Source organism: Enhydra lutris, unplaced genomic scaffold (assembly GCF_002288905.1).
Source record: "Enhydra lutris kenyoni isolate GAN:26980312 unplaced genomic scaffold, ASM228890v2 scaffoldscaffold26, whole genome shotgun sequence".
NCBI lineage: Eukaryota > Metazoa > Chordata > Mammalia > Carnivora > Mustelidae > Enhydra > Enhydra lutris.
Window position 1 is genome coordinate 15,906,961 of NW_019154110.1, and position 71,171 is coordinate 15,978,131.

Below are 71,171 nucleotides of genomic sequence, written 5' to 3' on the forward strand. Positions count from 1 at the left end.
GGCGGAGGTGGGAGCCCGCCCGGTTTCGAATGATGGAAGGGAGAAAACCGAAAGTTTTGAGTGTTACATGCTAAAAGAATGGGACAATCCCGGTAAAAAATGGACAGATGTCACCTGAGTGCTTGCCAGTTTATTAAACGCGTTGGCTTATTGTGGTCCACGCACTCTGCCAGGAGCCCCAGCCCTCGCAGAGTGCCGGGCGTGTTGTAACAAGCCTGACAAGAAGCGTTTATTTAGACCTATTAATAATGGCTTACTGCATCCCCGGTGCTAGGCACCCCGCTGAGTTTAGCATCTCCATTTTCCAGATGAGGAAAACCAAGGCATAGACCGGTAGAGAAACATGTTTGATGCTCCAAAGTCAATGTTGGGACTGAGATCCCTTTTAGCTGGTCATCCAGGGGCACCTGGGTGGCTCAGTGGATTAAAGCCTCTGCCTTCGGCTCTGCTCAGCGGCGAGCCTACTCCCCTCCACCCCCCCGCCCCCCCCCCCCGCGTCTGCTTCTCTGTCTACTTGTGATCTCTGTCTGTCAAATAAATAAATAAAAAAAATCTTTAAGTTGGTCATCCAAGTTAGCTTTAACCCTAATTAAACCATCAGAGTGTCTCTTATTTCATTTCGAAGAACCTTGCCCCCGGGGATCTTGTTTAAAAAATGCAGGTTCTAATTCCATTTCTTGGAGAAGAGGCATGAGGGTCTGCATTTCTGACACATGTCCAGCGATGCTGATGCTGAGGGTTCCTGGGACACACTTGGAGTAGTCAGCGAAAGTATTTAACCATCTGGATTGTGAAGACTGGGGGCGGCCTGTGTTGGAAGTGGGATCAGTGTCAGGGGGTGTGGTGAGGCTTGGAGCACATTGATCCTGGCCACACACGTCTGTGGATCCTAGTTGAAACAGAGCCCTTAATGTAGCTTCTATTTGAAAACATAACAAAGAATACACTTTTAAAAATTGAGGGTTTAAAAAAAATTCCCATTATAGAACATTTGGAAAATATAGAAAAGATAAAGGGAAGAAGGATCATCCCTCTCGCACCCCAAAGACCACCTGTGTTTGCACATCTTGGCACATTTTTTCCATTAATTTCTATGAAAACTGTGGTTTGCTCTTTTCTACAAGTAATTTTGATTATATGGTAGATATAGTCTCTGTCCAGCTATTTTTTCATTTACAAAATAACTTTTACACGTTTTTATGCATTTATATCTAATAATTGCATAATGTTCCATTCTAGAAAGACAGTTCACTGTTGGGAACTTACCTCTGTTTTTGGCTCTTTGTCTCTAATATTTTGCTATGATATATAGTTCCTCTGTTTAGGTTTATCTCCTCAGATTCTCACATTTAGGAAAAGAATATGAACAGTTTAAGGTTTATGGAAGTTTTTTTTAAACAATCGTAGTCTCTCTTTCCTAAGTGAAAATCATCTGGGAAATTTATCTGTGTAAGGGCAGATTAATAGAGATTGCCACGTCTGAGGAAGACACTCTTTTCTTTTTTTAAAGATTTTATTTATTTATGTATTTGAGAAAGAGAGAGAGCGCATGTGCCCATGAGTGGGGGAGGAGGGGCAGAGGGAGAGGGAGGGGAAAGAATCTTAAGCAGACTCCCCGCTGATCCCCGAGCTCATCATGGGGCTCCATCTCAGGACCCTGAGATCATGACCTGAGCCTAAAACAAGAATTGGATGTTTAACCTACTGAGCCACCCAGGGGCCCCAATAGCTCATTTCTTTTTAGTGCCATATACTATTCCATTGTCTGGAATATTATCACAGTTTATTGATCCATTTACGTATTGAAGGACATCTTGTTTGCTCCCAAGAACTGGTAATTATGAATAAGGTGACTACAGACATCTGTGTGTGGGTTTTTGTATGGACATAAGTTTTCAACTCACCTGGAGAAATGTCTTCTCTTTAAAAATACTTTTTCGGGGCGCCTGGGTGGCTCAGTGGGTTAAGCCTCTGCCTTCAGCTCAGGTCATGATCCCAGTGGGCCTGGGATCGAGCCCCACATCAGGCTCTCTGCTCAGCAGGGAGCCTGCTTCGCCTTCTCTCTCTGCCTGTCTCTCTGCCTACTTGTGGTCTCTCTCTCTCTCTCTCTCTCTCTCTCTCTCTCTGTTAAATAAATAAATAAAACTTTAAAAATACTTTTTCTATCTTGCATTTTTTTTACCCTTTCCCCTCCCCCTTTCTCTCTCTCATTCTCTCTCTCTCTCAATTTTACTGTATTTTTCTAAGACATTTCCATTGCTCTATCTTTTTATTGATTTTTTTAATTTCTAAGAACTTTTGTTGATTTGATTTTGGAATATTCCTTTTTTTTTTTTTCAACAGTATCTCGTTCACATTTCATGGGAGCAGAAATGTTCTGTTGCCTCGCAGAGGATAGTGTTGGATAGTTTTTTTTCCCCTTCTCTCCTCACACAGTCTCTGTATTGCTGCACGTTGCTTTTCCTTCTGGTTTCCTTTGTCTTCATCTTCTAGTAAGAGGTTTTCACTGATGTCTCATGAACCCTTGGGGGATTCTAATGCAGCTTAAGTTTAGAGAACCACTGCCAAAGGGTCTCTTCACCTCCCTGAAACTGATGATCCCAACTGAAATCCCACAGAGAAAAACAACACAGGTTTCAGTATCTTTTCCCCAGAAGAACTGAGCTTTTCTCTCCTAGTTGAAGGCTTAGCACTTTTCCTGAATGAAATGTAATATGACAGCAGCCTTTAGAAGTGGTTTCACAAATTATTTGGTCCGTGCTCCACTCCCCCAGTGTATTGATTTGTACCACCGTACGTTCCTACACTTTGCCAGTGCCCCTGTCATTCCTGTTTAGCTTGGAGGACAGCCTGGCACTGGCCATCGGGAATCCGACGCTGACCTTGGCTGTCCTTACCTGTTGGGCAGATGTAAATTGGGGCCAATGTCCTGGACCCAGAGCAGAAATCACAGCCCACTTGTGGCAGCAGGCCAGCAAGGCTCCTGTCCAAGGCCAAACCATCTTACCATTGTATTACTGCTCCAAACAGGAAGGTGTGTTTGTGTAGAAGTACAGAGGATATGAAAAGGGAAGCCAAGGGCATGGGGTGTGGAGACAGAGCAGGGACATCAACTCCTGTTGAAAAGGGTCCGTATTTTCTTTTCTAATAAAGATGGATTTTTATTTCAACAATATACAGTATTATGTATCTTAATATGTGTTTGATTAATCTCTGTATCATTTGGTCACTGAGGACAGTTTTATAGATCTTCTGTCACGGGTCTTAGAATGGAATGAGTATGAAAATATGAGAAAGGTGATTCACAAAGAGAAGGAGGAATAATAATAATCATGCTGCTAAGAACAACAATAACAGGGATTTCCAAATATTAGATCCTTCCTGTATCTGTCAAGTACTTTACAAATACTTTCTCTTTTTCAATTAATTTGTTTTTAGAATGAACTTTTCTATTTATGATTATTATTTTTAATTTTCTTTATTTAAGTTCTCAAAACACAGTGAGAGGTAAGTTATATTATAATTATCATTCTTTTCTTATAAATGAGGAGACAGTAATCTCGATAGTCCAGAAACCAGCCTGATTACAGCTTCACTATAACCCAGGTGCTAATCTTGGAGCCCGGATTCATCAATGACTCTGTGTTCCACAATCTTGGCCATGGTACCACGTGGCCTACACAGTAGATACTCCTTAACTTTTAGAATTTTTTTTTTTAATTTATTTGACAGACAGAGATCACAAGGAGGCAGAGAGGTAGGCAGAGAGAGAGGAAGGGAAGCTGACTCCCTGCTGAGCAGAGAGCCCGACTTGGGGCTCAATCCCAGGACCCCGGGACCATGACACGAGCGGAAGGCAGAGGCTCTAACCCACTGAGCCACCCAGGCGCCCCGATACTCCTTTACTTTTGAGTGAAGCTTCTGTCAGGACCCTGTCATGAACTTAGACCCAAGAGCACCCAGGTTTGGACACACTACCCATCTCCTGAGAACCCCCGTAGTGGTTAGCTGTTGTCAGGGTGAGGCTGTGTAACAAACCACTCCTAGACCCCGTGGCTTAAAGTAACAGTCACATCATCCTAAGGACCTACAGGTTATGGGTGGCTGGGCTTCCTGCTGTGGTGGCTGGAGGCCAGGCAAGGTGAGTGGGCCTGGGTTGGGTGAGTGAATTGCTCGGTAGGCTGAGCTCCTTGCTCAGATCCCTTCCATCTGAGTTAATTCTGAGACTCAGCTTGGTTGTGGCGGTGGGGGGGGTGCAGCTGTTTGGGGGAAGCTCTTCTTGCAGCAATGGCAGAAATGCGAGCGGACGTGCCTGGGGGCACACACACATGGCATGTACGCTTGTTTGTGCTGTGTCTGATACCATCCCATTGTCTGAAGCAAGGCCCTTGGTTGAGTCCGCAGTCAAAGGGCAGGACTGCAAAGTCATACAGCAAAGACATGTATGGGGTGGTGGAGACGGGTCGATGCGGACGCTCTCACCCACCACACTTGCCCACACCTCATACCTGTCTACACAGCGTGCCTATCAAGGAACCTGTGTATGGTTCATGGGCAGCTTATGCAGGGACTATAATAAAAATTACAAGAGAATTGTGTGTATACTGTAAAAATACAGAATTTATAGTCTAGTGGGAAAGGTAGTAAAAAAAAATGAAAACAACTGCAAAAAGGAATATTAGAAGTTATTTAATTGACTCTGGGCCTAAAGAATGTGGGCACGTTATAATTCTCTTGGGACAGATTCAGCATCTTTCCATCATTTTGTTTTTGTTTTTAAAGATGTTTCCCTGTTCTCTGAAGTTTCTCTAGCTGACCGAATTAGAAATCACTGTCTTGGGGCACCAGGGTGCCTCAGTCATATGGGCATCTGACTCTCGGTTTCAGCTTGGGTCCTGATCTCATGGCTCATAGGATTAAACCCCTCATTGGGTTTCATGCTCAGTGGGAGTCTGCTTGGATATTCTTTCCTTCTGCCCCCGCCCCTGCTTATTTACAAATAAATAAATCTTAAAATAAAGACATCACTATCACATCCTTTTTAAAAAAAAAAAGATTTTATTTTTTTATTTGAGGGACAGAGCATGAGGGGGAGGGGATGAAGAGGTAGGAGAAGCAGAGTCCAGAGAACTTGGGTAGTAGCTTTCGTTCTGTGGATAACTGGTAATGCAGCTTTCCTAACCCTTAGCATCTAATGAAAACCTTGAGATTGATTAAGATCCTAAGAAAACAGTCTGAGGCACAGCTATGCCATCCCTCCATCTCCAGTGGATTCTCTGGTAGTCCTGGAAACTTTTAGAAGAGCTAACTTCGGTGGCCTTGAGTTTCTTTCCCCATGACCTTGGTTGTTCCTGGTTCTGTTCTCTAGGCTGCCACCTTGTGGAGCTTTTGGGAATTGCATGTTCAATGGAGAGCCCTGCAGATTCATCTAATTGATCTGCCAGATGCTTTCCCTGAGAATCAGGGGTAGGGGGTAGGAAAGAATTCTCCTCACCCAAGTGACACTCATTACAAAGCGACCTTCCTCTTTCATTTTTCCTATAGTTACCCCTTAAGGACAATATTGGCAGAGGGACATTGCCCAGCCATCACATCTGGAGAACCCTCTGCCCCTTCCCCTGAGACCTTGAGCCAGGATCCCAGGATGAGATACAGTTGCCTGACTGTCTCTAGTAGCACCTCTCCAGTCCTCCAGAGGTTACTTTTTCCCTTTTCTTAATTACAAAGGTAGTACATGGTTCACTAGGCTTATAGTCCAGTGGAAGAGACAGATTTTAAAAAGTAAACAAAACCAATATTTACACATTCTGGTAAGTGCTATGAAATGGAGTGGAATGGTGGGATGGGGGTGTGGTCAGGGAGCTTTTATTAGGTTGGTAAAGGCAGGCTTGCCTGAACAAGAGAGCTTTCAGATCAAAACCTGAAGGATGAGAAGGATCCAGCCATTAAAAGAGTGAGGAAGATCATATGCAAAAGTACTGAGGCGGGAAAGAATTTATTAAGTTGAAAATAACTGAGTGTGTCTAGATTGCAGTGAGCTAGAGGGGAATGGTCAGAGTGGGGCTGGAAAGGGCAGCAAGTGGAGATACCACAGGGTTCTGTGGTGCATGGTAAGGATTCTGATTTCATTCTGAGTCCAGTGAGAAGAAAGGATACTTTTTAAAAAAGATTTTATTTATTTATTTGAGAGAGACAGAGAGAACACGAGTAAGGGGAGGGGCAGAGGGAGAGGGAGAAGCAGACTCCCGACTGAGCAGGAGCCCCATGATGATGACACAGGGCTCAATCCCAGGACCCCGGGATCACAACCTGAACCAAAGACAGACACTTAACTGATGGTGCCACCCAGGTGCCCCAAGAAAGAATTCTTTTTTTTTTTTTTTTAAGATTTTATTTATTTGACAGAGAGAGAGAGAGATCACAAGTAGGCAGAGAGGCAGGCAGAGAGAGAGGGGGAAGCAAGCTCCCCGCTGAGCAGAGAGCCCGATGTGGGGCTCGATCCCAGGACTCTGAGATCATGACCCGAGTTGAAGGCAGAGGCTTTAACCCACTGAGCCACCCAGGCGCCCCCCAAGAAAGAATTCTTAATCAGGGAAGTGATGAGGCCCATTTTCTATTTTAAGTAGGTCATCTTCTCTGCTGCATGCAGAATGGATCAAAGTGAACAGGAAGGGAAGTTGGGAGACCAGTTGGGAACCTGGTGCCGGAAGCTGGGTGAGGAGTAACAGTAGCCTAGACCCAGCGGGTGGCCATAAAGATGGAAGGATCTAGACCCATGCTGTTGAATATGGTAGCCACCAGCCGTATGCGGCTACTGAGCACTTGACATGCATGAGTGTAAAAATACATACCAGATTTTGAGGGCTTGGTACAAAACAACTCACAAAATATCTCATTAATAATTTGCTTAGCTTCCTTACATATTGACATAATCATATTTTGGACATTTCATGATACATAAAATAGAATATAAAAAATTTCACCTACTTCTTGCTTAAAAAAATGGGGCTGCTAGAAAAATTTAAATTATGTATGTGGCTTGCATCGTAGCTCACATTTTTTTTTTTTTTTTTTGAACACTGCTGATATGGACAAAAGTTACTGAATTTAAAAAATATTTTTCTACCAGAGCCAGGAGCCTGCTTCCCCCCTCTCTGCCTGCCTCTCTGCCTGCTTGTGATCTCTCTCTCTGTGTCAAATAAATAAATAAAATCTTAAAAAAAAAAAAAATATTTTTCTAGCAAATTTACATTGGATACATTAGAAATTTCTACCTAGGTATAAATTTCCTCCTTCTGGCTCACTGAATGTATTTATTTGATGTAACAAAACAATACAGTCAGTGTTCGATTCTAACCACAAAGAACAAAAGCAATGAAAAATTTGCCAATGCACATTAAAAAACCCCAGGATGTTTAACACGACAAATATCTAGTCCTAAAATAATGTTCCTAAAATTCCTCAGTTATTGAAAACTATATAAAAACAGAAGGGATGGTTAACAGTGACAGAGACATAAAACCAAAGATCTAACTCTGAGCAACTTCGCTGACAAGGCATGATTTTTCTGCCTTGTTTACAATCTGTTCAAACTGTCTTTATACCAACAGAGTGGACAGAGCATTTAGGTTCATATCAGTTACACAACATTAGCATTAATTCGGACAACTACAGAGAGGGCATTGTTTTCCTTTGAGCTGCCCAAGCGAGAACAGAAACAGCAGATCATTTCTCTGAATTGAGGATTCCATACCCATAAATGCCACATGACTTCCAGACATATTTTTAGAATATATTTAATCATTTTTTAGGTAATATTTACAGATGAGTTGAACTTAAAAGGATGTCAGCGTACCGAGATTCTATTGTCTTTACAAAAACAGTCTGAAGTCTGCACTGGGGGCTGCTTACCCCTCTTACTGACAGCATGTTGCGGGAGGCCCTTTAGGGTGGAACGAACGGGAAGAGCAGTGGCCTTTAAAGACTGAAGAGCTTGGCTCGACTTCCGCATCCGTGATGTGTGGACTTGATCATGGTCTTGTATCTCTGAACCTCACGTCCGTCCTTGTAAAATGGAGATGGTGCTCGCTGCCATTTAACCCTCATCTTTAATCACACCCGCAAGATAGGCAGGAAACCGAATTTCAGAAAGGGTAAGGATTTACTGAAGTTTACATTGCTAGAAAGAGGTGAAGCCAGGACATGAACCCTGGTCTTTTTGGCTCCACAGTCAGCTGAAAAAAAAAAATCCCCCCTTTACGATGCCCCTTGCCAATTTCCCTGCCTACCTTTGAAACTCTCAGGAAGGTCAAATCGAATGAACGGGCTTTGGAGAAATGCCACACCGTGGGCATATGGAAGAGCTGATTAACGAAAGAGATGCAAACAGTCGGAGCATACTCTGAAGCTACACACACAGAACACCTACCGTAGGGTGTAGCTATGTCTGTTTAAACGAAGGGAATATCAATGTTGTTTTCTCAGATTCATGCTCTGAACGTCACATCGCAGAGGGGTAATTTCCTTGCTCAGGATGAAAACTGACAGGGATTCAGAGGAAAATAGTTTAGTGGTCATACTAAAAACTCGGAGTCAGATGCATTTAGCATCATACCGTAAGGGGAGTTAGTCATAGCATAAACAAGCTTGGGGCCGGACGTGGCTTCCTTCAAGTAGGCTGGCCCATTGGGGGCGGCATTCATTCTGCAAGGAGCTGAGACAGGAACTAAGGCAGCATGGAGAAGATACTTGCACTCGTCATCTCCCTTACCTTACTGACTTGCTTCGCAGGTGAGCATTCACTCTGAAAATGGCCTATTACTCTGCTGACACGATAAACTGGAATAAGTCTATTTCATAGTAAAATTTTTTTCATGTCAAAGAATATGTAATGTATAATAATTCAATGCTTGCCCCGCCAAGAGCAGGCTCCCAGAATTGCTATCATTAGAGGTAAATTATTTTTTTAGTCTTTAAATGTATTTGAATATTAATTCCTAGAAATGCTGATAAATCTTTGACTATACCATCTTTTATTTTTTTTAAAAGATTTTATTTATTTATTTATTTGAGAGAGAGACCACGAGAGGCGGGGAGTGGGAGAGGCAGAAGCAGACTCCCCACTGAGCAGGGAGCCTGATGTGGGACTTGATCCCAGGACCCTGGGATCATGACCTGAGCCAAAGGCAGACACTTGACCTTCTGAGCCACCCAGGCACCCCAACTATACCATTGTTTAGAGTTCATATGAGATCATCAAGACCTGACAGACTTTTATCGGATGATCTCATTTGGCATTTATATATGATTATAAAAACAATATTAACTTTATTATCATAATATCCTCTTTGAGGGGTCAAGTGTGATTATCAAGTTTAACACAATCTTATTCTCATGAAGAATTGCCCAATAACGGCTTTTAGTTGATTTAGTGTTTTGGGGATTTAAAGAAAAAAAAAAAAATCAAAGCAAACCTAAGGGACAAGAAACACATTGACCATAGAACTGAGGAAAATATGTTTTAAAAAACTTATCCAGGAGCAGTTGGCTGGCTCAGTTGGTAGAGCATGCGACTCTGGTCTAGGAGTCATGAGTTCGAGCTCCACGTAGGGTACAGAGATGACTTAAAAAAGAAAGAAAAGGGGAAAAAATCCGATGTTCATGAAACTCGCTCCTACTTTTAAGAAATGTCCCCCTTGCCGTGGGTGAGTCTGTTCCAGCCGTGCAGCTTCTGCTCTGGGCTTCCCAAGTTAGAAACAATTCAGAATTCTTCCCGGAGCCCTCTGGAACGCGGCATCCTTTGGGACAGGTCCCTGTGAAAGAACTTTTGTGTTTGACCGTAATTGAACTTGCAAATCCTTGGTGTCAGCCTGTGAGCCAGGGCACGCGCGGGTGTGCCGAGATCCCTCAGGCCCCTTCCTGACTTTTTCAGGATCTTCCCCGATTCTGACAGAAAAGCAGGCCAAGCAGCTCCTCAGGTCCCGATGCCAGGACAGGCCCAGCAAACCCGGTTTCCCCGATGAGCCCATGAGGGTGAGTGCTGGCCTCCCGCTGCCTGAAGGGAAGGTGCCGTCATTTCCATGCTCCCCTGCATTCTGAAACTGAGCCGGGTGCTGGTGTCAGCTCAGGGCCAGCTGTCCCGTGGGGGTTCTGCAGAGTCTCAGGTGGAAGGGGTTCTCAGCCTGTCGCCCGCACCTCCGGAGGGGCCAGCCCCACTCGCCTACTCTGCACACAGTGTTTACAATGCACACAGTGGGGCTGACAGCCAGAATCCCAGGATCTCCCATGTCACCCCTGAATGGGATGCTAGGGGCTGTGTGTTGTAGTTAGTGCCAACCGCATCTTCCCCAGCTTCCCCTGGGCATCGAGCAAGCCGGACCCACATCCTTAGCTAGCGGTACTCTGTCTGGACAGGCAGACTCCTTGCCCTGCTGCCTGTAGGGTTTTGCCCTCACCTCGCACCTCTGATTTTGGTCTTTAGCCCCAGGCCTGCCCTCTGGGTTTGTGGTGGCCATCTGCCTCATCTTTCTGAACCAGGACACTGCCCCTGCCTTTACTTTGTGACTTGTGGGTGCTATCAGACCCTGCTGGCCCTGGCCTGGCTTGTCCCCTACCTCCCGCGGCAGGAGTACTGACATTCCTGGTATTTTTACCAGGATTAGTTCATTTAAAAGTCTCTTATTCAGATGTAGTATTAAAGAGAAAAAAAAAGATGCAGCGTTGCAGAGTGGGGAAGAGTGCTGGCCCTTGGTCAGACTGTGTGGGCGTGGCTCCCCATTTTCTATCCTCCTGAATTTGGGCACCTTTCCTTGTGTTCCTGTGCCTCTGTACTCTTGTCTATAAAATGGGGGTAACAATAAATATTACTTACATTCCTACATAATATTATTGTTCTAAATAATAATACAAATAACTGCTTTATGAGGTTAAAATAAAGGAATACCTAGTAAGACACTTAGAATAATACCCAGCATTATTCTAACTGTTACATTATTGTTACTGTTACATTGTTGTAACAGTAATGACTCCTTTGAGTATTAAGTACCAGGGACCAGGCAAGGTGCAGAAGTTACTGGAATTCTGCTCAGAGTTGGTGACGGACACAGAGAAGGCAGTGAATGGCTGTTACACTGAGTGGCTTAGAAATGAATTAGGGACATCAGGCTGTCAGGAGTGGACATGGCCTTTCTTTCTTGAAGTCAGATGTGGCTTGGACCATCTAAGCGCAAGGTAGAAGGGGACTGGGAGGACAGCAGATGCGAGATCAGAAAGGGCTGGAGTACCTTGGAATTCCTCTTATGTTCAGTGGAAGATGATGGGAGTTTTTAAGTGGGGGAGTGCACACTGGAGCTTTAGACAGACAGTCTGAGATGTGATTAGAAGAGAAGAGGTCCAGGATTGAAGTCTGGGGACGCCGATGCTCAGAGGTGAGCAAAAGAGGAGGAACTCGAAGGGGCTGAGAAGGAATGCGGGGAGATACTGGGGAGACCGAGAGAGTGTGGAGAGCAGGATGTCTGGCTTCAGGCTCCCTGGGGGCTCTAACTGGCTCCTTGTGCTTTCGGCTTGATGTCTGGAGGGGCCGTTCCAGAGGTTCTTCCTCAGGGGCCCTAGGAGGCTGGGAGAAGCGAAGAAGCTGCTCCCCTCCAGGTGCTCAGGAGAGAGGATCTCAGGTGACAGAGGCATTTTCTCTGTCACCATCTGCCCCTGGCTCCTCTGAGCTCTGGCATCACGGGGACTGAAGGCATTTAAGCATCGGGCAACAGGTGAGTCCGGAGTGTTGCAGCAGATGGGGCTGGACCATGGCAGATCAGCTCCCTGCCTCTGGTGACCCTCGTGTGTCAGCCTCCATGCCATTCTAGACTTGTGTCCCCAACCATGGCTTGGTGTGGTTCTTCCCTGCCCAGAACTTCTGAGAGCTCCTTCTCTGACCATTTCCCTCCTCCTGGCCTCTAGTCACCACTGCCCTTCACCGGCGACAACCTTCCGCTTGCTTCCAACTCTGTGATTTTACTGAATGTCTGGCTTTTTGGGTTTTGTTCTATTTTTTGTTTTGTTTTGTTTTGTTTTTTTAAGATTATTTATTTATTTATTTGACAGAGAGAGATCACAAGTAGACAGAGAGGCAGGCAGAGAGAGAGAGAGAGAGAGAGAGAGGGAAGCAGGCTCCCTGCTGAGCAGAGAGCCCAATGCGGGACTCAATCCCAGGACCCTGAGATCATGACCTGAGCCGAAGGCAGCGGCTTAACCCACTGAGCCACCCAGGCGCCCTTGTTTTGTTTTTATTAACATAATGTATTACTTGCCCCAGGGGTACAGGTCTGTGAATCATCAGGCTTACACATTTCACAGCACCCACCATAGCACATACCCTCCCCAATGTCCATAACCCAGCCACTCTATTCCTTTCCCCCCACCTCCCAGCAACCCTCAGTTTGTTTTGTGAGATTGTCTCTCTCCCGATCCCAGAGGATGCGGAGAAAGGGGAACCCTCCTACACAGGGCAGCCACTGTGGAGAACAGTATGGAGTTTCCTCAAAAAGTTGAAAATAGAGCTACCCTACGACCGAGCAATTACACTACTGAGTATGTACCCTAAAGGTACAAATGTAGTGATCCGAAGGGACACGTGCACCCGAATGTTTATAGCAGTGATGTCCACAATAGTCAAACTATAGAAAGAACCTAGATGTCCATCAACCGATGAATGGATAAAGAAGATATGGTGTATATATATATATGTACAATGGAATACTATGCAGCCATCAAAAGAAATGAAATCTTGCCATTTGCAATGACGTAGATGGAACTAGAGGGTATTATGCTGAATGAAATAAGTCGATTAGAGAAAGATAATTATCATATTATCTCTCTGATTAAGGAATTTGAGAGGTAGGGCAAGGGTTGTGGGGGGCAGGGAAGGTTTTGTTCTGTTTTTGATCATCTCATTGTAGGCCAATCACCAATGACTTCTTTTACCTGCCTTGAATCTACCTTATCTGGCTTCTGTGTGATCCTGTCTTGCCTCTCAGAACCATTTCCCATCCATCCTGCATCCAGCCCAGCCCTGCATGTCCCTCACTGAGACACAGACCCCAGTGTCCAGAACCCTCTGCCACTCAGCCAAATTTGGAAAAGTGCTCATGTGACCTACCGTTGACATGGGAAATAAAGATGCAATAAGCTATTTGGCGGCTCGCCTCCCTCAGTAGCTCTCATCCAGGGGTGATTTTCTCCCCCATCCCCATGGACACTTGACAGTGTCTGGAGACGTTTTGGTTGTCACAACCATGGGGGTGGGAGGAGGGAGGGTTTGCTATTAGCATCTAATTGAATAAGGCCAGGAATGCTGCTGGACGTTCTCCAATGCACAGGGCAGCTCCCATAACAAAGAATGATCTTGCTTAAAATGTCCACAGTGCTAAGGGTGAGGAACCCCGGCTGCGAGTGCTGAACAACCTCTTTCTCTTTTATTCTGCACGTCTCTTACACTATTGTTCACTATTATATTGTACTCTATTTTGTTTATTATATTATATTACCTGCACGCAGAACTGGCTGAATCAATAAGCAATTTCTGGTATCACGTTTTTCTAGAAACGTGTTTCTTTTTTCTTTCTTTCTTTTTTTTTTTTTTAAAGATTTTATTTATTTATTTGACAGAGACAGAGAGAGAAGGAATACAAGAAGGGGGAGTGGGAGAGGGAGAGGGAGAGGGAGAGGGAGAGGGAGAAGCAGGCTTCCTGCTGAGCAGGGAGCCCGATGCAGGGCTCGATCCCAGGACCCCGGGATCATGACCTGAGCCAAAGGCAGACACTTAACGACTGAGCCACCCAGGCGCCCCTCTAGGAATGTGTTTCTTAACCTTGGCTGTGTGCTGGAACCAGCTGGGGAAGTTAAAAATCTGAGGCCCGTGTCCCGCTCCCAAGCGGGGGGTGGCCTGGGGTGTGGCTTGGGGCGCTGGGTGGGTGTCACAGCTGCCCAGGTGGTATCACCATGCAGCCGAAGCTGAGAACTCCCCAGGGCCAGGCCTTCTGGGACAGACCTGCCAGCTGTTGTACCCGCTCCCGTAGTCCAGTCGGGACCACGAACACTAAGAGCATGAAACGTTTAGGAAACAGTTCAAGGTTGAACTGAGTGGTATGGAGAGTAAATGCCCCAGTTTGCATTCAGCTCAGACAGCGAGAATGAGAGGGTCACGTGGTGCATGCCCAGAGCGCTCCTTGCTGACCCAGATGTACACTTCATTATGCTTTCCATTGACTGGGCCTTACCAGGTGCCGGGTACTGGGACGGAAAATGAACCAGATTTTCTTCCTTTGTTCCAGGGGCCTGTGTCTGTTGTGTGGGTACACACAGAGTCAGAGTGTTCTCTGATGAGGTTGCAGGGAGAGGATCCCTAGCTCTAACTGGAAGGAGGGAGGAGGCTGGGAAGGCTTCCCAGAGGAGGTGTTCACCCAGTTGAGGCTTGAAGGATGAGGAGTTTTCAGGCTGTGCAAAGGCATGGAGGCGAGGTGGAAAGAATAGTCCCCCTGGGGTGATTTCAGTCCGTATCTTGCCACTACGTAGTCATGGACTTTGGGCTTTGGGCTTTGGGCTCAGGATGAGTCAATTTCCTTTCTCTGGAGCTCTCACGTGCAGAGAATTTGCTGAGAATCTGGCTAAGAGGTCTGTTCCTGGTCTTGTATTTTTGGGTTCTGGATAGAGCTTTGGGGGACGACCCAGGTTTCCCAGTAGCCAGGCTGCAGCTCGAGGAGAAGCCTTGGGCAGCAGGACATGGCCCCAGGCGAGGAGCCTGGGTTGGGGGGTATTTGCTTAGAGGCCCCTGCAGGGTTTCTTTAAACAGAGGCTCCTCCCCTCATGCCAGCCCTGTTGCCCCTGTGTCCCGCATCCTAGACTTATATTTTGACCTCTCCCCCCATGTCGGGTTGGGTGTCGTTGTTGGCTCTTCCTTCTTACGGATTCGCTGAGAGCAAAATAAATACCAATCACCTGTCATGGAAAAGGAGCCATGTACTCAATCCCGCTGAGCGGCTGACATCACGGTGATCCTGGTCCTACGTCACTGAGCACTGGACAGTGACTCCACATTTGTTCATGAGGAGGCCACAGGGTGGGACCTCTGGCCGTAGGGGAGGTCTCAGGGTGGTGGATGGAACAGCCATACAGCCTACAGCCTGGGGACAGGCGGGCTAAGTCCCTTTGATTTGTGGGCAACCGTACTTCCTTGCTCTCGACCTTTTGCCCAGATCACCCGCTAGCCTCCTCGTTTCTCTGTGCAAACCATCTGCTAGGGAAGAGGGTAGAGTGGGTGCCCCGTCCTGGGTATTCAGTGCACGCATATCGTGTGCATTGTGTATGTGAAGGTGTGTGTGTCTGTGAGGGTATGAGTGTGTGTTGTATATGGGAGGGTGTGTGTATACATGAGGGTAGTGTGTATGTGAGGGTGTGTGTGTCTGCAAGGGTGTGTATGAGTGTGTGTATATGTGAGGGTGTGTCCGTGTGTGAATGTGTGTATGTGTGAGGGCGTGTATATGTGAGTGTGTGTTGTATATGTGAAGCTGTGTGTGTGTGAGGGCAGGAGTACATGAGAGGGTGTGTGTGTGAGAGAGCATGTGTGTAGGGTTTGTATATGACTGTTTGTGTCTGTGTGTGTGTGAGGGTATGTGTGTGTGTGTGTGAGGGCATGAGTATATATGAGGGTGTGTGTGTGAGGGAGAGAGTATGTGTAAGGTTTGTGTATGACCGCGTGTGTCTGTGTGAGAATGTGTGCATGTATGTTTTGGAAAAGACCTTGCAGAATAATTTTTCAGAAGGTCTGGATTCCAGTTCTCTCTCCTCCATTTTTGACTTTGAGTTGAGTCCCTGGAATATATGAAAGGACAGGCGATGGCAATGGAAGGTCCTGGGGGGCCAGGCTGGAAGGCCGCGGCTATCACAGCAGAGGTGACTTCCGTTCTGCACTCAGTAGGAGCCACCGGGGATTTTAAGTGGGGGAGTGACAAGACTGGAGCCAGGTGACAGGAGCCATGCAGAGAGGTCTGGGACACAACTCTTCAACACTGCCCTTTAACTATCTCTACACATGGGTGAGGGGAAGTGACATTTTTGGACAGGTTACTGCTATTCTTTGCCATGGGACCCAGCAGACTGACAGGTGGATGGGGACAAATGAACAGAGGGAGTGATTTCTGGGGAATGTGTGTGCCTTTGGGAGCTGAGCCTTGAAACTCACGCTTACTCCGGAGCTAAAATCACAGAGAGATGCCTGATGGGGTTATTTTATCATGCTTGTCCCCTCTGAGGGGCTTGCAAAAGCAAGCAGATTCAGAGAGAAGAGAGGCCAGTGATCGGGGTAAGTGAATGGAGCTTTGGGGAGGTTTTAAGAATTCCAAAAGCAAACAAGTACGAAGATTTGCAGTAGCCCTCTCTACCTCAGTATTTACTAAGCAATGTTAACGATCTCCCACTCGTGGCTCAAGTATTGGCAGAGGTTGCCTTTCGCGGACATACGGGCTTTTCAGAGGCAGGTTCAGACCAGCTGTGCCTTTGTATCCCAGGGGCTGGACTGTTTCGACTGTGCAAATCCTGCCGATTCACCGCAAATTCTGTTCTTTTCTGACCCTGTGGCGGGAAGGACACCTGCTCTTGGGAAGGTGTGGTTCTGCATTGTGGGGAGGGCTGGTTTCCGCCCCGGAGGAGTGTAATCATCGTGCTGGGATCCTTGACAGAAGAAGGTAGAACCTGGTGGGGATGGGGACAGACACCAAGAGGAGATGTGGCTCTGGGGAAGAAAACAGGAGGGATGTTGACTATATGGAGGCAGCCGGGCAGGAAGTGCTGGGGGATGTGAAGAGAGGTTGAACAGAGAGAGAAGCAGATGGGAAGGTGGGGGCTCAGGAGAAAAGTCCTCCCTGAGAAATAGCCAATAGCGGACACTTGTTCTGACAGTAGTGCCTGGCGTTAAATTTGCCGCTATTCTGTGCCCTGTGCTGTCCTTACCCTCTGCAACCTCCAGACCTTGGGAGAAGTCTGCTAACATGGCAACATTATGCTAGTGGTTCTTTCTGGGGAATAGCAGGTGGTGGGAGATGTGCTGTGTGGTGGACAAAAGAGGATGGTATCATCTCTCTAATCTGGAAGCCACTGTCGTGGTGAGAAAGGCCACGAGACTGATTTGGGAGAAACGTGGCCCCCAAATCTTCAGGGATTTGGAGGGAATGGGTTCTAGACCTCACAGGAATTTGATGGGCTCTCCTGGAAGGCTGGAATTTGAAGGGGGGCCAGGCCATCTGGGTTAGGTGTCAGCTGAATCACTTTGGGGGTCAACATTAGGACCCCAAGGACAGTTCACAAAGACATCGTGTTAGAAGAGCTTTGGTATCATGAAGCCTCAAAATCCTCAGGGACGGAAAAAAACAAACCCACCTGGGGAGAAACTGATGCATGGAAAGAAAGGTCGGGTTTATATGTAGAGGGAAGAAAGTGGAAAAAATGTTCCGAGATTTCCCTGAATATTTCCTCAGTCGTGATTGTGCATGTATGTTGATTTTCAAGGCTTGGGTCTAAACTCAAAATGTGATCCCAGCCCTGGCTGGTGGGCTTCTTGGAACCTCAGACTCCTCCTCGCACCTCCTGCAGACCAGTCTGCTCCTCCGCCGGGCCCCAGAGGCCCCGGGCACGCTTCGGTCTGAGAGACTAAGCGCCGTCCTGCAGAGCTCCCTGGGAGGGGGACTCTTAGCCTCTGTTCTCAGCATCCTACGGCCCAGGGCCAGCCCACATTTATTTTGTATGACATAACCCATCTTTCCCCCTTCCTTCTGGGCACTCTCCTCATCTGGATTCCAGTCTTCCGGGACACCTTGCCTGACTTCTCTTCCTGCTTGGCGGTTTCTGTTCCTCCATCCATTTTGCTTGGTCCTTAGTCCTTTAAATGTCAGAGAGTCCCAGAACCTGCCTTCCCACCTTGTCCAGTCCCGTGACTACGGTGATGGCTGCACGCTGTCTCTCCCAGGAGCTCCAGACTCATTTAGGTGACAGTCTGCTTGCTTGGCGACCTTTCCCAGACAGCTGAGACCCAATAGCCCTAAGTTGGGTCTGACACCAGCTCCTGCTCGTGCCTTCCACAACGGGGTAAATAGTGCCAACCCTTCCTAGTTTTGTGTGCCCCCAGTCTCGACTCTGACCACTCCTTGCCCTCCACCGCCACTACAGGGGTCCCTAGAGGAGACTGAGGAATTCTTTCTTGTCCGCTTCCATGCCTTCTCTCTGGATCCCTCCGTGTCCGTTCTCAATACCGCAGCGAGAGTCAGATGTTAAAAATGTGAACCGGATCTTGTCCCTCCCTGGCTCAAAAACCTCCCAGTGGTTCCCTGCCTTATGCCCAATAAAATCCGTAGTCCTACTGCGGCGAGCCAGACGCTGGAGGCCTGCCGGCGCCCTCCCTGCTCCCACCCCAGCCTCCCCTTCGCACATAGGCCTCCTCCTTGCGCCCTCACCGTTCCAGCCTTGCCTATCCCTTCACGGCTGACATAAGGCTGTGTGGTAAGCGGGGTTGGGTTTGTTCTGCAACTTGCTTTTTTTTTTTTTTCCCATTCAACCATATATCTTGTTCTGGCTCATTTTTACCTGAAACATAGTCTAAATGCATCATGCTGTGGCCAGAATGTTTGTGTCCCCACCCCCACCCCACCGTCCCATTCATATATCAACCTCCTAACCCCCTGTCAGGGTCCAGTGAGCTCCCTAGCCCTCTCTGCCAAGTGGAGCGACAGCAAGAAGTCCGTGACCCAAAAAGGGGCTTGGGGACTCTCACCTGGCCACACTGGGCCCCTATCCTTGGACTTGCACCTCCAAACGGTGAGAAAAGAATTGCTGTTGTAGTAAGCGACCCAGTCTGTGGTGTTTTGTTAGGGCAGCCCAAATGGATGAAGGCGCATTTCAATTCAACTTACTTAGCCCTTCCTAGAACAATGGTCATTTTTTTGGTATTTCCAGTGTGTGATGAAGATCCTTGTACACACGTGTTTGGCCAAGTTCAATGATAACAAATGGGATTGCTGAGACAGAGGGTTTGTGCACTTTTAACTGAATTAAATCAGGCCACATTGCCTGATCAACTGTATCAACCCCCCTGACCTTGAGCACGTGTAAGAATCCTGGGGTCCCTACACTCTTGCCAGGACTTTCAAAATGGAAAGAAATGAAGTTTTAAGTGATAATGTCACCTACCGACGCTTCTCTCCGTATGCGTGTATGGAAACAGGTTGCCCAATGATAGTGACAGTATTCTCTCGGTGATAAGATTTGAGGCAAATTTTTTATTTTCATCTTTATGTCCTTTTTGCGATTCCTCAGTGTATTCATTTCCCGTGGCTGCAACTACAAAGTGCCCCAGATGGGGCAGCTTCTGACAGCAGACACTGATTCCCCCTCTCATTAGTTCTCCAGATTTAGGGACTAGAAGTTCAAAATAAAATCTTGGCAGGTTTGGTTCCTTCTGGGGGGCTCCGAGGGAGAATCTGTTCTGGTTTTCTCTCCCAGCTTCTGATAGTTGCTTTAGTCTTTGGTGTTTTTTGGCGGATCTCTGTGTCCATCATCCCATGGCCTCATGTGCTCTGTGTCCCAACATCCAAATCGCACTCATTTCATGAGGACACCTGGATGTAGGCCCACCTTCGTCCAGTGTGACCTCATCTTAGAGTGGTTACATCTGCAAAGACCCTAATTCCAAAGAAGGTCACATGGGCAGGTTCCCGATGAACGTAAATTTTGGGGGGAATCCATTCAATACACTCATATGTACACTCATATGTATACATCTCCCAAACACAACACAGGAGAGTGATAAAAGGCGGCCGCGGGTGGCTGGGTCTGAAGCCCAGACTTGCAGGCGTCTGCGTGGACACCTTGGAGCCATTCATTGGTGTTAGAAACCGATGAGGAGAAGCAGGTGTCTGCAATAATGCTGTTTGAATTTGAAGCTCTCTGATCGCACCTGCCTTCTCCTCTTGTCCACCTGGTTAACTCTTACTCATAGAGATTCACTGTAAATGATGCCTTTTTCAGGAAGCCTCCCTGATGCTCCAAGGCTCCCCACTATGAATTAGAGCATTGCTCAGGCATAACACAAGATAGCTACTTCTTCCTTCCTTCCTCCCTCCCTCCCTTCCTTCCTTCCCTTCCTTCTTTTGATTTTTATTTATTTGTTTGACAGAGAGAGAGAGAGAGAGAGAGAGAGAGAGAGCACGAGCAGGGGAAAGTGCAGAGGGGGAAGCAGAAACAGGCTCCCCTCCGAGCAGGGAGCCTGATGCAGGCAGGACTCGATCCCAGGACCTCAGGATCACAACCTGAGCTGAAGGCAGATGCTTAACTGACCGATCCACCAAGGTGCCCCAAGATAGAGATTTCTGACTTTTTTTTTCTTTAAATGTGTCTCTCCTACTAGGCTGTTCTAAACTGCTAGAACAGATGGACTTTTTGTTGGTCTTCTGGGTCCCTAGCACCAAGCACAGTATTTGACATTTATTAGATGCTCATAATACTTATTTCCATCCCCCCCCCTTTTTTGCTACTCTGCAGGGAAGAAATTTTGTAGGACATTATTCTACCCTATAACTGGGAGGTTATTTCAAGAAATCTTTTATATGGCCTCACTTAAATTCATTAAATTTTTCCTAATCATCCCAGAATTTAGGGAAGAAATTATCTGCCAATAGCTGGGATGGGCCATGGAAATTCTTTAGAAAAATGACATTGGAGCTAAAATTATGTCTTTTGTGAGTGTGTTCGTAAGTACTCATGTGCCCTGGGAATATGCTTTCCACTCTACTCTGGCCTGTGTTCCTTTAAGGAATGTTCTCGTTGGACAAGTATAAATCATATTAGCTTTATTGTATGTAGTTTTTCTAAAATATGCTTTCATGTTTAGTCCCTTGACAAATATATGTAGTAACTTTACTACCCTTTTGTTCCCCATGATCTCAAAGGCCAGTTTGGAGTGACTGTGATATAAATTGCACACATCACTGATCTGCCTTTTTTTAGGGCTAAGCCCTCTGGGGTCCCCGTGTAGCAAAAGTCCCATCCACCTTTCTGCCTTGAGGATTACCTTGTTTGCACTAATGAGCAAAATGATTCATCCTCATGTTGGTGGACTTCTAATTTCACGCAAATGTCAGAGGAAGGATTTGCCTCCTTGGAAAAAGTTGCTGCCTTGATAGATTAACTGTCTGCTCTATAATTCTCAGCTTAGATAGGGTCGAGCAAGTGTTTCACTTCATTATCATACCACTGCCATCGTAAAGGATCACTTCCAACTTCCTCTCTAATTACTGAGAGATTATTTACTTAATTCCTTACAGCTGGGATGGGACATGGAATGCAGATATTGGTTTTTGTTTTGCTTTAATTTTTTTTCCCCTTAAAAGAAAGGAATCTCAAAAAAAAATTAAAACTTATTTTCCATCTATCCCTTCTTTCTCGATCCAGGAACATTTGAGTTTATCGTTAATGCTGGGTCATTTCTAACACAGCCAATGCAATTGTTGAATTTGTGGTTTTCAGCAGATTTGCAGTTGGGCTTTTCATCTTTGACTAATGATTGCTTCTAAGCCTTTGTGGCATATCCATTTTCCTAACATTTTAAATAAATAGGGAAATGTCATGGAAACCAGTGCTCGTTTCTTTTTCTCTCTACGTGTGTGTCTGCTCTGGTTGTTTTTCTTCAACGCTCATTTCTGCTGCTGTTCAGGAGTGTGAAATACATATTATTCTTCAATGCTTTTAATGTACATTTGGCGTGGGTCATTACAATGAGAAAATGACACAGATGTCAAGGAAACTTCCAAGGGGGATTTAGAAGGATTACAGAAAAAGAACGGTCATGTCATCTATTTATTCACTCGTTTGTATATTTCTCCAGTGATTTTTATTGAGGTCCTACTCTGTGCCAGCGCTAAGCCCTATACTAGGCATACTTTGGTCACTGCCATTGAAAAACCAGTTTGGAGGTTTGTCTGAGTGGGACAGGGATGAAATGAGTGAGGATGCAAATGAGCATATAATTATAAGAGGCATGCAAATGCAGGGTGCCTGGGTGACTGTGTGTTAAATGTCTCCCTTCGGCTCAGATCATGATCTCAGGGTCTGGGGATTGAGCCCCTCGGTGAGCTCCTTGCTCAGCGGGAGCATGCGTTTCCCTCTCCCTCTGCCCCTCCTTGTGCTCTTTCTCTCACATGCATGCTCTCTCTTTCTCTCAAATGAATACATAAAAAAAAAATTTTTTTTTTAAGAGGCATGCAAATCCTGTATACCAGTGGCGACATTTGTTAATATCCCCACTGATCTCATCAGAAAAGTCTGTCAGGCTCATGGGAATAAATACAAGTTTTCCAAAATTCTAATTTCCCTTTTAAAGCTTGAAGCTTATTGTTCAGTAACTAGTACAATCTGTTGTTTTCCTTGAAGTGACAGGCTCACTTCATTCGTTTTTTAAAAGATGCCTGTCACACATAGCTAGTACAGTCCCTGACACCAACAATCACTCAAGGACTCTTTTTAGAGAAAAGCACTGGACCTGGTCACGCGGCAGAGGTGCTGCCTGAAGGCTTCCCATGGGGTCACTTTCTTCTGTTTCACAGGGGTGTTCTTCAGCGAAAAGGGCATTTTTTTGAATATTCCCTATTTACTTATGCATTTTCACTATGAGTGCGCGATGGTGAGACGTATATACAAGGGCAGGGGCCCTTGGGTGGCTCAGTCGGTTAAGTGTCTGCCTTTGGCTCAGGTTCTGATCCCAAGGTCCTGGGATTGAGCCCCGCATCAGGCTCCCTGCTTAGTGGGGAGCTGCTTCTCCCTTTCCTTCTGCCGCTCCCCCTGCTTGTGCTCTCTCACTCTCTGTCAAATGGATAAATAAAATCTTAAAAAAAAAAAAAGATACAAGGACAGTGATAGTGGTTGTCACTGCCTTGACTCTGGTTAAGATTTGCCCTTGTGGAGCCCCTAGGGAAGCACAGAACCCACTTTGAGGATGCTGCTTTTGTCTCTCATTCCACAAGCATTTACTCTCAGTTTCCCATGGACGGGTTCCTGGGAGGGAGGCTCCATCTATCACCTTAACATCTATCAGATCTTTCTTATCTAGTAATAACCCCAGGGAATCAAGCAGAGCTTAAGGAAGAGCCAGGATTCAGGTCAACTAGCGAGATAAAGGATCCCAGGCTAATAGCCCCTGGGCGTGAAGGGGAAAGGCAGGCTCCCAGAACAGGAGAGGACAGCCCCCTAGGAGCTGTGGTCCTCAGGAGTGGATGCCACCAGCAGACCCTCTGGGTCTCCTCTGGTGGCCTCCCTCTCCCCTGCTGGTGCGCCTACGGCACACCCATCTGGAACCCCCGGGTCAGGGGAGTGTGGGCTGCACTTTGAAGCCAGCTTCTCATCGCACAGGGCCACGTGAAGGAGGACAGGAACGGATTTAGATGAGTGGAAGGAGACTCCAGGTGTGGCACGGAACTTGTATCATTTCATTTAATCCTGATAACCCCGTGGAATAAGTGCCCGCGCCATCCCCATCTTGCAGATGGACATAAGGAAACCGGAGAGGGGAAACTCTATGGGCAGGGTCTGGATTTGAACAGACCCCGACCTGGGCTCATACCTGGACCTCTAAGCCTCTCTACCACGTACCGTCTGGCACACAGGCGGGCAAGAAGATGGCCACGTGGGCTTCCTTCCATGAACTGCTTGCCCGGACCAGTAGAATAAGAAAGGCTATGTGCTGGAAAGACTTGGTTCTTTTTTTTACAAGACCCCACACTGCTTTCTTGTCCCCCCAGTTCTTCTTTTTCTGCCCAAAGACTCCCCATACGGGCCAGGACAGGGTAGGATTCAGCCCAAAAATCACAAATGGGTCCTGAGAGCTGGTGGGGAGTCTTCGTCCCACAGCGGGGTCCTGCAGGAGCCTCTCACCTTCGCTTCCTCCTCGGTTGCCCCAGAGACTCCCCTGCGTGGGACAAGGAGTGCTTTTGACAAGTCAGATGAAAACAACAACGATAAACAAAACAGATTCAAACTGCATGGGTCCTGAGGGAAAGGAAAAAAAAAAAATCAGGAAAACTGGACACTTTGGAATTCATTCCTTTGCACTATCACTAAAAAAGCTTTTTTTTTTTTTTTTTCTCATGCTATGTTTAATACAGGGTGCAGACTTCCTAGAGGGTTTCATAGAAACTTAAACACTTAAAGTCCTCAACTGGATTCCTCTCTTAAAGCTTTATCAATGCCATAGGAGGGAGTTCAGGATTTAGGATTTTTATGATATTAAACACACCATAACCATTTACTCCTGTATCGATATTACTGACTAAAATTTCTCTCTCCCAAAGCGAGATGCCACGTCTCTGATTATTGCCCTGCTGTGTTGGGTTACCCGAATGCATTTATACAAGATCTGTTTTCCACTTTGCGATGGTTCACATCCCATAATTACCACACCCAGATTGCATTCAGGGCAGTGTCCACAGCATAGCTTCAAGTTAAAAATCATTCCCATCTTCAGGTACTCTCTTTTGGGGAGAAAATTCCTCCTGGGTCCTGTGATGTTATCCAGAGCCGCAGGCCAGCCCTGAGGGCAGAGTGAGTTGTTACCCTCTCCTCCTTCCAGGGGGGCAGGGCTGGTGAAGGCCCGAGGGCAGCTGTGACCCCTTTGGGTAGCATTTTGCACAGGTCACTGTCCTGGGGGAGCGGAGATGTTGGGGGCAGGTGTGGTGTTGGGGTGGACAGATGGGGGCGCTACAGGAAGGGGGAGGGTTGAAGAGGCTGTCACCGCCTGGTTGGGAAGCTGGGAGGACCCGCCCTACAGATGTGGCATGGATGGAGGGGTGTGCATCCGGGACTCTCAGGAGTTGACTCACAGTCCCGCTGCTTGGTGTCAGGTTGAGGCTGAGGGTGAGGGAGGTGATGACAGTCTGTGTGCTGGCTTGCTTCCCCCAGTAGACGGTTTTGGAGGCGGGAGGCACCCCGCAGCGAGCTGCTTTCCATTGTGAACACGTCCCTCGGTAGGACGGGCCCCGTTTCATGGGAAGGGCATCCTACAGAATGTGGCTTTTTGTGACCGGCTTCTTGCCCATAGGGGAATGTTTTCTTCAAGGTTCATCCATGTTGCAGCACGTGTCTGTGCTTTCTTCCTTTTTACAGCCGAAGGAGTAATAGTCCGTCGTATGCATCTACCACATCGGATCTATCCATGCATCAGCTGGTGATGTTCAGGTTGTTTCTACTTTTGGGCTGCGGAGAGTGATGCTGCCCCGAACGTCGGTGCCCATGGTCTGTGTGGGCTCACGTCTGCATTTCTCTGGGGCGTGCACCTGGGAGCAAAACTGCCAGGTCACACCCGGCCCTCCATGCTTGACATGTCGAGGAACTGCTAGGTTGTATTTGGTCCCCATCTCCCTAGTAACATTTTGTTGGCTTTAAAGTCTATTTGGTAATAATAGAGCAACTTCAGCTTTCTTCCCTTTTTTTTTTTTAAGATTTTATTTATTTATTTGACAGAGAGAGAGAGAGAGCACGAGCAAGGGCAGCGTCAGGAGGAGGGAGAGGGAGAAGCCGACTCCTTGCTCAACTGAGCAGGAGCCCCACCCAGACCCACTGAATCAGAAACTCTTGGGGTGGGGCGGGGAGGGGGGGGAGAACCGGGCCCAGCCTTCTGTGTTTTGAAAAACCCTCCAGGTGATTCTGAGGCCTGATCACAGTTGAGGACCCCCGCTTGGGGTATAATGAGGAGCGGGATTTCTGGATTTCAGGCAAACGATCGTTTTTCCAAAGTGGTGGTTGCACATTCATGCCAGGAACTGTGTGTGTGAGTTCCCGTAGATACACACCCTTAAGCACTTTGGGTTGTCTGATTTCTTTCTTTTGTGTCTGACTGCTTTTCCCTGCGGAGAGGTGTGGGCGTGGCGGGTTCCCCTCCGGTCCTGCCTGCCAGCCTCCCTCCCCTGTCTCAGAAGCACGGCCCTGTCGCTCTGCAGCGGCTCAGCTGTCACTGTCTCCGCTGTGTGGGTTTGTCTGGACAGGAATACATGCACCATCTGCTTCGCCTGGAGCATCGTGCCGAGGAGCAGTTCCTGGAGCACTGGCTGAACCCTCATTGCAAGCCCCACTGCGACAGGAACGTGGTCCACCCCGTGTGAGGGGCTCCAGCCCAGCCTCCGGTATGTCCCTTCGCCCACGGGCCTTCCGGGTTAGGGGTGGCCATGGACAGCACATGCATGGGCTCAGAGGCTTTGGAGGTGATGGCTTAGGGGAGCTGGCTAACCAGCTGGCTGAGGGCTAGGGAGGGAGTGGCAGGAGTGAGGCAGGGGAGAGAGGTGGCAGCCAGGTCGAGGGGGTTGCTGGGGACAGACACGGAGCCTGACCCCTTCTGACTCACCAAGAGATCCCACAGAGGGGAGGGATGGGAGCCTGTTTGCTGTCCAGAAGAGGTCACTCTGGAATACAAAGCTGGAGAAGCTGGCTTGTGGAGACTTGGGTTTTGACAGGTGGGGTCAGCAGCTGCGGCCTTGACCAGTGACATCCATCATAACCATTGCCAGTGTCACCAGGACCAGCAGCTTCTTTCCATCCTTCCCCTAGCTTCCGACCCAGGGGTCTGCCCGGCCCACCCATTCCTTCCCCCTCTTGCTCTGACTTTGCTCTTTCAGGCCACCAGAGCTGGCCTGTCAGCGTTCCCAGTGTGCCTGCGCACCCTGCCTGCTCCCACGCCAGGCGGCTTGCCTCTTCCCGCGCTGGCTCCTCCTTCCCAGATCCTCTTAGATAAAGGAACAGATCCCTTCAGAGGGTAAGCCTAGTGGACACCAGGCCTCCTCTGTCATTTTTATGGATGAAGCAGGACAGGATACAATTGGGTCGTTTATCATCCGTGATTAAGAGACATCTTACATCTGCGTTGCTGTTGATTCTGTGCTACTGTGAGTCAGCAGAGGAGCACTCCCTCTAGGGTGATGCTCTTGAGAACTTCCAGAGGGCTCGCTCTCCCACGAAGTCTCCTGTTTGATCCTCTTAACACCCCAGTGCCATTTGAGGGCATGTGTTTAACCCCATGTGATGGAGGAGCTAAGTTAGTGTGATTTAGTACTAACTCATGCCAGGCACTGGCTGGGATGTCAGTCTTCTGCCAACGCTGAATCCCACACTCCTCCTGTAGACGGCGCTGCCTGGTCCTCTATGTGTGGGGAGGGGTGGAACAGAAGTTCCGTCTTTCAGGGGTGTGGGTTGGGCTAACATCTCTCCGTGAAGGGAGGACTTGGTGCTATTGTGTGGGCCCCGGCCAGAGGGGTTGGTTTCTGGGTTGAGTGAGTCCCACCCACAGTGGCACCCTCCATGGGCAGACCGACAGACAGAGGCCTCTGCCTCTGGGTGGGATGGGCCCTGCGGGTGAGCCCCGGGTGGGGACCACTGGCTTCTGCAAAACACAGATTCCCGGGGCACCTGGGTGGCTCAGTGGTTAAAGCCTCTGCCTTCGGCTCAGGTCACGATCTCAGGGTCCTGGGATCGAGTCCCGCATCGGGCTCTCTGCTCAGCAGGGAGCCTGCCTCCTCCTGTCTCTCTCTGCCTACTTGTGATCTGTCAAATAAATTAAAACAAAACAAAACAAAACAACAAAAAAAAAACCCACAGATTCCCACTGAGGCCTCAGGGCAGGCAGCTCGCACTTACACAGAAACGGGGAAGCCGCGGCAGAGGGGGGCGCACCAACTTGGAATGTGGATTCAGAGAGCATTCAGATCATGAAAAACCGTCATGGCGGGAAAATGCCCATTTCTCTCTGTTGCCTCATCGACAAAATGAGGGTAGTAAAGGCTCTTCCCTCATAGGGTTGTTCCGAGCATGAAAAAAGTCTGTGTCTGGAACACAGAGCTGCCTGGTACATCCGGGGAGGGGCTTAGCTTAGCGGCTTCTTCCCTCCCCTCCTCCCCTCCCCTTTTTATCAACTTGATCATCCCATGATCATTCTTTCCTTGTTCTTTTCCAGCAAGCCGTCTGAGAAGCCACGACCCGGCTACCATCAAAACGGGAGGAGGCGCCCTCTTGCACGTGTGTTTCAGCTATGGGGACGGATGTGTTCATCTTCGGGAGCTGCAGGCGTGGCAAAGGCTGCCTTGGGGATTAACGGCAAATATATATATAATAGATGCTTCGTTTTACTAACCTGCGTCACTCATTAAAGCCAATAGCTTAAAGTATAACCCCTCTCCCCGCATGGCCTTCCTACAGGTTTGATGGGGGCAGGGCAGGAGGGGAAGCTCAGCCCCGGAGAATGCAAGGGCACCGACTGGCAGGCTGCCCGCCCTCAGGGCTCTGGGGAGTCTTGCAGGCCTGCCCTGGGGGCTGCGGAGGCGTCTGGTCATCTATTCCCCTCCCCACCTTGTCTGCTCTAATAAATGGTGGTGTTCAATCTGCTTTCTGTGACGTCTCCTTTCTTTCCCCTCCAAGAAAATCTGAGATTTCCCTCCCTGTTTCCTTTGTGAATCCAGCATCAGAAAGCTGTAGATGGAGGAAATGAAAACTCCTAGCAGTTTTTCACAAGGGCCATCTTTATTGGCAAAGAGGCCTGCCCTGGACATAGAGCCATCACTGACTACCAGACGCACAGCCTGGTCTTCTAGCCAAGGATAAAACTTTTCGGTGGAAAGTGGGATGTAGCTTCTCTATCCCTCATGTGCCCACAACTCTCAGAATCAGAGGTTGCAGGGTCAGAGACCAACAATAGCAGAAATTGGGAGGGCAAGGGAAAGTGGGCTGAAGGGTCCTAGGGAGAATCGGGCATCCTCAAAAAGAGGTACCCTGGGCTACAGAGTGGGGGGAGCCCCGTCCCCTGTCCCAAGGGAGCCTGGGCGGGCTTGTCTAGGGAGCCGTCACAGAGTGTCTCAGGGCCAAACCCTGAGCTAGGATTTTTCCGCACTAGGATTTTCGTTGAATCATCACACCTACTCCATGCACTAAGTAGATGTGGTTATTATTCCCATTTTATAAGTGAGAACACTGAGGTTTACAGAATGTTGATAGTGTATTTGTTCTCGGTCTTGGCTGTAAGAAATTACCAGAAACTTCGTGGCTTAAAAGAACGGGAATTCATCACCTTACATTCCGAGGACAGAAGTCCAACCTGAGTCTCACGCCTCAGGGCTGCGTTGCTCTCGGGAGGCTCTACAGGTGAATGTGTTTCCTCACCTTTTCCGGCTTCTTGAGGCTCCTGTATGTCTCATCCCCCTCCTCCATTGTCAAAGCCAGCAGTGACAAGTTGCACCTTTCTCACACTACGTAGTTCCATCTCTCCTGCCTCTCTCTTCCACTGTTAAGGACCCTCGTGATGACATTGGGCCCTCCCAGCGAAATCAGGGCAACCTCACTCACTTCAGGCCAGTTGTTAAGTGCCTTTAATTACATCTGTGACCTCACCTCCCCATTGTCATGTAAGGTAATTTACAGGGTCCCGGGATTAGGACGGGGATACCTTGCAGGGGTGGCAGAGCTTTAGTCTGCCTCCCACAGGCAGTGTGTTGAAGTTTCACACAACTGGTAGATTGGGCAGCAGGGATTTGAAGGTAGCAAGCTCCTCACTGCCCTGGGCCGCCCAAATGCTCTGTCTCTTTGTCCTAACCCTGAAATCCTTCTGCCTTGGATTCAGTGGTTTTCTCAACTGAGCTCCTTACACCACTGCACCCCTCACCCGGTAGGGGGGCCTCCGTTGAGTGCCAGACCCATTTCATGGACTCTGACCTTGAACTCATGGACCCTGACATTGAACACGTGGACTCTGACGTTGACTTGCCCAGGGCATGTGGAACGGTGGCAGACAGAATGCTCCTGCCCAGTGCCCCATGCTGCCTGCCTCTTGGGGGCTAAGAAGAAGGAGCTCAGTATGTGTGTGTGGCCCAAAATGCAGGGGGCTGAGACTAATAGGTCAGAGGGGAGAAAAGGACTGGGGCAGAAGTGAAAATACAGTGGACCCACAGGGAACCAGGTTCTTATGTCTGAGCAGAGGAGGGCCCTGGTTGAGCTTCTAGGAACATTTCCCAGGGGCAAAAGCTCCCCTTATGAACAGAGGAGATGCTTCATCTGTCATAGAGAGCCTGGCTTCCAACCTCCTCCCCTTGACACATGGATATGCTTTCCCAGAACACACTCCCCTGACACAGACACGGGGCTAGAGCATTGTAGTTGACCGTGAGCTTGCGGCAGCCTCCCCTTCCCCCGCTCACGACAGTGTTTTGGAGGGCACGTGAATGATAGCAACAGCTTGACAGGACGATCTTTACAGCAGCAGACATCAGTGCTTCAGACTACAGGCTTGGAGCCAGACTGCCTGCATTCCACTCTTGGCTCTACCACAGACAAGCTGTGTGTCCTCAGGCAAGTGGACTGACCTCTCTGGATCTCAGCTCCCTTCTCTGTAAACTGGGAATAATAAGAGTACTTCTCTCCAAGTGTTATTGTGAAAATTCTTTTAATGAGGAAACGCTTCATAAAAGTAGCTATTACTGCTTAAAAAGAGTCAAAGATTATTGGCATTACTTCATTAACCATGATAAAGTGTCTCTCACTCTCTCTCCCTTTATTTATTTATTTTTAACTTTTTATTTAGGGAAAAGATAGAGAGTGTTTTGGGGGTCCCAGAGTAGAGAAGGGCTGCCTCTCCACTTAGAAAGAGTTGCTCTGTTTACATGATTGAATCTTCTTATCTGTAAGCATGGTCTATCTCTCCATTTGTTCAGGCTATTTTTAAATGTTCGTTATTGAAATTTTATGATTTTCTTTGCAAAGACTGTGTGTATCTTTGGTCAGTATTGTCTCTAGATATCATGCAGGACTTTCAAAATTATAACCAGAATTTTCTTACAATTACATTTTCTAGTTGGTTATTCTGGTGCATATAGGAATAAAATTGATATTTATATATTGATTATATCTAGCCACCTCTCTGATATCTCTAACCAATTCTTACAATTTTTTTTTGTCAATTCTTACAGTTTTGAGACAATTACTGTATATGACCTTGGCTTCTCTTCCAAGTTGAGAACAAATTGAGAAGTAGACGTAGGAGCATGTTAGAATAAGAACGATCACCTTTATTACCAGTACGGTTCTTTGGAAAATATGGATTAGATCTGTAGCTACAATAGGCTCTTTAATACTCCATTCCATGATTAATGTACTCAGTCACAGACAGGGCTGGAAAATGGTAGGCATCTCCTATGGGCGCTGCCCTTGTAAAAATCCTGGAATGGAGGAGCAGAGAATAAGTACTTTCTAGGGGTGGATTTGTTCCCCAGGACAGCGGAGAGAAAGATACTGAGCTATGCAGGTCTAGCTCCTTCTGCAGACTCAACAAATTACTCTCTTGAGGATGAATTGGAGAGCAAAGAGAGGCCAGCAGTGTTACTCTAATGCAGTTACAAACAGGAAGAAACATGAAGTAAATGCCCTTCCCATATTATAGATTTCATTGTATTCTCTTTATAAAAAAATAATTGTCCATGACAATACTATTTCTTGTACAATCCTTACACCTTTCATTAGTTTTTCCTGTCTTATTGCTGTAGCTAGGACATCTAGAATAGTGTTGAACAGATGTCATTATAGTGTGTCTTTTTTTTTTTCCTCATTCCTGTCTTTAAAGGGAATCTATATGATTGCTGTACTCTTTTGGTAGAAAGCTATTATCAAGTTAGGGAAGTTCCCTTCCGTTCCTGATTTGAAAAAAAACTTTTAAGTGGGTATTTAATTTTTTTTTTAAGATTTTATTTATTTATTTGACAGAGAGAGAGAGATCACAAGTAAGGAAGGCAGAGAGACAGGCAGAGAGAGGGGGAAGCAGGCTCACCGCTGAGCAGAGAGCCTGACGTGGGGCTCGATCCCAGGACCCTGAGATCATGACCTGAGCCAAAGGCAGAGGCCCAACCCACTGAGCCACCCAGGCGCCCCGGGTATTTAATTTTTTGAATTCTCTTTTGTGTTAATTGAAATGACAATATTAATTGTAATAACATGAATGTGATTTCCCTAATGTTAAGCCGTCCTTAAATTCCTGAGCTCATTGTGGCTTGTCAGGGAAGGCTTCTTAGAGGTGGGGTGCCATCAATGATTGCGAAGGAATTAGCTGGATAAAAAAGATGTATTGGGGGGCGCCTGGGTGGCTCAGTGGGTTAAGCTGCTGCCTTCGGCTCAGGTCATGATCTCAGGGTCCTGGGATCGAGTCCCACATCGGGCTCTCTGCTCAGCAGGGAGCCTGCTTCCCTCTCTCTCTCTCTCTCTCTCTCTCTGCCTGCCTCTCTGTCTACTTGTGATCTCTCTCTCTGTCAAATAAATAAATAAAATCTTAAAAAAAAAAGATGTATTGGGGATGAGAGGTAGGGCAAGATGAGGGTGCAGGTGGGGAGTGTTGTTGTAGGAAGAGACAACAACAAGTGCAAAGGTCCTGAGGTGGGGAAGGAGACAGTTTGTTTGAGGAACTTCCACAGAGCCAGGATGGCTTCACCTCTGAAGAGAGAGGGAGAGTGTTGGCTCCAAGGAGGCAGCCAGTAAATCTTATACAGCCCAGTTAACGTTCTCCTCAAACCTGCAAACTCATCTATCTGATGGAAAACAAGTCTCTGCTTCAGAGATTTTTCATCGGATTAAAATGGACTACTCAATTTTGTGTGGCTCAGGTTTCAGGTGGTTCAAATCTCTCTCTTTTAATTAAATGTGGGTCCTGCCTTTCCTCTCTCTGGGTCATGTCACAAGGTTCTTCTTCTCTTGCAGTTTAATGGTAGCAGAGAGCAGTTGTTCTTAAAGTATGGTCCCCATGGGCCAGTAGGAAATTGTCAGACATGCAAATTCTCAGACCCCACTTAGACTTTCTGAATCAGATACTCGGGGGCTAAGGCCCAGTGAGTGATCTGGGTTTTAGTGATCCCTCCAGGTGATTCTGACATACTCAAGACTTTGCGAACCATTGGATTAGAGCTTCCTGGAGCTTCCTGAAGCTTCCCAATGTTGTGGAAAGAACCCAAGACCGAGAGATGACAGGTCTGAGTTCTGGTCCCCTTTACTCATTTCTCCAACAAATATGTTTTGAGTGCCTACTCTGTGTGCCTTGCACTATTTTAGGTCCTGCAGACCCAGGGATGAACAAGACAGAGAAAGGCTGATTTAAAAAAAAAAAAAAAAGTAGTTATGGAATTCATACACATAAAATTCACCATCTTAACTAATTTAAGGCATACAGGATAGTGGTAGTTAGTACATTGACAATATTGTGCAACCATCACCACCGTCTAGTTCCAGAACATTTTATGACCCCCAAATGCGACCCTGTACCCACAAAGCGGTCACTTCCATTTGTCTTTCTCTCTGGCCCCTGGCAACCACCAGTCTGCTTTCTGTCTCTCTGGATTTACCTATTCTGGACATTTCATATAAGTTGAACTATACACTATATGGCCTTGGTGTCTGACTTTTCCCTTCTTATATGTTCTTAAGAGTCATCCGTGCTGTGACACGCATCATTCCTTGATATGGCTGAGTCAAACCCATTGTATAGACAGATTACATTTTGCTTACCCTCCATTAGCTGATGGACATTGGGGTTGCTTCCATATTTTAACTATTGTCAATAGTGCTGCTGTGAACATTTGTGTGCAAGGTTTTTTTTTTTTTTTAAGATTTATTTATTTATTTGAAAGAGAGAGAGAGAGAGAGAGAGAGAGAGAGAAAGAGCAAGCAGGGGGAGGGGTAGAAAGAGAGGGAGACAAGTAGACTCCTTGATGAGCAGGGAGCCTAATGTGGGGCTTGCACCCAGGACCCTGAGATCGTGACCTGAGCCGAAATCAAGAGTTGGATGCTTAACTGACCGAGCCACCAAGGTGCAAATTTTGGTTTGAATATCTGCTTCCCTTTCTTTTGGGAATATACCTAGGGGTAGAGCTGCAGTGTTATACAGTCACTCTATCTTGAACTTCTGGGGAGTCACCCAACTTTTCCATAGGGGCTGCGCCATTTTACATTCTCTCCAGCAGTGCTCAAAGGTCCCAATATCTCCGTGTCCTTGCCAACACTTGTCATTTTCCTTTCCTTTTCTTTTCTTTTCCTTTTTTTTTTTTTTTTTCGATGATAGCCACCCTAGAAGGTGTGAAGTGGTATCTTATTGTGGTTTTGATGTGCATTTCCCTACTGGCTACTAATGGTAAGCGTCTGTTCCTGTGTCTATTGGCCATTTGTATATCTTCTTTGGAGGAATGTCCAAGTCTTTTGCCCATTTAAAACCTTGGTTGCTGAAGGGCTGATGTTTTTGAGGTGCTAGGAGCAGAGCTTACTAAGGGTAGATAGAATCTGGGACACGTTTCTGAGCCTCTCCTGCCTCAGTTTCCTCTTCTAAATAGTGAGGATTGTAACAGAACCTGGGGTAAAGGATGGCCGCGAAGACTGAGGAGCCTGCTGTGTGTACAGCTCCTGGGACTCTGCATGGCACGTGGTGGCTCTGTGCTGTGTAACCGATGGTCCTTCTTATTCACCTGAGATGAGACTAACAATAGTAATGGAGCAAGAAGTTACCAGAGATTAATGACTGCTGGGAAGAAAATAAAACCGTGATGCAACAGAGAGTGACTGGAAGGCTATTTTAGGTTGGATGGACAAGGAAGGCTTTTTGGAGGAGGTGACACTTGAGCTGACACCGGAATGACAGGAAGGAGCCAACTGCCTGAGGATTCATATACCGGAAGAGCTGAGGGAACAGCCAGGGCAGAGTCTTAAGACAGGAACAAGCCGGCCAGTTCAAGGAGCCTCTTGGGAGAAGGACAGGGCTGCTGGGGTGGGGGCTGGGGGCCTGGGCTTTCCCTGCGTGCAGTCTTGGGGGCAGCCCAGAATGAGAGGACGAGGGCTTTAGCATCAGGAAGCCTGGGTGTCCAGGTCTCTATGTTTTAGTTAGGAAACAGAGGACGAGTGACAGCCTATTTGGAAAAGTCCTCTGCTTTCTCATGGTAAAAGAGGGGCTGGTTATTTCCACTTCATGGGTCTGCTCTGAAGCTTAAATGAGATAAAGTACAGACAGACACATACATTTGACATGGTATTAATCACAGGAGGGAGACACGGCTAAGCCCCATGCCCTGCCCAGCAGAGTGTGGGTGCACTTGAAAATACTTTATCATGGAGGTAGTCGTGATTCATAAGCCCTCTTTGCCTCCCTCCTGGCTTCCCACCTTCCTTGAAGCTTCCTTCAAGGTCCAGTCCAGTTAGACTTTTACTGAGCAACACCCCCCACCACACCCCATCCATGTGCCCAGCAAGAGACCGTGGAGGTGAGTGACAAGGTCTGTGACTTCAAGGAGCCTCAACCCCTTCATCCACGAGGCATCCTCCTTCGGAGGCAGTTAGAATGACCGCCCCTCCTCCTGTGTGGCAGCAGCACACAGGGGATGTGGAAGTCCTTAGGGGTTGAAGGAAGTATGGGGAAGGGCTGGGGCTTGGAATCTTGGTCTCCTTCTTACCAGGCAGCATCCAGGCAGCAGGCAACCCAGTATCGGGGCTAAGAGCACTCCGAGGCCAGACTGCCTGTGCCTCATGCTGGAGCCCCCACTCGCTGGTTACTTCACCTCTCTGTGCCTCAGTTTCCTCATCTGTGAAATGGAGGCAGTAGTAGTCCTTACCTCACAGGGCTGTGATATCCATGGGAATAATCTGAATCCAGGTAAAGCACTGGAAGAATGCCTGGCAGGAAAGTGCTGTATATATATCTGCCTGTTAAAACAAATAACATCACATTAGCTTTGTGGCCTGGGCAAGCCATTGCCGACCAGAGCCCTGCTTTGCAAATCTGCACATTGGAGCTCCTGTGAGGCTCCTCGTGTGAGGTGGGATAAGGTGTGCATAGTGCCCGGGCCTGGTGAGTCTGCACAGACACCGGCTCCCTTCCTCCCTCTCACCCCTGAGTCTTGCTGGGACCCTATCTCTCTTTCCCTCAACAAGGCCAGAGACACAGGCCTTATCTGCAGCCCAAGGCCGGTACTGGACAGTTCTCAGAAAATCGCTGTTTTATGGAGCTGGAAAAGGAGGAGAAATTGGACATGAGGCGGGGTGTGTGAGTCTGTGTATGTCTGCATGTGGGTTTGTAGGTCCCTGTGTCTATGTGTGTGTTTGTGTGCGGTCTATCTCTGTATGAATGTCTGTGTGTATCTGTGTATGTCTGTGTGTGTACGTCTGTCTGTGTGTGTATGTGCATATGTCTCTGTGTCTACGTGTGTCTGTGTCTGTATGCATGTCTGTGCATGTGTGTGTGTGCGTGTGCGTGCGTGTGCGTGCGTGTTGGGGCACCAGCCAACCCCAACCTGCGCAGAGCTGCCGGGAGGACCCAGCGATCTGAGCCAGCCCAGAGGTGGGGCTGGGGGCGGGGCTGGGGGGATGCAAGGGCCGGCCCGGCCACTAGGGGAGTGTGCCTCCGCCGCAGGCGCCGCGGGCGGCGTACCTGATTGGGGCGGGCGCCCCACTGACAGTTCTGACAGTTTTGCAACATCTCCTGCCTAAGGTTAAAAAAAAAAAAAAAATTAATTAATGTATCTTTCTCCGTAGCAGAGAAGGGAGCCCAGACAACCGAAATAACAAGCCGACTCTCTTTGCAGGAGAATGCAGAAGGTGGTTAACCCGCCCCGTCCTTCGCATTCCTGGGCTGAAGGACTAAGAATCCAGTTGTGGTTTCTGCTCTGGCTATCTTGGTGCCGCCGAGGGTGCCACGGGGGAAAATCTGCTGAATTCTTCCTTTTCTATTTTCTGCCTGGGTGAGGAGGAGGGCGTTAATGCCGGCTGGCAGTTACATGAAACTGAGATGGATGGTAATGGGGTGTGTTAACAAACAAGGGCAGGAAATAAAGTGTCATATTTTCTGGAGGGTGAACCGCTCCCCGGAGACAGAGCAGCAGGATTCTACAGAGGAGACACTTTAAAGAGAGGGGGAAAAAAAAAAAAAACCACCCTGCGTAATCTCCCCCTCCCCTCTCTTCTCTTCCCTTTCTGGTGCCTCTTTAGTGAGACATAAATTCAGTCCTATCCTGGGGCTGGCTAACAGGCAAATAATTGGGCACCAAAAAGGAAAAAAAAAAAAAAACCCCTCACTTAGATTGCTGCTAAGATATTTAGTTATTCCTTTGTCTCAGGCTGAATCTGGAGAAACAGAGGACTTCAGGACTTAGAGGGAGACTGTAACATCAGAGCGACCTGCCTGCAACCCAGTTCCTGTTTGGGAGCAGTAGCACCTATCCCCAAGCCCCCTGACTTGCAGATGGGGTACCCTGGAGGGGCCCCTGACTGCTGCTTTTGCAATGCAGGGAACAGCCTCACCCCATTTCCTGCGTTCTTGCCACCTTCCACCATGGCACCTTCTCTTATTCCTTCTGCAAGGACCCAGGCCCCCTACCCTCCCTGCCTCATCCCTGCTGTCCCTGCATCACATGGCCTCTCTGGACAAAGTGCTCTTTGAAGGCCTGGCTGCTATCTGGTTCCTGGTATGCCTAGCACCCGGCGCCACGCCTGCCACATTCGTAGGTGCTTGATATGTGTTTGTGAGGGGATGTGTGGTGGTGTCCCGAAGCTCTCTGCTAGGAACTAAAATGGCCAATGTTGATGGAACACATTCCCGATCCTGAACGCTTCGTGTGCTTTTTCTCATTTAATCCTTACACCATCCTTGTGAACTGCGGGCGAGCGGGCCATCATCACCCTTATCATCATCTCCATTTTACGGATTTGGGAGTTGAGCCTCAGAAGAAGAAACTGACTTGCCCACAGCCACAGAACTTGGCAACCAGAGCAGGGTGGCTCTGTTGACGGGGGAGTGGGGGGGGGAGTGGGAGGATCCCCCTGCTACCTGGGAAGTCCCTGCCTCAGCGTGCTGCGTGGGACCCTTGTGTGGCACTTCGCGCTTGCTAACTTGTGCTGTTGTCAAGCGGTGTGCTCCTTGAGGCCCAGGCTGTGCTTCCAGCTTCTCTGTGGCCTTCTGGAGAGAAAAGACCAAAGCAGGACGGGTTCTGAATCCTCTGGAAGTAGGTCCCTGGGCTCGGCTTTGCTTTGTACCTAATGTGTCTCCAGGGGGCCCCCACTACTTCTAGACGCTGGAACCAGGCTCCCTGGGTTCCAGTTCCACCTCTGCTGCTTACTACCTGGGCCGCCCCCTTAACCTCCCCGAACTTTGGTTTCCTCATTTGCAAAATGGGGACAGTGGTAACACCCACATCATCGAGCTGTGGCGAGGATTCTGTGAGTTCGTGTAACGGTATTTGGCGCCAACCCTGACCACCTGTCTGATGCATGGATCTGGAATCTGCATTCTTTGCTGCCACCTCTGAGCTGGAGGTTTGTCTCTGTGGTGTTCCCCCAGTGTCTCTGGGCCTCACAACCCCCTCTTTTTCATTTAAAAAGTAGTCATTCCATTATAAGCAAACAATATGCCAAGCCAACAGCCAACGTGCGCCTTTGAGGTGACAGGGGAGAGAGGAACACTTGGCATTCTGCCTTAGCTATCCTCTTCATGTCACTTCTGAACAACATAGAAAGCAACAAGGGATGCCCATATAAGGCCTGGTATTCAATACATTCAGCATATGGCTGCTTTGGGTGGACATACGCTTACAATTAATGAAGCCAGCCGGCTTCTCCAGACGGCTGTAAATACTCTAGGAAGAGAAACCCAAGACCAGGGGTTCAGGACACCCCGCACGGCGGCACCAGCTCAGGCTCTTCCTGTGTACGATGCCACATGACTCGGTCCTTGCTCCTTCCTGAGAGCTAGGTGAATCCACCACAGCCACATTTTTGTCACTATTCCCAGTGTTCCCGATGCTGTCACCAGATACCATGTTCTCTAAGACCAGAATGTGTGCCATTGAGTTTTCTTCAAAAGGTGCCCTAAGAGGAGTGTGGGTTGGGGTGCTCAGACTGCTTGGGAGGTGATCCTCCTTGTTATTGTCTGGTCTCCCCTACCTAGGGAGCAGGTGTTCTACTGTTGGGCAGTCTACCAGGTGTGGGGATATTGGTGGGTCCCTGTCTCCATGGAAGGGCCACCTGATGGGGGGCAGCTAAAAGACAAGAAGTACTGTGACACCGAGCACGGTGCAGGGGAAGGCCAGGCTGCTGTGGAGTTTCTGTGGGGGTGAGGGAGATCTAGGTGGACTTCCCATGGTGGCACTGACCAAGCTGAGGGATGAGGAAAGTGCAGGAGGAAGCTAGGCAGAAAGGGAAGAGGGCCTTGTTCCAAGCTCGTGCAAGCCCCTAAAGGGGAGGAGAAGAGAAGGAAGCCCCGTAGGGCTGCAGGAGAACAGGGCAGGGTCCGTGAGTTGAGGTAGGGAGGATGGGTCATCCAGAGCCTCGGGGGCCATGTTAAGGATTTGAGGATTCATGACAAAATAATAGGATACAGTTACAGGAAAATAAAGTATTAGAATTTATATATATTTTAAAAAGTTGCTTGTACTGCAGTGTGGATTGGAGAAGATTAGAGAGAAGCAAAGATGACTGTGGAAAACCAGTTAGGAGGTTTTGTCGTAGGGCTGGCTAGAACTGTGAGCTTGTCTGCAGAGGGTGGGAGTGCTGGTGGTGGAGAAGGCAGAAGGTTTCTAGGAACACTTAGGAGATAAAGTTGATAGGATCGGACGTACGGGGCAGGGGCAAGGGGGAGAGAGGAATGATGGATGACTCCCAGGCTGTGAATTTGAGTAAAGGAGTGGATGGGAGGGGGGAATAGGTTTGGGGCAGAGTAGATTGTATGTTCGATTTTGGGCATATTGAGTTTGAGGTCCTGGTGAGACATCCAAGTGGGGGTCTGGGTAGGGTCTGCAGTACAAGGACAGGCTGGGCTAGTGACATAGCTTGGGAGCCATTGGCCGTGGTTGGCATTTAAAGGCCCCAAGTGGATGAGGTGGTCCAGCTAAGTGAGCAGGTCAGTCCTGGGATGGAGAAAGTGAATGGCACTTGGGGCATTGGAGAGGTGGCTAAGGCGAGTGTCAGTAGTGGGGTTGGGCTCCCCTGCACCCAGTGTGGCTTTTGTCTGGGTAAGCCAGCTTAGGGGGTGAACCAGATTTTGCCCTCTTTAGCTTTAGAAGAAATAGCAGTGACATGGGCCCCAGGAATTTCAGCCACAGGATGAGAATTTATGGTCATTTCTTAGTCTGTTTTGGGGAGCCGCCTACACCTTGTTGGGATCTGAAAGTCACAGGTCCTTTGCTGCTACTTTTTTTTGTTCTGCTGAAATTCTTGCCACCGATCTTGCTGGAGCAAGGACCTCTCTTGGGCACACTTTCTGTTTCTTGGTCTGTTCTAGGCAGCCGCTGGGGCAAGGGAGGGATTCTTGATAAAGGAAAGGCTTGTGTGTGGGGGTGGGGGGTGGGGGAGCTCCTGCTCTCAGCCGGTAGGCTGTCTGATTCCTGATTTGGTGTTGAGCAGGAGTCAGCTGCTTTGGAGGGAAGGGTGCATGCCATTCACAGATTTGAGCGTTTAGTTGTGTGACCTGACCTTTGCCCTCTTACCTTTACACTCTGATTCTCTTTCCCAGGGGAGGTGATGTCCTCTGCTAGTGGTGTGGGGGATGATTTTAACTGGTAAAGGGACAGGACATTAAAAGTACCATCAAATCAAAGAGTGAGAAACTGATTTCATTTTTAATCCTGTTTATGGAAAGGAGAAAAATCCCAGGATGTTTTTAACTTTTTCTCATCTTTCCCTTGAACAAAAAATGAACAGTTTCCTGGGGCCAGAAAGAGGCTTCAGCAGGACCCACTCTCTAGTGGGTTTTATTTTCATTGATTTTAATGTTTCCTTCTCTTTATGGCATGAGCTGTGGGTTTGCTGTCATAGCCGAGGCTGTCTGCTGCATGGCTCCATCTCTGTTTTATGGGGTTCTTTGTTACCTCAGTGAACCTGGCTTATCCTGACTGCTGCTGGAATGATGTAACCCAGTCTTTCAAAATAAAAGCATTTGAGTAATTTTACATAATTTTACACAGCTATGGCAAAACATATAAGGGTGAGAGGATGAGGGGCAATTTTGGAGAATGATGGATGAGATCATAGAATTTTAAAAAAAAGTGTGTGTGTGTGTGTGTGTGTGTGTGTGTGACCTCACTAGGGAGATCGGCCAACTCAGTTTTCCTGGGATTGTGTTTCTGGGAGGTGGGACTTTTGGCTTTAGGACGGGCAAAGTCCTGTGCAAACTGGGATGACTGGTCGGCCTGGTCCCACAGGAAACTAACTGATCCTTTTTACCTGTCTGTCTTAAGGAGGAGGGGCTGGTGTACTCATTCAGCGGAGCCTCCAGGGGGCGCTGGGTCAGATGAGGGAGTCAGTGGGTCTTGTCAAGCCTCCCTTATACAACGTAGTTTAAGTCTCTTACCAGATGGATGAAAAAATGAAGGTAGTGAAGTGACTGATTTGTGGCAGGTGGCAGAGACAGTAAGTGGCCAAATGCAGAATAGAACCACATCTCCTGATGGTTAGTTCCTGTTAACTTTCTTCCTCTGGATCCCCAGATACAGCTCGTGGTTTTTTTTTTTTTTTTTTTTTTTTTAAGATTTTATTTGTCACTGAGAGAGAGAGAGAGAGCGCAAGTGAGAGTGAGCGCACAAGCAGGCAGAGTGGCAGGCAGAGGCAGGAGGAGAAGCAGGCTCCCTGTCGAGCAAAGAGCCAGATGTGGGACTGGATCCTAGGACCCTGGGATCATGACCTGAGCCAAAGGCAGCCACTTAACCGACTGAGCCACTCAGGCATCCCTAGAGTTCGTCGTTCTAATCTGGCCTTCCCTCCATTACCTCCGTTGGCTTTCAGATGCTTCTATAATCATGTCAACACAATGAACAATTAGATGGCATGTGTGTGAGAAACTGTCATAAGAGCTTTCTATATATTGATCATTGATCTTCATAGGTCATCGATCTATTGTTATCTCATTACCCGCGAAAAAATGAGGCATCAGAGAAGTGAAGTCACCTGCTCAAAGCCGTTGGCTGGTAAGTGGCAGAAGCAAGACTTAGAACCCAGGTTGTCTGACGCAGGAGTCCATGCATGTAACCGGCAGGCTACTCGGCCCCTGAGCTGGTGGGCTTGACCAACCTTGCCTATTTTTTTATTTTTAAGGATTTTATTTATTTATTTGAGAGAGAGCACGTGCAAGCAGAGAAGGGGGGCATAGAAAGAGAAGAGAACCTCAAGCAGACTCAGAACTGAGCGGGGCTGGATCTCACGACCCCAAGATCATAGCCTGAGCTGAAATCAGGGGTCACACTCTCAACTGACTGAGCCACCCAGGCACACCTCAATCTTGCCTATTTGAGATGGCAAACCCCCAGAGGGCTATGTCCCAGTTTACATGGTATGCTATACTGGAAAGTGTTCAGGGGTAGCCATCGGGAGATCGGGCTTTGAATCCTGGCTCCAGCATCCACAATTAAAGTGGATTAATTGTGTGTAAGATGGGGGGAAAATCACAAATAATATCTCATCTGTTTTTTTCTGTTAGGTTGTCATAAGGATCACATAGAAGTAAGTCTGTGCGACAGGGCTTTGTCAACAGCAGAACACAGAACAGATATGCTTAGTTTCTAAGATAGGCAGTGGCCCAATGAGATGCTTGTTAAAGGCACAATAATGCTGGGCTGTGAAAAGGCAGTGGGTGGGCTCACCAGAAAGGCCCTGGCTGTAAGTCTGTATGGCAGGGACATAAACAGTAGGTGCTCAATAACACTAATGCAGGGACAAAGGAAAAGTGAGAGCTGGAAGCAAAGCGTGGGGGAAACGGTGATGGAAGACAGACCCATAATCCTGTGGCTGGCATGCGCTCCGCTCCCCAGGTGAGGAAACCACCACGCACGCCCGGACACCTGAGTGGGGGTCAGCCCGAGTTTCCTCCCAGCCCTGCCCTTACCTGCGGGCCCCCGGGCTGGACCGGAGGCCCCTCGGAGCCTCATGTGTCTTCTCTCACATTCAAGGTGGCGAGGATTAGACGAAATAACACCCCTACGTGCTCCACACAGTGCCGGCACCTGGGAATCCCTCAGTCAATATTAGCGATTATGATTAGTGGTAGGAGGACCTGTTTTAAAGTGAACCAACAGTCGCCACAGGGAAGATGCTGATTTGCATTGCTCTATCTCCACTGGGACGCTGAAAAGAGTCGGTAAGGAGGTCGTGAAATCGCCTTCTGATTGCAGAACCCTTGGCATCCTTCCTGGAGGCGGAGGGCTGCCTTTCAAGACCCTTGACAGCCCGTGTTTGATTCCCCCCACCCTCTGGGTCTGAGTATCTCTTTCAGCTAATCCTTTAACTCTTGGAGCTTTAGTGAGGGGTTACCAGATACAGGAATGAGCATTCCCACAGATGCCTTGCTGCTTCCCTTCAAAAACTGAAATGCTCCGGGTGTTAACAAAGTGTCTTTCAGACAGCAGAGGCACAGGGCTTGTGGCGGCCGCTGAGCGCTGGTTTCCCATTCCTGGGGGCAATGGCCCGCCACCCTGCCCTCCCCTTCCCCTCCTCCGCCCCCTTCCCCCAGCATGTTATCTATGGGGATTGGAAAACAGTATCAGAACAGGCCCCATCTGTTCCTGAAGTTGTGGAAGAATACTCGTGTGATAAATTTACAGGGTCACTGGAAGACCCTCTAATTTTCTGGGAAATGACAAGGCGTCTGTGGCCAGGTTGTGTAAAATTTCCTCTTTTATACCCTCGTTACATGCCATGGACTATTTACTCGGAGTCTGAGGGTATACTTACCATTCAGACAACATCACAAGTCGTCAAAGAAATCTACTCAGAGTAGGATGTGCTGGGTGTCTCGCCTTTCTAAAAATGACACTCAGTTCTTTTTTTTTTTTTTTTTTAAATAAATCTTTTTAGGTGCTATGTTCACAGTGCAAATAGCTCAGGAAAGACACTGGTATGGAGTCAAAGTTTAAGTCAGGGCAGACGTCTTGCATGGAAACAAGACCCAACCCAACACCTCTGCCAAGAAAGGAGGCTGGCTGGGTATTGGATTCCTCTGGGTGCTCCCCCACAGCCAATTATTGATATATTGATCCGCTGAGAAAGCACCTTGAGTGTTCCAAGCCCCAGGGTGTCATTTGGAGCCGACTTCGGATAACCACACGGTATAGAGACATCGCCTCCAAAGTCAGTAGCTGAAGGAATGCTTTGGGGAGAGATTGAGGAACATGTTTTTCCAAATTTAGAACCCACTCACATTTCGTGGGTTCTGAGATTAATATTGAACTTGAACATAAAGTTCTGGCAAGATACAATTTCCTGATTCAAAACAAGATGCTGTCCAAGGAAGCCTGCAGAGGTGTCTTGGAAGTCCTGGGTCTCTTGCAAAACAGCCTGTTTGAGGATTCAGATGTGAATGAATGGGACGAGCCTGATTCCCTTCCCCTTGAGCTCCATGTGGCTTTTCGCATTAAGCGGTGGTAGTGGGTGGTGGGGGCGGGTGTGGAGTGTAGGAAAGAACTCTGGAAAAAGTGCTTTTGAGGTTTTGCTGACCTGAAGATGTTTGAAAATGAGTTTGAATCCTTCTGCCAGGTCCTGACAGTCCAAGAATTTTGCAGACTCTGTTTTTGGTCTGATAACAAATAGCCAAGAGGAGATTTTGGAGAACAGAGGGGACATGAAGCCTCTCCCACCTAAGGGCGGCCACCCGGGGCTCTGCCTGCCTGTCTTTATCACAACGCCTCATCCTCAGGATTGACACTATGTGGTCCCTACTCCCCGGGAGGAAAAGGAACTGCTGCCTTGCAAAGATTTTGGCCCCGAGCCTGAGGCTCCCACAGTTGTGTGGCCCTATCCACTTTTTCCAGATTCTCTAATTGCGTCACTTCTAAGCTAAAGGTCTCTGCAGAGATAGCTTCAAGTTCACCATCCTTAGCATGGCCCACCCGATCTTTCCGGGTTGCCCCTGTCCATCTGCCGCTTGGGTGTCCATCTCGCTGACCTGCCTCCTTGGTTCTCCAGCTCTGCTGACCCACTTTTGTGCGTGGCCCCCACCGTCCCCCGCCCAGCATCATGAGTGTCAGTGAGCTGGCTTCTCTGCCCTTGTTGTTTGTTCTGCTTGAAAGAGCCTCCTCCCATCTCCCTCTTTACCCAAGAGTGCTTCCCAGAACCCAGCCCTCTTCTGCGCCACCTCACACGGGCATCCTGAACTTAGCCTGTGGTAGTGTTTACCACCGTCTATATTCTAGTGGTCTATGTATGCATTTGCCAAGTTGGAGCACATTATAGTCACCAGATGCTGGGGACAGCCAACTGTCCTGGGTATGTCAGATTAGGGAGTCAGGGCTAGATGACACTTCCAGGGGCCTGTGTGATTGACTTTTGGAAAGTGGAGGATTATTGGTGGGAAACTAGCAAGCTGGTGGAAGTCTGCAGAATGTGGGGTAGAATCCCTCACCAGGACTCCTCAGGTCTTCAGTAAGGTCACTAAATCTACAAAATCACCATTGGAATTGTATTTCCTTTTTTTTTTTTTCTAAAGATTTTATTTATTTATTTGACAGACAGAGATCACAAGTAGGCAGAGCGGCAGGCAGAGAGAGAGAGGGAAGCAGCCTCCCTGCTGAGCAGAGAGCCCCATGCGGGGCTCGATCCCAGGACCCTGAGACCACGACCTGAGCTGAAGGCAGAGGCTTTAACCCACTGAGCCACCCAGGCGCCCCCCCCCCTTTTTAAAAACATTTTATGTATTTATTTGACAGAGAGAAAGAGACAGTAAGAGAGGGAACACAAGCAGGGGGAGTGGGAGAGGGAAAAGCAAGCTTCCCGCCAAGCAGGGAGCTCCATGTGGGGCTTGATCTCAAGACCTTGGGATCATGATCTGAGCCAAAGGTAGACGCCCAACAACTGAGCCACCCACACGCCCCTGGAATTGAATTTCCTGTGGAAAATGGTAGAGGGGCCTAGGGCCTCATCCCAATGGACTCAAGACCACATTGGGATCAGGATGAAACTTACTGGAGTCAGGGTCAGGACGAAGAAAGAATCTGCATGAATTGTGGGGAGGGGGCCTGGATTCTCACAGGATATGAAATTGGGGATTCGAGCTATGGATAACACTTGTTTGTCTTGCCGTTGGACTTTGAGCTCTTTGGGGGCAGAAAGTATGGCTCATGCATTTCCGGGTCCCCAGTGTCTAACGTAATAATTGACACACAGCACACGGGTTTCAGTGGCTCAGTGAATAGTTTTTGGACACATGGATAGATGGGTGGGTGGATGGAAGGAAAGAATGGGTGGATGGAAAGAAGAAAGGATGGAGGGATGGTTGAATGGATGAATGGGTAGACAGATGGAAGGATAGATGAATGGAGGGATAGATCGATGGAACAAAGGATGGATGAGTAGATGGATGGAAGAAATGATGGGTAAGTAGGCGGATGGATGGGTGTGTGGGTAGCTGTTCTAAGCACGTGGACAGACTAGTTGTGATTTTTCTTCTGCCTTGGATGCCTTCCTCATCCTCCTCATTCTTCAGCTGGCTGGCTTGAAGTCATCCTTTAGAACAGAGACTTTGAAGCAGAGGGAGTAGTGCTAGAAAAGGCTCAGAGGCCCGAGGGAGCAAGGCTCAGCTGGGAAATTGCAAGAAGGTGTGTGGATGTGTGTGGTTGGGAAGCACATTTTAAGGGAGGGGGCAGAGGTGGGTGGTGCAGTTGGAGAATTTTGATCAGGGGTCAGACCACAAAAGGACTCCATCCCTCAGTCCAAACCTTTGGACTCTGTCCGGAGAGAAAGGTTTCCTGCCAGGCAGCACCCTGCAGATTGGCATTCCCCTTCTTTGTCTACACTGCTTTTTAAATGGATGCTTACAATGAATGACCCTGCTACCTTAACCCCTTAGAGCAGAAACCAGGCCAGCCCTACTTCAGCAGGAAGCATCCTGGACCTGGAATCAGAGGGCCGGGGTTTATTCTGTGGCTCGCCCTTTTCCGTTGCCAGCTGAATGACACTGACAGAGCCCCTTACCTTGCACCTGTAACATGAGTAAAATTGAGTTTACCCAGGATTGGCTTTATGGATGTGCACCTTGTGCAGACCCAGGACCCTGTACTCGCAATGATGCTGCCCCTGGTTTAACGTTCTGCTGTCAGGATCTTGAAATTCATACTAATTTTTGCATGAAAATCCCCACATTCTCATTTTGCACTGGGCCTCATAAATTATGTAGCTGATCCTGAATCCATCTCACAGGGATGGTGTGAAAATAAAATAACATCCAGAATGTGAAAGGTTCTTAAAGATGATGAAGCACTAACGAAATGTAAGGCCTTATGGAGATACCTGAAGTGACACGATGGTCTCAGGTTTGTCCATCCTCCTGTAGGCCAGGACCTGGGGACCCCAAGGTGATTAAACCTGGTCACCATCCTTAAGGAACTCTGGGTTTTTCCACAAAGGGCAGAGCTGGGACTTGAACCTGTGCCAACAGTATCCAAGTCCAGCACTCTTCCTTCTATAATCAACTCTCATCTCACTAAGGCGCCTGTCTGCTCCCCTGTTCTCTGAGAGCTTTTGAGCCTGGGGTGTCTTCCTGATCCTCACACTGCCTGGAACAGTGTTTTGTACATACAGGTGCCGGGTAAGTGTTTGTTGAATGAATTAATACCTTTGAGAGAATGACAAGATTATGTTCCCGTTTTGATCTCCTTTAAGGCTTCCTACCATTCATTTTGAGCTGGGTCTTGGGGAAGACCCTCAGTGGTCAGTGTTCTGCCTCTGTCCTCCTCTCCTGTTACGTCCCTATCCTCTGGCAGCCACTCTGGCTTCCTTTGGTCACTCCCATCCACCCTACCGCTGCCTTCCCAGGGCCTTGGCACATGCTGTTCCCTTCTGCCTGGAACTCTGTTCTTTGCTCTTGTCCATTGCCTGGTGACCTCTAGCTTGTCATTCATGTTGCATCTCAGGCTTTACTTTTTCAGGGGGGCCTGTGCTCATCTCCCCACCCAGACCCCCTCCTCCTGAAGCTCTCTCCAAGCCCCGCAAGCCTCATTGTCCTAACACTTCTTGCGACTGCAACTCTCTGCACTTTGTGTGGTGACATCAATAGACACCCGTCTCACACACTGGCAGGATCACATTTGTTTGGTTCCCTGTGGCGTTGCCCATGAGCAGTACTGTTCCTGCCACAGGAGAGGTGGTCAGTAAATATATGGTGAGGGCACCAAGAAGCGTCATGTTTGCAGCGTCTGAGTGTGGGTGTTTTCTCCAGCACGATCGGGGAAGCTCCCCTAGGCTGTATTAACCCTCTAACAATGAACATGTGCCAGGGGCTCTTGTATGTACTAGGCGTGGTGCTCAGCCTTTCAGCCTCACGCTGTCCACACAGTCCATCCATGAGATGTGGTTGCTCCACTTGACAGATGGCAAGATTGAGGGTCGGGAAGGTTAAATGAAGGAATGTCCCCAAGGTCGTAGGTCTTCTAAGGGACGCTCTGAACTCAAAGCCAGTGCTGGTTAGCGTGGAAGTCTGGGTCTTCATTGCTCTTTTATCACTCCTGGTTGCTTTTGTTTTTTCCAATCCTGCCTCTCCCCATGATGTGCTGTGTTGTCTTCGTGGGTAGGACATGCGCAGGGCCCGTGCTTCTCACATGTGAGCTGTGACGGATGTGACATGTGCAATGAACACAGAAGAGAGACTCGCAGGCACAGGGACCTGTCCTGGCTCTACCCTTAATAGTTGTGTCGTTCTGAGCAAGTCACATTTGCTATGGAGACACACTTGCTTTAACCGTAAAGCTGGAAATTGCATGCAGTGATGACCACCTTTCTTCCCGGGTGCTGATGCTGGGTTAGGTCCCAACCATATCTACGTGGTTCTTTCTAGATCTGTCCTTCCCCCTGCCCCAGCCATGCTGCCCTTCTTTCTGCTTTTTGAACATGTGAAGCTCCTTCCTGCTCATGGCTTTGGCACCTGCTAGGCCCTCTGCCTGGAGCAGCATCCTCCTCTGATCTGTAGGGGACCAGCTGATTCCTTGGCATGCAGATTTTGGCTTAGGTGTCACAGAGCGGCCTTTCCCACCCACTTGAGCTAATACAGGCGCTACCGCAGTCACTCTGTTACCTGGGCATGGTTGGTTTGCAGCAGAGACCTTATCATCATTTGAAATTGTGTATACAATTGTATACATATATATTGTGTATTTGTATATAATTGTGTATATACATATAAATATATATAGTACATATTACATATATATTATAGAGAGACACACAACTTGTATATAAAATATAACGTAATATAATGTAATCTTTCTAAGTAAATATAAGCATTTTATCTATCTGTGGTTTTGTTTGTGAGTCTCCTGTCACTAGACCTATGGAAACAAGACATTAGATGTCTTGTGTCTTGCTGCATTTTTAGTGCTGTGAGTACTTACTGAATACAACGGAGGATTAGTTGAATGAATGAGTGGATGAATGAATGAGGGAATAGTTCCGTGCTCTCTAAGGCTCCAACGGTAGGGATGTAGCTAGCGGGGAGGGAAGGGCAGGCAAGAGCAGGGCCACTCGGTTCCATTGTCAGGAGCCCAGCACCAACCCTGGAGCAATGTAAGTGACCCCAAAATAGGAATTAAATACATGAATTCATGTAACCCGGTAAGCTGTGGCATCCACCCCGATATAGCAATTGTGCTTATAAACTCAGTAAGAATTATCCTAAAGAAGGGTCACAAATCCAAAACAGCTCAGAGGAAAGGGCACCTCCTCCCCCACCTTCCTGCCCTTTCTCCCTCTTCAACCAGAGAGGGTCAGTGCCCAGCTGCCGGGAGACACAACCCCTTTGAATCTGACCACATCACCCAGGAAGCCTGCGTTCAAATTCTGGGGGCATTTCTAAAGCTCTCAGATGTTCTGCTGATGTTAAAATCTAGAGGTCCCCAGGGGCTCCCAGGTTTACAAGAGATATTTTAGAAAATGCTCCACAAGGAAAACAAAGTGTACTCTGCCCCACTCCCACCTGCCACACCCCCTCCCCCACTCCCACCGCCCACCACCCACCATCCTCCTTAACCATTTGATACTTTCGGGTTTCCCAGGGACTAGAGAGAAACTGGAGAGATTTTATTTTATATCCTACAGCTGTTGCAAAGCTGGAGAAACCCCACATATTTAAAATAGTGAACTGGCTTCCAGGATGAGAATATTTCTTCTTCAGCATTTGAAGATCTGGAGCCTGCTATTTGATTGACCCATCTCTTAAAAATACAATTAAAAAAAATACAATTAAAAAACAGTAAAATGTGAAGGTTTTCATCTTATAACGGTTGCCCCTGAGTACTTAAGAGCAATTTAAGTACAGCATGGGGACTGTGGTTAGTAATGTTGCGTCCCCTGCTGGGAAATGGCTCAGAGAGTAGATCTTAAAAGTCCTCATCACTAGAAAACCAATACTTTGAAACGAGGCATGAAGACAGATGTTAAGTAGACTTCTTGGGGTGATCATTTTGCAATATATAAAAATAAAAAATCATTATGTTGCACACCTGAAACTAACATCATGTTCTATGTCGATTATACCTCAATTAAAAAAAAACCCCAAATATGGGGAGGCCGATGAGAAATAGAGAGCAAAAAAAAAAAAATGTTGAATATATTATTGGCTATTTTCACCTGGTTTCTAAAACTCTCCAACCAGAGAGGTGGGGAGGCTCAGTTCTTCAGCTGGGATGTGCCTCCTGAGCAAGAGGGAAGGTCTGAGAATTGATCAAGTCTCTTAGCGCTGCCCCTGGGCTGGCCGTCCATCCGCCGCCCAAGGAAACAGGAATCTAAACACTTTGAGAGAAGGCGATTTCACAGTCTCTCTGGGAGTCCTCTTTCATGGTCCAATAAGCCCTTACAGTCAGGAAGTCGTTTCTTGGTCTGACCTACGGCTCTGATGCTGCATTAAACCGTGTTGATCTTAAAGACTCTGGGTTTCCTGGATGGCACCTATCTCGGGCTTTCCCGGGGCCCATGAAGGTAAATGAGCCGCCTTTAAAGGGACATTTTAGAGGAAATCTGTCTTCCATTGTCGAATGGCTGGAGTGTTCCTGCTGCTGGAGCCTTTGATGATTTCCTTGCTCTCCGAACTGCCTGCCCCACAGCGGGGAGGCGGCCCTGGCTTCCATGGAGTGGGGTCGGGTCCCGGGGCTGGTCTCTGCAATGAGGTGCAGAGGAGGGTTGCTGCTCTGTCTTCCAGTCCTCACCCCTCCTCGGGCGCCAGTGCTGACAGTATTTGCAATTGCTTTACTCACCCCCTGGCTCCATCTCATCCTTCACGCCCCTCTTTGGGATACCCCACTGGATAGAGGTCTCCATGGAGACCCTGCCTCCAGGCTGTACTGAGCAGTATCCTTGTGGACTGAGGGCACTTTCCCCTACCCTAACCATTCCAACCACCATTGTTTCTTCTGTCCTGTTCTGAAGGAAGCTTCTAGACCCAAAATCCCTTGCATCACAGCGGCGTGTAGTGGACAGGGAATAGATATTTGTGAATGGAGGTGTTAATGAATGAATAGGATAGTGCCTCACTGTGTACCAGACTAGACATGTTGGCATTTTGGGTTTCAGTTGCTTCCCTGTTTAGCAGTGGGTTGGGTTTTTTTTTTTTTTTTTTGCCTCCCAGTAACTGAGATCACAAAGCACATTTAGTAAGTAGAGAATTTGCCCGTAACCCAGGACAGGGAAGACCCAGCTGGGAATCCGGGAAAGAGTTTGACCAAATTTTGGCTTCGGCACTCAGCCATGAACCAGGCAGGACAGAGGCCGAGGAGACAAAAACCACTTCTTGTACTGGTGGCATCCGCTCCAAGGTGTTTCAAGACTCCACCTTCAGAAGCCAGGAAACTCTTCTTTCTACCCTTCCCTGAGCCCCCACATCTGCCTTAAGCCTAGAGAGCCAAACTGGGGAGAACAGTGTCAAGTTCAAGGTCCTCTGAACTGAGAGGTCAGCTTACTTTCCTGGAATTCCTAAGGAGGGATATGTTATAAATACTAAGTCTGCATCTCCCTGTCCTCCCCTGACAAGGCAGCCCCTGGAGCTTGGAAACCTGGCTTCTAGAAGAAAATGTAATAGTGTAAACTACTGGCCTTGGGGAGGGAGGGAAGGTTTGACCCTGTTTTATAGAGGTCATGAATCAGCAATGAGTTTAGTAACTGATTATCCCAAGAATCAAATTCCGTTCTGAGAGGTAAAGGGCATCTCAACAAAAGAAGCTTGTCTCTTTCATATTCCTGTTAGTGACATCATCAGTGTCCCTCCCTGACACATACCCTGCTCCTCCAGACCAGTGGGGTTTTCTTGCTCATGAAGCCCACGGCCAACCAGTGGGTGACCCTCTCCCAAGCCTCCTGTGGGAGCACCTGGGAACTGTGCTCTCCAACACCGTCAAAAACCAAACCTCCACCATCAGCCCTGTGGTCAGACCAAATAACACCCCCAAAGTCACCAAGGTACAAACGGTGAACCAGCGAAGAAACAAGTCAAGGAACTAGTGAAAGAATAGTTCCTCCTACTTGCTCTCTAGTTAAGGGAGCTAATTAATTAATGGTTCACCTCAGCTTTTTACAGCTTAAAAAACAAAATAAAATATGGGGAGGTAAATCTTGACTTTCTCTCTCTTGGAAGGTGCTTTAAACTTCTTCGTCTGTCCCCTACTCTGACTCTCTCTCTTTCCCAAGACATAGCATGCTGTTCTTGGGATGTGATACCCTTTCTTGACGTTCGCATGAGGCTTTCTTTTTAAATCTCAGGCTTGTTACTATTCTCAGGCCTGTGGGAAGCTGTCTTCACTGTAGGAAATGTTCACCTAAATTTTACCCCACTTACTGTATGTATTTGATGGTCCAAAGGGAAAAAGGTTGTCTTGCCTAACAAACTAGCATGTGTCTTTTAATAGCACCCTTTCAAGAAGGCAGGTGGTGTTAGGCGGAATCATATAAGAGAGAAGGTCAAGTCAGAACCAGGAGGACAAGACTATATTTAGCCTTTCAGCAGGACCGGAGCCTCAGTAGGGCTCAAGGTATGAGGTTACTTTCAGGTGGAAGATTCAGGATCTCACTGATACTATTCATTCATTTAGTCATTATCCATCCATCCATCCATCCATCCATCCATCCATCCATCATTCCATTTATTAAGAATGTATCCCATTAAACATATTTTCCAGGTCCTGGAAACATAAAGAACAAATCTGACAAAATTTCCTGCCTTCAAGGAGCTTACATTCATTACATTTCACTACTAGGTGAAATATATCATGAGGAGACCAGACGCAGAGATCAGTGGAGTGGGAGGGTTGCAATTTGATATAGGCTGGCCTGGGACAACAGGGGCCATTGAAGTGAATGAAAAATATATGTCAGGGAAGCCCATTTACGTGGGACCAGGTATGAGTTGGTGTGTCCCTTCTAGAAGTAGAAGGGATAGTACAGAAATAATAATTATTCTAGATATTTTCACACCGAGCTTAAGCACTCATCTGACTTCTCACACACTTGGAGAGTGCTTTCCAGCTTCTCCTCCATGTCTTCCACTAAGCTGAAGCTCTTCTGAGCAAAGACAGTATCTCCTGCATCCTTTCAAATGCACAAAAAGACTCCTAGAAAAATTGAAAGTTATGAGAAGAGATAGCGAGAGAGAAGGAATGCAAGAGAGATCCCCAAAAGAATTGTGGATGTGGTTTTTGTGTGAAAACTGGATAGAATAAAATTCACAGAAAACTTACAAAGCTTCTGAGAGAGCTAATTGCCAAAACTGCCATCAGACTGACCTAAAAGAAAATGAGACTTTTGGTGATGTAGACAGTTTCTGGGTCCCTGCCTTTGTCCACCTTTCTTCAGGAAGGAAGCAAACTGGCAATACTGCTCTCCTCTAAGAAGGCCATGGTCCCCAGTGGATGCTTCAGAAGTGCCCAAGGCTAATGGAAATGGAAGATCTCCAGAGGGCAGAGCCAGGAGCCTCATAGAAGAAAGAACTAGGTAGCTGGTCCAAGAATGTAGAACAGGGCCCAAATCAAGAAACATTCTCTACTCCCAGACAACTCCCATTTCAGATGGGAATGTTTTTGCAATAATTCTGTCTCTGTTCCACCATTGTATGTTGGGTGTACATGGGGGAAAGCTACTTGTCTTTTTGATTTTTAGGTCTCTCAATCAAGAGGAGCTTCAATGAGATCTGATGTTGGTCGTGAGTTTCTGGATCTCCGTCTCAGTGTCAAGATTACATACAATTTTTGGAGTGTCTTAGGGCTGGAGTAAGTGTATTTTGCATGTGGGAAAGGTCGTTTGTGACCAAAAAGGCAGAGGGTGGGCATTTTCTGTAAATATTCATTCCCTCTCCTTTTGGTCCATCCCCATGGGATAAGTACACTTGACTTTGACTTTGGGCTTCATTATTTTACTTGTTTAGGCAAATGAGATATTAATGGATGTGACACGAGCAGGGGCTTGAAATGTGTCTGCTGTGTCAAGCTTGCTGTCTTGCATTTCTGTCATGCGGTGAGAAAAACATGACGTGGGCCCAGGAGAATGGGGCAGTGCTGCCTCAGGTGACCTGCAGACGTGTAGCCTGACGCAGTGTCACCCCAGCTGACCCTCCCGCATTTGGGTGAGAAACATTTATTGTCACATGCCACTGTAATATTTGTGCTTGTTACACAGCCATAGCTGATGGAGACAACCCACAATACCCACCTGGAACCCCAGGGCTTCCTAAAAGTTCAGAAGTGAGCCAACACATGCCTGACAAATAGGGCATGGGTCAGTGCCAACAGAAAGGAGGAACAATACTATTCTTGAGAGGAGCTGAGAAAGTTCTTCTGACTGATTTGAAAAACTCTACATCAGGAGTACGGAAGCAAATGCACCTCAAAGTCTCCCATGCTGGTCAAAGGAAAGGAATAAAGAGTCGGTTGAGGTTGTGGGTGAGGCGATTGGGTTTATGGACTGTGGCTGCCCAGGAATCTTAGTGCATATATACAGTGGACATACTTAGTGTTTGATATATTTGTTATATAGTCATTTTCTGATAATTAAACTTCTTAATATAACTTTGTGGTAAGAGTGCTTTTCCCACATTCCAGAGATTACCAGGAGTCTGACTTTTTTTTTTTTTTTTAAATCTTGTTGTATTGTATGTATTTTTAGAAGGAGGTAGAGTAAAAATAAATAGATTAACCAGGAGTGCTGGGAAAGGGGGTTGGGTGGGAAAGGAAAAAAATGCCATTCAGAAATAGACCATGAAACTAATTACCTGGATAAACCAATGTAAACAGATTTATTGTTTGAGACAGAGGTCATAAACTCAAATGTCTTAGGGGTCAGGCAGGTGACATAAACAAGGGAAGCAGGCCGGTGGGGACTTGTGGTGATAGGGAGAGTGTGTGCCCTGGCTGAGGCAGGCAGCTGTGAGTTGGTTCCTTCCAACTATTGCCGTATGGGGACGGGTCCTAGTGTTGCTAAATCTGAGTGTTTCTGAGAAACAGGGCTGCCACGGATGCTTGTGCAGGTTGTACACTGCACAAGAATGCTCAGCTGATAGGGCAATTGGAGACTGAAATATAGTCCCAACTCCACTTAACAAGCCCTGGGCCAGGACACAGGACTTGGGGAGCAGAGGTGGGCTGGATTCCAGCCCCCACTCACCCCCTTCAGCTGACCTTTGTATAGTGCAGAATCCTACAAGGTGGCCCCAGGATGGAATAGCCTGCTTCCCATTGTGGAACTCTCCCCCTTCCATGGCAGCCAGAGCGCAGGTGCCCATCCTGGGTTCAGACAGTTAGATGCTCCTTCCCAGGGCCTGGGTCATATTGCCAAGTTTCAGTCATGTTGACACTCACATTCCTCCTATATAATCCTGAATTTGAATGCTAGTACCCATTATCTCCCAGGGATATTGTGAGGATCAGGTCCAATGAGATGATGCATGAAAAAGTGCTCTGCAAACTCTGAGCTAGTGTGCAAGCCTCAGGTATCATACAGCTGCTGAAACAAGAGAATTCTTGGTGCTGATGTTTTAGGCAGAGAGGGAGCAGGCCACTTGATTATTATCAAAATGTGGAAAAAAGGACGTTGTGCTGCATCCCCAGGCTGCCCGCCTGGATCGTTGCTGCACACCTGTGTCTCTCCTATTTCAGTTCATATTTGTATTATACCTTCGTCTTGTTTTACCTGATGCTCATGATAGTCCTTCCTATTTGCTGATGTGGAAACAGGCTCAGACCTAGGATTATACAGCCGGCAAGGAGCAGAACTAGGGAGTGAATTCAGGTCCTTTCCCTTGTAGTTCATGGTGCTCCCTAGTGGTCTCTTGGGGCCATCGGAGGCCAGCCTGGAGCTCCACAGTACTGTCAGTGATAGGAAGGACCCAGGGCTCCAGAGGGGGATCAGCTGAAAGTTCTTCTCTTCATCTTCTGGGAACAGTAGCCTCCACCCCCAACTTTTGGTGAACTGCTTCCTTCTCTATTCAAGGCCCTTCCATGGGAAGCTGCTTCTTCATGCCTGAGAGGGGCCTGCAAGTTAATCTAGACAAAGGAGATACCTGCTTCCAAGATTTTTGAATCTTAAAAGGTGACACACTTAGATGGAAGGCAGTTGCAGCTGGGTCATCCTCAGGCCAAGCCTTGAGCATTGGTTCTCAAGCTTGAGTAAGCACCAGAATCATCCAGAAGGCTTCTTGAAACAGATTGCTGGGCTTACTTTTAGAGTATCTGACTCAGAAGGTCTGGGACGGGGCCTGAGAATTTGCATGGCTAACAAGTTCTCAGGTGCTCCTGCTGTCCAGGGGACCACAGTCAGAGGTTCTCAACCAGGGGCTCCTCAGGAGACATTTGGCAATGTCCGAAGACGTTTTTTGATTTTCACCCCTGGAGGACTGTTGCTGGCATCTAGTGGGTAATGGTTAGGGATGATGCTAAGCCTCCTACATTACACAGGGAAATATCTAGCCCCAAATGTCAATAGTGCTGAGGCTGAGAAACTTGGCTCTAAAGAAATGGTTTATGTGCTCTCACCCTGAGGACCCAGAGATGCTGGGTTCCTGCCTCCCTCTGTGCTCTTCTGTTGAGTCTTTGGGCAATCCCAGGGGCCTTCCAAAATGTTCCATTTTCTTTTATTTAATCAAAGTCAGTTTTTATTCCCTGCAACCAATGATCCGATAGAGGTAAAGATTTTTGAAGGGCGGGTGGGTGTCAGGAAGAGCATGGGCTGGTTTCTGGGTTAGAATGACATGTAAGCCACATACATTTATTTATTTCCTTTCCTCCTGTGACTCTTGTCCCATCAGGTAAATGCTGTACTCTATTCCATGTTAAATATAAACTTATTTGTTTTGGGTGATTAAAGATTCACATTCTTTGTCCTTCCCCTTACTATTTTCTTTCTTTCTTTCTTTTTTTTTTTTTTTTTTTTTGCTTATTTCATTGTTTCTTGCTTGTTTCATTTCTTAGTGATTTGTAGGTGCTATGATAAATTCCGGGCATCAATCCATAATCAGTCATGTGAATCAAACATCTATTCTGTAACTTGCCTTTGAACTTTGTTTATGGTGTCATTTGTTGCATAGAGCTTTTAAATTTTACTTCGGTCAAATGAACTCATTTTTTTCTTTTTGGATTATTTTTTAAGGCTCTTTTGGTATGCCGATATAATAAAGATAGTCTCCTCTATTCTCTTTAAAAAATGTAAAGCACTTAAAGCATAAAAGTCTAGTCTTTAATCCATATGGAATTTATTTCTATTTGTAGAGTGGGCCAGAAATCTCATTTTAATTTTTCCATGTGAGTAGCTAGTTGGCCCAGCACCAGTTATTGAACGACCCAATCTTTTTCCCATTGATCTATATAATGTCACCATTGCATGTAGTTAGTTTCTGTTTATTTGTGGGTCTGTTTCTGGGCTCTCCATTTTAGTCTATTTGTCAATTTCTGCACCAATACCACACTGATTTAATTACTGTAAATTTATAATATGTGAAAGTATGAATCTTTCCGCCTCCTTTTTCTTCCTTCAAATTATTTTGGCTAATTTAGTCTTTTATTCTATGTATGTGTGTATGTATATATATATGTGTGTGTGTGTGTGTGTGTGTGTGTGTGTGTGTGTGTGTATACATAAATGTGTCTGTATATGTGTAAAACACTGTGTATACAAAACAGTGTATATATGGAGAATCTCACTGAAATACTGATATATTAAATTAGGAAAATATCTTTATATTACTTTTGTCTTATTTATAAAATGTGAATGGATAACTAAGGATCACCTGATATTTGAGAAACATCTTTAATGGGGGGAGGGGAGAGAGAGAGAGAAAGAAAGAGGTGGAGTGAAAGACTTTCATAAAAGATACTTTGGAAGGTATAATTTAAAGAGCAGAGAAGAACTACAACTTTTTTTTTCTAATTAATATTCTTTTCTAATTAATGTTCTCAGAGATTTGAGAAGATACTATGCCATAATAACTCAGCATGGCCCAACACTAACAATTACAGAATAAGATCTAGCTCTTAGAGATGAAAAATATAAGTAATATAAAAAAATTCAATGGGTGTCTTGTTTGATAAGGACAATGAAATAGTTCAGAAAGTTTACAGAGGCACAAGTTATGAAAGACAAAAAATAAAAGACAGAGGTTTAGTCCAGGAGGTATAATATTCAACTTATAGGAATTCCAGAAAGAGAATAAGGAAAATAAAAGGGAAGAATTTATAAATGAAATGTTTAAAAATTTCCAGAGCTGATGGACATGAATTTATAAATTGAAAGGTTAGTGAAAAAGTGAGTGAAAAAAGGTACATTCGTGTGAAATTTCAGAGCACAAAGGGAAATGAGAAGATCCTAAAGAAGGAAGGGAGGAAAAGGGTGAAAAGGAATCATGTCATCTGTAAAGGAATAAGAATCAGATTTCTTACCAGCAATGCTGGATCCTGGAATATGCAATGAAGCAAATGACTTCAGAATTACAAGGAAGAGTAATTTTCAACTTAAATTTCTCTATTCAGAAAAGTTGTCAATGAAGGGAGAGATGTTTTCAAAAGATAAAAGGATTTAGAAAAGGTGTAAATTCTTTCTTAGGAAGTTACTTGAGATTGTGCTCCAGTGAAATTGAGGGAGTAAATGGAGAAAGAGGAGATCATAGCCTTCAGAATATTGTATATTAACCCAGGAGAGCACTTCATGAGAGTTTTCAGGAATACTAGAAAGGAAACATGTGGAAGTTGGGGTAGTCGTGTTGGGTAGAGCTGCTAACTGAATACTTTGCTTAGTGGAGAATTTGGAAAAAAAAAAAAAGGAGGTTACAATAAAGATAAATAATGTAAGAAAAAAAGGCAATTAGAAACTCAAGGAAAAACATACGTTTTGAATAATGAAAGCCTAATTAGTACATTATCTAGGGATATTATTTATAATGATAATGTAAATACTGTTCATTTTCATATTTTAAAATCCTTCTATAAAGAATTGAAGATTTAATTATATTTGCCAAACAATGCCTTCACAACATAAAAGTACATATGTCAGAAGTTAGGAGATAGATGTTGGGAGGAGAACCAGGAAAAGATAAAGGTCTTAATACTTTTATAAGGTAGAAAGTTAAATACTAACACTCGTTAAGGGATTAATATAATGAGAATATATGACTTGGAGTTATAAATATAATTAATTAACAGTGATGTAAATATTTGAGGAGAATAGAAGGTGGGAGTGATGTAAAGCACTAAATTCACAATCTTGATATCATAGCAAGGAATCAATAGTGAATATATAAAATCGGCAAATCAAGAAACAAATAAGTATATTTAGAAATTTCAATTTAACCACCAGAACTACCAGATGAAAAAGTTAAAAAATAGTTATCTTAGAAGAATGGAACTAAGGGTGAGGAGGAGTGAGGCCCTTCTGTACTATTTTATTTTTTAAGTATGTGCATTGTTCATTTTACTTAAACACAAAATAAGACAAAAGTCATGGGTCTTAATCAAGCAGTTCATATTGTTATCCTAGTGTATCCTTTGATACTTGCAAGCTGTGCGTCTGGCCCGAAATATTAAGTTCCTATCCTTCCTTCTGAGGGTTCTTCATTGTTACCATCAGGAATGAACCCTTTTGGCTTAGTTTCATTCAGCCCCCAACCTTATGCCCCGAACAAGAAAACAGAATTGCTGTGCCAAAATTCTAAGATCCACTTTGTCACAAGGAGTAGCCTTACACATGCGATCCCAGCTCTGAACACATAACAGCACTCAGTAAATATTTGCTGGAATGTAATTAAAATGCCTAGAGAGACCAGATGCCCCTGGCAGGTTCTGTCTGTGACTTCTCTTCATCCGGAAGCAGAAATAGCATCATGTTTGTTCACTCAACACATGTTTGTGCAGATCCTACTATGTTGCTGGTCAGCCAGGGAGACGCGGCCTCAGCCTTCATGGAGACTGCCATGCAATAAATTTGTACGTACTTACACACAGCAAAAAGTGCATGAAAGAAAAGAGTTGGACTGTTAAGGGAGAATACCTTTATTGGGAGATGAAGGGAGACTTTTCTGACCGAGTGACATCCAAGTTCAGGATGAGTAGGGCCAAGCCAGGCCAAGATAAGAGGACTGTCTAGGCAGAGGAAGTAGCACGTACAAAGGTCCTGAAGTGGAAAAACTGGGTGTGCAATAGTAGGGTGCCATCTCACACTTTACTGTGACCTGGGGGCATTATTAAAAGGCAGATTCGGATTCAGGAGTTCTGGGATGGAGCTAACCTCCTGAATTCCCATCCAGCTCCCAGGCAATGTGGGTGCTGCTGGTGTGGGCTACAGCTCACCCTTAGAGTAAGGCCGTGTTAGAGGAACTGAGCACACGTGGAGAGCAAGGATGAAGGTGAGGAGAGGAAATTAGAAGAGCAGACAGGGATTGGATCATGCAGCGTCTTGGGGACCACCTTCTAAACGGGAGCAGCAGAGTCACACAGACTGAGCTGGCAATTGATAAAATGCTTCTTACATTCTCTACGTGCTCTGTAACATTGCTGCGAATGGTCGTGGTTGAATCACACATACCCCTGGGGGTTTATGATGCTGGGCTTGTTCTTTGAAGCTTGAAAACTCTAAGAACTAAGCAACTGGGGTTTCTAGAGGTGTTCAAAGTAGAGACTGGTAAATGACACAGCCAGAAGCCCACTCTGTCTCTCAACTTCCCTCTGTCCCACCCTCAGATCTGCTGCTGCGTTTACAAAAAAGACAGTGTGGTGTGCTGGAAAGAGGAGCCTGAAGACTCGGGAGAAATCTCAGCTCACCATCTGTGTATCTCCCTGACCTTGGGCACGTCTTTGAACAGCCTGAGCCATAGGTTCCGCATCTGTAAAATGGAGAGGCATAATCTCCCTTGGCAGGCAGGGCTGTGTACAGCCAGCACGGCCATTCAGCGAATGAGGTGTGTTTTTCCTAAGTCCTAATCCCAAGTCCCAAGTGGCTCCCGATAAGCCACCTTCTGCACGGAGTTTGAGGATTTCAGACTGCTGGGACCTTCTTTATCCTGAAATGCCACTCCACTCAGAGAAATTTCCCTCACCTTAGGAAAACCAGCAGTATCTTGGGTTAGAGTAGGTAATTATAAGAAAAAAGGGGGGAAAAAACAAGAGGGAGGATTATTTTCTTTTTCAAAAAGAAAATTCTCTGTAGGACAAATAAATGAGCTGGGTTCCCCTGCTTAGGTCTGTGCTGACCTTTTCCTCCCTGTCTGTCTGTCTGTGTCTTCTACTCAACAACAGGATGCCCTCCTTCTCCCCCTCCTCTGGCTGCAAACAACCCCAGCCGGAGCCACTCTGTCTGCCGCGCTGGGCTCTGTTTAAAGGAACAGACACCCGTTTCTCACAGAGGAACCAGTAGGTAAACAATAATATATTTTTTTAAGCCCGGAAAGTCGCTCAACATACTCAGCATGGAGCGACAGTCTCTAGCATTCCCCAGCTAGTTTCAGGACAAAGGTCTCCAGGGGAAGGATGCTTCTTTTCTTTAAAAGAGTAAAAGAGGACAACAGGAAACCTTGGTGAGAGGGGCCAGGAGGCCGGAGGCAGGCAAACGGGCAGGCAGGAGTCTTAGCCTGAGGAACCCCGGAGGCTGTTCTCAGCAACCCAGGCAGGATGACTTTTGCTCTGATATGCTTTGTCCCCTAAACAGCACCTTTTATTTGCTGAGCACTTGCAGCCTTGTGCAAAGCACCCCCCCGCCCCGCCCCGTGATCTCCCTTGACCCCTCTGAACACAACAACCCCAGGTATGCATTATTACCCCCATTGTGCATAGATGAGGAAACTGAGGCCTGGAAGGATAATGGCATTTGCCCAAAGCATTTCTTTTCTTTTTTTCTTTTTTTTTTTTTTTTACGATTTTTAAAAAAATTTATTTGACAGAGAGAGAGAGAGACCACAAGTAGGCAGGCAGCAGGCAGAGAGAGAGAGAGAGAGAGAGAGAGAGAGAGAGAGAGAGAGAGGGAAGCAGGCTCCCCGCGGAGCAGAGAGCCCGATGCGGGGCTCGATTCCAGGACCCTGAGATCATGACCTGAGCCGAAGGCAGAGGCTTAACCCACTGAGCCACCCAGGTGCTCCTCCAGTGTTCATTTTAAAACAATATTGACCTTCTGGATCCATGCTTTTTGAATAACCTGACCCCACCCCATAGTTTTGCCGGAGAGGAAAAGGACCCATTTTCTAAATCAGTGCGCGGGTCTAGAGTATCGGCGGTGTTGGGAATAGGGCTGAGGTTCCCAGGGTCCCGACTCAAATACCCAATGCCAGTGGTTTCAGTGAAAGAAAAATCCAGACACGTAATCAGCAGCACCATTTCCTCGTGTGGATGCCCCACTCGGGAGAATTCCCACTGTTAGGGAACCTGGACTGGATCCTGACTGAAGAACCAAGGGGCACTTGGAGAGTTTGGAGGACTGAGGTTTATTTAACACTGGCGGACTCCTCAGGACAGTGTTCTCCAAAGGTCTAAGCCCGGAACCCAAGTTGAGAGAGTAATTTATACCTTTCTACTTCCGCATACTTGGTACTTTTGGCGCATGCGCGGGGCTGGGGTTGGGGCGGGGGGGGGGAAGGGGTAGGGAAGAAGAACCCGGAAGGGCTTGGAGACGCGACTGGAATTCCCTTGTTGGTTTGGTCGGCCACCTTACAGTTTTTTCCTCATCACCACAGTGAGGTTTTCCCTCCACCACCCCTGTCTCCATGCGCTGTCTCCATAGTGGCCGTCCGCTGAGGCCGGAGGCCTGGGCTGTGCACCCATGTTCCCATCTGTTCGTGACAGCAAAGAAATACAGCAGATCCCCTTATCCGCGGTCTTGCTTTCTGCCCCTTTGAGTTCCCCGCAGTCACCTGGGGTCTGGAAGCAGATGGCCCTCCTTCTGATGGATCATCGGAAGGCCCACAGGAGCCCGACGCTATGTCACATGGCTGCGCCATTCCCCTCGCTGTGTCTCCTCGTGTAGGCATCTTAGCATCTCCCATCATCATGAGAAGGGTGAGTACAGTACAAGATATTTTGAGAGCGTCTCCCGACTTTCATTACAGTATATTGTTATAATCATTCTATTTTTTTCTGAGTTCTTGTTGCGAATCTCTGACTGTTGCTCATTCCTAAGTTAGACTTTATCGTGGGCATGTATGTATAGCACAGAACATAGTGTATATAGGATTTGGTACCCTCCGTGGTTTCAGGCATCCACTGGGAGTCTTGGAAATGATCCCTGGTGGATAAGACGGAACTACTGTAATTACCAGAAAAATAAAGCCACAGAATGTGTTCTCAAACTGAGTAGAAAGAAAATATTTTTGGCTTCTTCAAAAATATAGTGACGGTGCCCTGATGGGGATAAGTCAACTGGGAGGGGTGTGGCGGGGTGGGAGGTGGAATGCCACTGGCTTTGGGCAAAGGCATACCTGGCTTGGAGAAGAATTTGTTGGTGTGGGTCAGTTAGAAACCCCTTCTTGGTTATGACCCTTATTCCTTCCTGTGTCACATCTTCACCCCAGGCTTGACGTGGAGAAGAGGAGGTTAAGGAAGGTTTCTCTGGGCCGGGTCTCCTTCTCTGTGGCAGCCTGCAGAAGGGCAGCATTATTGTTCTTACAGTGAGGAGAGTGAGACCAGAGAAGCTCACCGGCCTGCCGGAGGTTGGCCTCACTCCCAAGTGAATGCTCTTAATCAGACTGCTGAGTGGCCCTGGGTATGTGAGGAGAATGTTCCAGATACACTGTGTGGGCTCAGTTTGATTCATATCCCTGATTCCTTGACTCCTGGGGGCAAAGAGCACATGACACATGGAAGCCTTGGCTGGTAGGCGTGATGGGGGCCTGTTGGTAGGCCCCACAGAGGGGCTGAAAGCTTTGGTGAAGAGAGGGGGGGTTTTGGCGCATTGCTGCTCCCTGTAAAATGAGACCTGAGGTGAAATCGGGAGCTGAATGCTATCCTCGTCATTAATTATTTCCTCCCTGAGCAGACAAGAGGAAGCCAGGTCCTTGCGCTGGCCTGGAGGAAGGGGGGACAGGACAGAGTAGGGGGAAAAGTTCATGTGTGGATAGTGGTAACCCGCGGAGTGCTTACCATGGGCGGGAGCTGCCTGCTGGCACCTCTGGATGTGACCGCTGTGTCCTCCAGTTACCTTCTTGGCTCTGCTCTCTGTGCCTGGGAGACTGGACTCCTGGGCTTGTCTGAGATCCTAGTAGGACATCAGAGGCCCAGGAGAGAGAAGTCAGGGGATTTCCTCCCCTCCTGGGTGCCACAGCTCTGGGTCCCTGCAGTGACAACTCCTAGTGACGGGCCTCTCCTGTGCCTCCAGCTCTTATCTGGGCCTCAGTCCCAGGGCTGGCAACAGCTTCCTCCCTTCACTAAGTTCTCTTCCAATCTTCCTGCCGAATATGCCTTCTGTTCCCTGTAGCCCCCTGCCTGGATACTGCCATGTGCTTCTTCCTCCATTCGGCTGAGGAGGTGGCAGAAGCCCAGGGTAACAGATCTTGCTAAGGCCACAGGGTTTTTGATGGTAGAGGGAGGACTCAGGCTTAGAATCTTCCCACACCCACCACCCCCGAGAGGCTGGCTAGCCGGATGGACTTAAGAGGATCTGTATGGGGAACCCCTCTGCTGCTTCTGAAGCGAAATCCTGGCTGGGGGGCAGGGTTGAGGGAGCACGTGGGCTGGGAGGTCAGCCCCACTGGTCATGTGTCTTCACCACGAGTGCCTGTGCTGAGAACCAGTGTAGTCACTCTGCCTGATGCATTCCTGTATGAGCTGAGGCAGGAGACAGCTGGGTGAGATTTCCTCAACCCACTTTCCAGCTGGGGACACTGAGGCTCTTCTCTGCATTAAGCCCTTTCTATGTTGAGGGCTCAGAGTGATTTCTCATTTCCTAATGGGTACCTCCTGTGACTTTTGTGAGCATGGAGTTACTGGACACCCGAGTACTCACTGAGTGTTAGCCTCCCCTTGTCATTGCTGAGGCCCCGCATGGTCCAGCCCAGCTCCTGGCTTTCTGAAACTTAGGCTCCTCTGTGGTTCTTTCTCCCTGTGGAAGGAATCCTCCACATGCATTTGTCTCTCCTTGCCTAGGCCCCAATGCCAGCCAGCCACCTGCACCGTGCCTGCACCCTGCAAGGCAGGGGTCGTTGTGCCCATTTTACAGATTGGGAAACAGTCTCAGAGCCGTGGCAGCTATTGGCCCGAGGTCGGAGGTGGGAAGGAGACTCAAACCCAGGTTTGTGAGATACTGAGCCTGGTCCTCACCACTGTTCTGGGCTATGGGGGAGCCACTGCATTCACATTTTTCATGAGTCAGAAGGGAAGCTGGGTTATGTCCCTGACCTTTCTTTGCAAGTTCTTCTCTGGATGCTGCTGGTACTAGCAGCCAGGGGTGTGTGTGTGTGTGTGTGTGTGTGTGTGTGTGTGTGTGTGTTGGGGGTTCTCACCTCCTCCCACCCCCAGGCTACCTTCCCTGGGTCCTGCTGGAGCTGATGTGACCTTTGCCCCCTGTAGTAAGGCAAATACTGGATCTTGACCTGAAGTCTTTGCGAGCTAGTAAGGGGTTTCTCTTTCGCTTGGCCAGGGCCAGAGTTGGAGCCGGGTAGTAAATGGCAAACAAAGTGCCCGGGCAGTAGAGACTGGTTGAGTGGATTATGGTGAGTCTGGACAGCAGAGTCCCAGTCGCTACTGGTAACGCCTCCACCCTTGTTGGTGGATCGTGAGGAAAGCAGCTCAGAGGACAGTCCTCTGACTCTGATGCTGTCTGTGCAGAGCGGGGCTCGTGTGTGTACCATGAGTGAACAGACGCCCGGCTGCAGCTGAACAGCACACTGAACCTGGCGGAGGGGATTTGGTTTTCCAATGTGCCTGCATGATTTGACTCTTTTGTAAAACAAAACAAAACAAAACAAAACAAAAACAGTGAGCATATCCCCTTTTATTAACAGAAAGAGAACTTGAAACATCCACGAGTGGAGAATAAAGAAGACCTTGTCAATTTGTGCTTGCTTGTGGGTTTCTCAGCCAGGAAGGTAATGGGGAAATAAGTTGCCACCAAAGGCAACGAGAAAAGTCTAGAACTTTCTTTTTTTATCCCCCAGAAAGGGTGGATGTGTTCAAGCATTTGGGCTGAGAGAAGGGTGACTATGGCTGGGGCAAGGACACGGAGAGCAGAGGGGGTATGCTCCTTGGTAGGACAAGGATTTAGGGAGGTGGGGGGTGGGGTGGAATCTTGGTGGGATTAGCCCTGGACAGGTGGAGGAGAGCCCCTTCCCTGTGGCAGGAAGGGCAGTGCCAGTGTGCAGAGTTTGTAGGTGGGGTGGCAGGAAGGTGAGGGCGGCCTTTCCTGATTGCCTCTATTTTCTCTGCAAAGTAGGAGGCAAAGTCATCCCATGAGAGTGAGCCGGTCAGCGTCCCAGTCTGGGGGCTCATGGGGCAGGGGGAGGTTTGGATGGTGCTTGTGAGGGAATAGAAGAGGGGCTGGTTGGTGGGGATAAGTGGAGGGATGGCCAGTCTCTGGTGAGGCCAGCTGCTCTTAGAGGTCTTTCATTTGGCCCTTGTCCATGCAGCTGAACAATGTTCTCTAGTGGCGTTCTGGTGCCCAGAGCTGGGGCTGGAAAGGGTACATTGTTGGGTTGACTACAAAGCTGTGAGGCTCTGTGTGTTAATGTGACTGAGGGACGAGGCAGGGAGGGTTGACAGTGATAGCAGGAGAGTGGGCTAAGTGAGGAACCATGACCCTTGGGCCAGCTAAGAATGTGCAGGAGACAGGGGTGTTAATGAGAACAAAAGTGGGCTTTGTGGGAGTAGCTGGACAGGATGAGGATGACTACTGAGGCCAGGGTTGAGGGACTGGTGCTGGGCAGTAGAAGGTTCCTGCATGATCATGGGGGAGAGGGTGGACATGGAGGGAAGCCAAAGACATTGGATGGAGGCCAGGGTGGTGCATGGCTCATCCTTATGGGGAGCTGGAGCTTGGAATGGAGTGGAAAAGGTGGGAGCGAGGAGCCCTCAGGGAAGAGATGTTGGGCAGATCAAAGCTGTGAGGAGAGGTGGGGAAGCTTGAGATGGCAAGAAAGAGACTTTTTGGTTCAAGGCCAGAAGAGCGAGAACTAATGAAGTCTGGACAGTGAAAAGACAGGAAACAGAACAGGTCCTTTCCCCCAGAATGTCAGAGGGGAGCCCGGAGGCCATTAAGCACACTTCACAGTTCGGGAAATTGAGACAGGAGAGGAGATGTGAGATGCTCATGGTAAATGAGCAGCAGAGACCGCGTTCCCTAATGTCAGACTAGGGCTTCTTTCTGTACCAAGATTGTGGAACCACGATGAGCCCTTAGTGCTGAAAGTCATCCTAGAAGGCATCTGTAGGCCAATCCTTATGTGCTAAAGCCGAGCAAGCAGAAAATTGGAAAAGTTAAGTGAAGCTTAGCAGAGCTGGGTCCGGACGTAGGTTTCCTGACTCTGGGTCTGTGCTGGGCTTTGGGATGGGATGGGGCAGAGAGGGGGTCAGAATAGGAAAGCAGAGGGTAGAGTGTGTGGACGTGTGGGGGTGTGCGTGCCAGTACTCACGCACGTGTGAATTCATGTTCATGTGTCTGTGTTTGTAAGAAAGCTGGACCAAGACTTTGTTTCTCTTTCCAAAGAAAAGCCTGCGGCCGCCTTTGTAAAGGCTGTCAGTCAATGCTCTCCTTTGCCAGAAGCATCGATGGAAGAAATGAGTCACCCGTTCCGTGTGTCCTGACTCCCGGCGGATGCACACTGGGGAGGCGGCCATCTGTGCTCTGAGTCTGCTTTAGGATCTGCAGCACACCGGGGCTGCCTGGCCATGGCCCTACCCACTCTAACCAGCAGGCTTGCGGGCCCAGACTCCCCCTTGCATGAGTCCGCCCCAGGACACCGACGCCCAGCACAAGGGCTCAGATTAGTCTGCAGGGGTGGCCCTAAGAAAGTGCCACAGACTGGGGGGTGTATGCGATGGAAACTTACTTTCTCCCAGCTCTGGAGGTTGAACATTTGAGACCAGGTGTTGGCAGGGCTGGTTTCTTCTGAGGCCTCTTTCCCAGGCTTGTAGATACCCATCGCCCTGGGTCTTCACATGGTCTTCCTCTGTGCATGTCTGTGTCTTCCTTTCTCCTTATAAAGAGACCAGTCCTGTTGGATCAGGGACCACCCTAATGACCTCATTTTAACTTGTGACCTCTTTAAAGACCCTATCACCACATACAGTCACGTTCTGAGGTCCTGGGGGCTAGGGCTTCAACTTTCAATTTTGATGGACAAAATTTAACCCCAGACAGGACTGTTTGGATTGCAATGCACAGATCCCCACTCAGGTTTACCGAGTAAAAAGAGGGTTTACTGCTGAGGAGGAGGGTACTCATGAGGACTACGGACTAGAAGGCAACGCTTCTCACTTCTTTCCTCCCTGCGGTGGTGGTTTTAAACCGAGCTTACGAATGCTTTGACCCCTCCCCCTCCCATCAAGACTTGGGAGTCTCTTGAATCCTATGGGCCTATGACTGCTTCCACCAATTGAGCAGGGCAGAAACGATGCTATGTGACTTCTAAAGCTCGGTCAGGAAAGGCCATGTGGCTTCTGGCTTGTTCACTGACATGCTCACTCTTGGAGCCTCAACCTGCCTCCAGAAAGTCCAGTGACCCTGAGAGGCCATGCTGGAGACCCTGTAGTGAGGCATGCCGGTTTAGAACACCCACTGAGACTGGCTTCCAGCTGTCCCTGTCAAGGTGCCAGACACAGGAGCGAGTCCCTTGCAGACACTCCTGCCCCAGCCTGTCTGCTAGTGTGTAACCTTACAGTAACTGCCGCTGATACCGTGCAGAGCGGAAGAATCGGCCAGCGGAGCCCTGCCAGAACTTCTAACCCATGCATTCATGATATATGATAGAATGGCTTTTGTGGTAAGCCACTACATTTTGGAGCAGTTAGAGATACAGATAATTAAGCAGAACACCTGAAGTCTGCTGCTTTCTGCTTTTCCTACCTCTGGGTTTCTCTTATTTCTTCACCTTTCCTGGTCCCCTGTAAATTTAACCTGCACACGATGAATTGCTGTGTGCCTACTTATCTGACCAAGTTTTCAGTCTTGCCCCTCCATCTCTGGGGTCAGAGTCTCCAAATTGGTCCTAACCCTTGAGGATCTGATCAGCCAAGACCAGGGGCAGGGCCATGTGGATGGGGAACAGGCCATGGGTCTTGGAGATTCTCGCCTGACAGAGCCAGAACCTCATCTGTAGTGTCCACTTTCGGGACCCATTGGTGTCTGGCCTTGGAGAAGTTCCCCGTCAGGCCTCCACCCCTTCAGAGTGGTACCACCCTAGACCACTGCAGACTCTTCCTCCTCAGGGTCACGGGGCCAGCTTCCAGCTGGCAGAGGGCCCTGCCATCATCCAGTTTTTTCTCTGATCTAAGCAGGAATTCCTGTGATGACATCAGAAAGATGAAATTTCCATGCCTGTTCTTGATATTCCCCAGGCCAGAGTTCTCAAAGGCTGCTGTATCGGGTAGCTCACTGGCCATCCATCATACCTGCTGGCTCAGAAGTTCTACAGGTAGAGCTGAAATTTGCTTCCCACGCTCTTGTATTCTTTGGTCTGTATCCTGTATCCTGTATCCTGTAATCATTTACCCTCAGCAGTCATGCCAGGTAAATGATTCTCTTTTAACAGAAAATATTTGAAATACTTGAATCCTTCACTTTAAGGTTGAACTCTCTTTAAATTTTTATTTTTTAAGTTTAATCTAGTTTAATTTTTTTTTTAAATTTTTTTTTTTAAGATTTTATTTTATTTATTAGACAGAGATCACAAGTAGACAGAGAGGCAGGCAGAGAGAGAGGAAGGGAAGCAGGCTCCCTGCTTCACAGAGAGCCCGATGTGGGGCTCGATCCCAGGACCCTGGGATCATGACCTGAGCCGAAGGCAGAGGCTTTAACCCGCTGAGCCACCCAGGCGCCCCATAATCTAGTTTAATTTTTAAAAAGATTTTATCTATTTATTTGCGAGAGAGAGAGAGAGAGAGAGAGAGAGAGAAGCAGGCTCCCTGTTCAGCAAGGAGCCCAATGTGGGACTCGATCCCAGGACCTGAGATCATGACCTGAGCGGAAGGCAGACACTTAACCGACTGAGCCACCCAGGTGCCCCTAAATTTTTTTTATTTGAGTAGAGTTGACATGCAATGTCCTTTTAGCTTCAGGAGCATGACGGAGCAATTTGACGAGTCTGTGCATTATGCTATCCCCACCACAAACATAGCTACCACCTGTCACCACAGGACACTATCACAATGCTAGTGACCATATTCCCTTTGCTGTGCCTTTCAGCCCCTTGCCTACTCATTCCATAACCAGAAGCCTGTACTTCCCACTCCCCTCACCCATTTTGCCTTTCCCTCCGCCCCTTCCCTCTTTTTATGGTTTTATCACAGCAAACCTCAGGGGACTCTGGAGTAATTACCAGAATGGGTGACCTGAGACAGGGGAAAGGGGAGAGGGAGTGAAACTGATTTGCTTTCACTGGGAATGGAATGAGTGTGGATAGGGACGCCGGCATTGAGTTCAGTGTCTCCACCGCAAGTTCTTTTTGATCTTTACTGTTCTTTACTGATTTCCATAAGAAGGCTTGT

General features: G+C 47.7%; 1 protein-coding gene across 1 annotated transcript; it reads left to right on the plus strand.

Annotated features, from left to right (window-relative positions):
* Positions 1-8,735: 8,735 nt before the first annotated feature.
* On the plus strand, positions 8,736-26,183 carry LOC111151229 (chromosome unknown C17orf67 homolog). The gene is made up of 3 exons (XM_022509031.1): positions 8,736-8,790; positions 9,932-10,032; positions 26,067-26,183. Exons 1-3 carry the CDS (start codon positions 8,736-8,738, stop codon positions 26,181-26,183), a joined length of 273 nt encoding a protein of 90 aa, XP_022364739.1.
* The last annotated feature ends 44,988 nt before the right edge of the window (positions 26,184-71,171 follow it).

What these genes read in the sequence shown, in the direction of transcription:
- LOC111151229 (XM_022509031.1), top strand. Translation starts at nt 8,736, where the DNA reads ATGGAGAAGATACTTGCACTCGTCATCTCCCTTACCTTACTGACTTGC. An exon ending in CTTACTGACTTGCTTCGCAG is followed by an intron (nt 8,791 to 9,931) that starts GTGAGCATTCAC and finishes TGACTTTTTCAG; the next exon opens with GATCTTCCCCGATTCTGACA. An exon ending in TCCCCGATGAGCCCATGAGG is followed by an intron (nt 10,033 to 26,066) that starts GTGAGTGCTGGC and finishes TTGTCTGGACAG; the next exon opens with GAATACATGCACCATCTGCT.